General features: G+C 39.8%; 3 protein-coding genes and 1 long non-coding RNA gene across 9 annotated transcripts; 3 read left to right on the top strand and 1 right to left on the bottom strand.

The window, feature by feature from the left end:
- The first annotated feature begins 11,500 nt into the window (after window positions 1-11,500).
- LOC131225202 (protein CHUP1, chloroplastic-like) lies at window positions 11,501-26,062 on the top strand. Of its 6 annotated transcripts, none has more exons than XM_058220686.1 (9): window positions 11,504-11,715; window positions 12,933-13,037; window positions 19,272-19,984; window positions 21,722-22,186; window positions 22,277-22,408; window positions 24,716-24,897; window positions 25,018-25,120; window positions 25,493-25,636; window positions 25,734-26,062. In XM_058220686.1, exons 3-9 carry the CDS (start codon window positions 19,430-19,432, stop codon window positions 25,815-25,817), a joined length of 1,665 nt encoding a protein of 554 aa, XP_058076669.1. In that variant the 5' UTR covers window positions 11,504-11,715; window positions 12,933-13,037; window positions 19,272-19,429; the 3' UTR covers window positions 25,818-26,062. The 6 variants fall into 6 exon arrangements, with proteins under 6 accessions (XP_058076670.1, XP_058076669.1, XP_058076667.1 ...); XM_058220684.1 differs by having other exon boundaries at window positions 11,506-11,715; window positions 19,423-19,984; window positions 25,018-25,129; XM_058220685.1 differs by having other exon boundaries at window positions 11,506-11,715; window positions 21,725-22,186; window positions 25,018-25,129.
- Window positions 20,335-21,308, top strand: LOC131225203 (uncharacterized). Its single transcript, XR_009161244.1, has 2 exons — window positions 20,335-20,459; window positions 20,627-21,308. It is a non-coding gene; the product is annotated as an uncharacterized LOC131225203 (long non-coding RNA).
- Window positions 26,063-30,495: 4,433 nt separating the features above from the next.
- Window positions 30,496-36,760, top strand: LOC131225830 (uncharacterized). Its single transcript, XM_058221421.1, has 6 exons — window positions 30,496-30,701; window positions 31,969-32,619; window positions 32,718-32,858; window positions 32,948-32,998; window positions 33,731-33,802; window positions 35,697-36,760. The coding sequence occupies exons 2-6, from the start codon at window positions 31,978-31,980 to the stop codon at window positions 35,751-35,753; spliced, it is 963 nt and encodes a 320-aa protein (XP_058077404.1). The 5' UTR covers window positions 30,496-30,701; window positions 31,969-31,977; the 3' UTR covers window positions 35,754-36,760.
- A 2,495-nt stretch (window positions 36,761-39,255) lies between these two features.
- LOC131225829 (probable L-cysteine desulfhydrase, chloroplastic) lies at window positions 39,256-43,317 on the bottom strand. Its single transcript, XM_058221420.1, has 2 exons — window positions 41,772-43,317; window positions 39,256-39,494 (listed from the first exon to the last, which is right to left on the bottom strand). Exon 1 carries the CDS (start codon window positions 43,145-43,147, stop codon window positions 41,777-41,779), a length of 1,371 nt encoding a protein of 456 aa, XP_058077403.1. The 5' UTR covers window positions 43,148-43,317; the 3' UTR covers window positions 39,256-39,494; window positions 41,772-41,776.
- Window positions 43,318-54,030: the final 10,713 nt, after the last annotated feature.

The raw sequence follows: 54,030 nt of genomic DNA, 5'->3' as shown, positions 1-54,030 counted from the left end.
AAGCATCTCCCATTGCGCTCTTCCCAGATCGCCCACCAAACCGCTGCTAAAGACTTCCTCCAAACTTGATTTATCTGTTTCCCAAAGTCTGCCCCGTGCCAAGCTTGAAGCAAGCTGGCAGAAGAGGAGGGGAGAACCCAGGAAATATTGAACCAAAAAAAAACTGCTGACCAAAGCTGAAGAGTGAGGGGACAGTGAATAAAGTGGTGATCCACTGATTCTGCATCCGCCATGCGGCAAAGGCAGATGTTAGGAATGCTCAATCCATGTAGCCACTTGAGTTTTGGATCTGTCTCAATTTTTTTGGCTCAGCCCAACGTAATATGGTAAAACAGATAGATGGGGTCGATTTCTCACAAACATGACGGTGAACTCTACCTAGCTTCTGACAGCAGGAACTTCCTAAGACAAGATTTGCAGGCAATCCAGGTCCAATGTCCGTGAGAATCCACCATCTTGTCAGCTCATGTTAGGTCATGAGTTCGAAAATGAGGTAAATTTAAAACTCAAAGTGGGCAACATGATAGGAAAAGGTGTAAAAAGTGTGGAGAGAAATGCCAATTGTTGAAACCTTTCCGAACTGATATTTATATGAAATTCGAGCCATTTTTCAATTCATCCCCACCCGGTTGAATTGAAAATACAAAAATATTAGCCTGCTTCAAAACTTCTGTGGCCTCAAGAATGTTTCAACGTTAGGTGTTCAATTCCCACTATTTCTTTCCATCCAGTGTTTTAGATTTGTCTTGGATCTGGGCTTGTATCCTAATATGAGCTAGCACAATAGATTGATGGGTGAAGTTCTCACAAACATCACAATGGCCCCGCCTAGCTCCTGACTGTAAGAACTTCTTACAGTCAGGGATCACAGGCAAACAGCATCCCAGGCGACCACTTGGACTTGGTCAAAACCTGATCCGGTTTGGCACCGGACCAGGAGAAGTTAGAAAAATTAGAGTTGGTCCGAGTCAAAAACCTGATCCGGTTTGGCACCGGACCAGGAGAAGTTAGAAAAATTCGAGTTGGTCCGAGTCACCCCTGACTTGGGTGGGTTGTGACTCAAAACCTAACTAGCCGCTTTATGATTTAAACTTGGTGACCCAATAGGTTGATCACATGCAGATGATTGAAACTGCGACCGTCAATGCTTGTCGAGAAGTTGCTCAATGGCTCTGATGCATCTCGCCATGATAATTTACCCAAACATTTGATGTAGGAGTAGGCAGGATTGAAGGAAATCGGGCAAAAAAGGGTCAGCCTATAATTTTGTGATTACTCAGTAAGCATAAGTGATATTTTGTTAAAAAGCTGTTGACAAGTTCTACATCCATTTACACCAATGCTAAAGCCAATTGGATCATGATGATTTTTCAAAAGCGAGTTGTTTTAATGGATGATTTTGTGTTTTAAGTAAAAATTTATTATTTTTAATAAATCATGAGTCTTAATATTTTTAGGGTTGAAGAAGTCTAATTGTGTTTAAAGTTTTTCTTTTGAATCATGTTGAAAATTTTGAGCCAATTTAAAAGCCATTTATTGTTTATAGAAACTTGAAATTTACCATTTTGAAAAAGTCATATTTAGAATTTAAGGCTTACATAAGATATAGCAATTTCTTTGTAAACAAATTTTATTCATATTTTAAAAAATAATTTATAAAAAAATTCATTTAATTAATATAAATTTTATATATTCCTATACTTTTTTCATATGATTTTTAATAAACTACCTCGCCAATCTATGTAATTATCATCCCACTGCCTTCGGTCATGTTTCTTAACTCATGTCATGCAGCCAAATAGGTGGGTGGCTTGGGTGAGCCCCATGGTAATATTTATGTGAAATCCACTTTGATCACCGGTGCTTCACTCATGTTAAGCTCATCTATGATTTAAATGACCAAATAATTAGAAACAGTGCACAGGACAATTTTCACCCTTCGAACTATTTTCTTTGGTGTGACCTGCTTGAATCATGGATGGGCCTATTTTTTGAGCCTCAAGCCTAAATTTTTGTATGACATCTGATGGATGAAGTAGATTTCATAAAATCATCATGATGAGCCTTGCAAATATCAAGGGTGGACATCTCTCTCAATATTTACCTTTGGTGTGGCCCACCAAAATTATAGGTCAAGCTGATATTTTGGCCTTAAGGCTAAAGTGGGTTTACAAATCTGATGGCTAGAGTGTATTTTACATACTCAACGGGGTGAGCCATAACAAGAATTAAGGGCGGGTGTCCCTCTCCCTACTTGTAAAACAAAACATAGATATTAATATTATAGAAATAAAATTTTACGAGACACCCACCCTTGATTACCGGGCACACCATGATGTGTGTGAGAATTCACTCTTCTCACAGTAGAAGGGAAAAAAAAAAGGGTTTGAAGAAGAACATCTACTCTTGATTTTTTATTGGGCCCACCATGATGATTATAAGAAATTCATTCCAACCATTAAATGTCACACCAAAATTTAGGCCTGAGGCTAAAAAAATTAGTCGTATCAATAATTCAAGTAAGCCACACCAAGGAAAATTATTTGAAGGGTGAGCATTGTCCTGTATACTATATATTATTCAATCGTGTGGTTACGCTGAATTACGAATAAGTTCGAGTTTTGGATCTTAAGCATAAAATGGAGTGAAGCACCTAGTGGCTATGTTGAATTTCACGGAAACATTACGTTGGAGCCCTTTCTCCTCACACCATTGCTTCTAGAGCTTCTAAGAAATCTAAAAGCTTGTTGCTTTTACCAATTACGGTAGCAATTTAAAGGAAATACATTGTAATTAAGATTTTATCACTATCAAATCAAATATGAAAATGTCAATCAAATATATATGCATTTAGGAGATGGTAAAAGAATTTATAATCATTGCATATTTTCACAGCACTATTGCAAAATTCTTGAATCCAAACAAAAACATAAGCCTACTTAAATGATTTGACATTAAATAATATAAAAGTATCATAATTATTATTTTTACTGACCCAAATAAGCAGTCAAATGTAAATGCTGTTTGGACACATATAAAGTAATTTGTACTCACTACACATTCCTTTTATATATTAAAAATGTAGTTTATTAAAAATATTTTAAAAGAAGGTGTCATAAAATAAATTTTATATTAATCTGAAAACTAAAAGTGGGTCACAACCAACAAGCCACGAGACAAACCATGTGGCCCATGTGCATCAAGTGAAAACCGTTCAAGGGTTAATTTGTCTCCACGCATGACAAGATCATAAGAAATCAAGGCCGTTGGCACTTTCACATCTGAAATGCTCGTTGCAACCACTTCCCCTCTACAAACTACCACGGAGGAGGAGTGCACGTTACTCTTTTGAGCGGAGAGGATTAGGTGCGGCCCGGCCTCACCCAATTAGGTGGGTGGGGCCAACCTTGATGTATGTATTGTATATCCACACCGTCCATCTTCTTTTTCAGATCATTTTAGTTATTTTTCTAAAATGAGCTAGATCAAATTCTCAGGTGGACTATACCATAGGAAACAGTGCTAATCGAACGCCCACCATTAAAAACTTCCTACAGCCCACCGTAATGTTTATTTTCCATCCAACCTGTTCATAATGTCACAGAGACCTGTATGAAGGGAAAAAAACAAATATCATCTTGATCCAAAACTTTAGTGGTCCACAAGGAGCTTTTAATGGTCATTCGCCACTGCTTTATGTGGTGTGGTCCACCTGTGATTTGGATCTGTTTAAATTTTGGGCTCATGCCCTAAATGATCTGGAAAAACGGACAGACGGCATGGATATACAATACATACATCAAGGTGGGCCCAGGGTCAGGGCCGTACTATGTTGGGTAAGGCTAAGGCCGGACCGCACCTAATCCGGTCCATCTCTTGACTGTCCGTACAAGCCAAGCTATATCCTCATTTGGATGGATTCCCTCCTACCAAAATTCCATTGGTTGAAGCCTGATTGCCTGTGACCCAGGCACAGAGATGTTCCTGTGCCAGGACTGTGTGGGGCCCACAGATATGTACGTGACAAATCCACTCCGTCCATCTGTTTTGCAAGACCACAATATCATAGAATTCTAAAAATCAGGCAGATCCAAAACGCATGTGGGCCACACCACATGAAATTGTGGCCCCACCCAAACCCAAAGAGCTTAACAAAAGAGAAGCAAAAGGACACATAAATCTATCTAATTAGTAAGCTCGGCCCGTGTGTTTTTCATGCGATGAAAATGTAATTGGTCTGGATCCTACGGTCACCATCCACGATTGATGTTGACCCATGATCCGATCAACGTCCAAATTCATGATCTGACGCACCACCAATTACAACCTTGTGTAGCTTTCAAGCACCATTACTTTCTTGAGGGATTATCATCTCAAGATGCAGATCCAAATCACAGGTGGACCCCACCACGAATTACAACCTTGAGGGATTATCATGCCAAGATGCGTTTGGGCATCTTAGAGTCCTGATGCGACCAGTTTTCATGTTTGGATGACCATGATATGGTGATCCTGACCGTTGCTTTGGTGGTTACACTTTGAATGGGAGTACCCAAAAGAATTTTTGGGCATCCCATATCTAAGTGGGTCCCATTCGATCAACGGTCTCGATTACAAAACCATCGGCCCATCAGGATCGGGACCGACAAACCTCTTTCTAATGTGGAATTCCAAATCCTAGCCTTCTGTTTAAGGAATATAAGGGATGGCCCACTGCCTCAACTTTATGGACACCCTTGGGGAGTCCAGAAGCTCAAAAGGAGGAAAAGCAAATGCATCCTAGGAAAAAAGTGAAAAATGATATTACAGAATAATAATAATAATAATAACTTTAATACTCTGGCTGTGTGCGAGGACAATACACTGGCACTTAAAAATTACATAATAATTGCATGAGTAGCATATACTAGTAACTCATATTAAACTGCCCGAAATATTTTCTGATGTAGATGTATTGTGAACTGAAAGTTACACTTATTTAACCATCCAACCATCAGTTGATGGACATTTATTGGACGGTTAAAATTGAAAGACCATCCAACTTCACTTTTTCAGCCAGTATCATCTTCAGAGGGTACATTAGCCACAATGGGTTTGACGGTATATCTGTTTGATTTGAGTTTATGTATGCCACGTGTACAATTTCTGTATGCCTGTGTATCAAGCTTAACACTCAGCCAGAGTATGAAATATAATATATATTAAAAAAATGTAGAGAGGCAACCTACCTGAATGACTTTGGCTTTGTCCCAAAAAGGATATTCATTTATATAATTATATTAAATGAGTAGGTTTGCTAATCCAACACATGATACAAGCCCCACGTGTGCCAAAATGGCACTCGTGTGAGAGATCTAAGCTATCGATTATGCAGGCCCAATGTGTAGATGCTGTGGCCCGATAATCAGGCTGGTTTACTCATCACACGGCCCACAATGCTCAAAACGAATGGATGGATGAAAGAGTTGGGCTATGTTCTACGTGTATGCACTAGCTATGAGTATACTAGGCTGAATTTAGGATAAGTGCAAATAAAAAAGGTAGGGGCCCATCAAATGGATGGCTTGGATCGTCCACATGCATACGATGTTGGCACATACAGAAACATGTATGTGGCTGGGCTAAAACGTGTGGGATTATCAAGTTTGGAAAATGAGTACAACTTACTCTTTACTAAAATGATTTGGATTTGGTTTGAGAGATTGGCTAAGGAAGGACGCGGATTAGATACTGACAGGTTGAGTAGCGAGTCCGCTACTGAAGTGACGTCACCAAGTTATGTGGGCCCCACTATGATGTATGTGTTGTATCCACACCGTCCATCCATTTTGAGATATCATTTTAGGGCATGAGCCAAAGAAGGAGGGAGATAAAAATCTGTAGTGGACCCCACCACAGAAAAAAGTGGGGAGAGTGATTCCCACCGTTGAAACTATCCTAAGGCCCACCATAGTGTTTATTTGAAATCCAACCTGTTCAAAAGTTGAAAAAGACATGAAAGAAGGGAAAAAACAAATATCAGCTTGATCTAAAACTTTTCTAGCCATTCGAAGTTTTTAACGGTGGGCGTCACTGTCCCCACTGTTTTCTGTGCTGGGGTCCACTGGAGCTTTGGATTTAACTCATTCTTTTGGTATTTCCCTAAAATGATCTCTCCAAATGGATGGAAGGCGTGGATACGGAACATACATAATGGTGGGGCCCACGGAACTTGGTGACGTCACTTCAGTAGCTAATCCGGCGACGGATTGGCTACTCCCCCTGACACCAGCCCCGTGGCTAGTGGTCGGTGCTCTGTGGGCCCCACCATGATGTATGTCTTTCATCCATTTTTACAGATCATTTTAGGCTTTTAGCATAAAAAATGATAAGGAAAAAAATCTTATGTGGACCACACCACAGGAAAAAAAATAATGATTCGATATCCACCATTAAAATCCTCCTAAGGCCCACTGTACTGTTTATTTGACATCCAATCTGTTGATTAGGTCTTTTATACCCAGATGAAGGGAAAAAATAAATATCATCTTGATCCAAAACTTTTATATCCCCCAAAACATTTTTAATGGTCATCATCCATTCAAAACATTTTCTTGTAATGTGGTCCATTTGAGATTGATATATATCTCATTTTTTCTTTTATACCATAAAATGATCTATAAAAATATATGGAAGGAATGGATGAAACATATACATCATGGTGGGGCCCACAGAGCACCGACCACTAGCCAATGGCTGGTGGCAGAGGGAGTAGCCGATCCGCTTCCAGCTAATCCGCGCCCGCTAAGGAATGAAGTAGGAAAGAGACGTGAGGTGACGTGGCCTCGTGGACTATTTAAGCATTTAATAATGAGAACCGACCACTTCCATCTGCACCATGTGTCACACGTGTAGAAAATCTTAGCCGTGAAATGGGTAAGTTCCACCATGACTATCAAATGTTTCCATCCACTTATTAGGTGAGACACATGTATACGGTCAGATTGTCAGCTTTCCATTGATTAGGTCGGTGTAGCCATTGGTCCAGCTTGACCCTGAGAAGTTTGGAACGGTGGATGTCACTGTCCCCACTGTTTTCTATGGTGGGGTCCATTTGAACTTTATATTTATCTCATTCTTTATCTCATGCAATAACACGATCTCTCCAAGTGGATGGCCAGTATGGATACAATACATGCATCATGGTGGGGTCCACATAGCTTGGTGACGTCACTTCAGTAGCGATTTGGCTACTTACCTTGTCAGTATCTAATCCGCGCCCATCCGCATCCAGCTAATCCGCGCCCGCTTAGGAATGAAGTAGGAAAGAGACGTGAGGTGACGTGGCCTCGTGGACTATTTAAGCATTTAATAATGAGAACCGACCACTTCCATCTGCACCATGTGTCACACGTGTAGAAGATCTTAGCCGTGAAATGGGTGAGTTCCACCATGACTATCAACTGTTTCCATCCACTTATTAGTTGAGACACATATGTATACGGTCAGATTGTCAGCTTTCCATTGATTAGGTCGGTGTAGCCATTGGTCCAGCTTGATTTTTGCACCATGTGATCATATGGCAGGGCCCACGGTTTGTACGGTTTGAATGTCTTGTACAATTGATATTGAAAGATGGGGTTCATACTGCTACTTGTTTTTGCTTTTAAGTTGTCAGTACATTATAGATGAGTAACGCTTAACTCTCGCTAGCTTTTGAAAAAGAAAAATAGTACTTGCAATTACACCTAAAAAACCATGATTATGTTGATGAAGTTCATTTAATCTTATGCAGTATGCTTAAGCTTATTTTGGAATGAAACCGACAATTCAGATTTAGATCCATTGATTGCAGTGATGTGTTTGTATGTCAGTTTCATTGATTCAATAGAAATTCATTTGATTTGACTGAACATGATGTGTAAGTGTGAATTTTGTTTTTAATTGCATACGGAGAGTATACAAGTCGCTTCTTGTAAATGTGGATTAGGTCAATATAAGATATTTGAGAATACGAGAAAACTTAAAGAGTGAAGGGTTTTAAATGGAGGAAATTAGGGTTTTAAAATCAGTAAGTTGTTTCATCTCTTGTGACTTTTTATTCATAGTAAATTATTGTCATTGTTTTTTTTTTTTTTTTTTTTAATGAGGGATTTTTATGTAAAATTTGTGTGTTCTATGTGGTTGTTTGAATTTTCTTTCTTAATTGTGTTGTGTGATTCTATCTAAGGTTGCTTCTTCGTCGGATAAGTCGTGTTAGAGCTTGTTATGTCCCTAGCAAGTGATATCAAAGTGAACATTAAGTTTTCATATACAATTTGAGACATGACATCAAGAAGATCGAATGTACAATTCAAGATAGAGAAATTCACAAGTAAAAATAATTTTGAACTATAAAGGTTGAAGATTAAAACCTTTCTAATTTAGCAAGAGTTGCGGCAAGCACCCATTAGTAAATTGAAATGTCCTTAATCAATGAAAGAAGATAATTGGGATGGACCTGATCAGGTGGTGATTAATGCAATTTAATTATACTTGTCAGTGAAGTCTTTTAACAACATTAATGAGATGACTATCACGAGTCTATGAGCAAAATTGAAGAGCATCTATATGACGAAATAACTCTTCAATTGTCTATACATAAAGAGATAACTTTACATTTTGAAGACGATGGATGAGTTAGATTTCTTTACACAAATCAATATCTTCAACAAATTAATTTGTAAACTGACAAATGCAAAGGCAAAAATCGATAAAGAAGTCCAAACAAGGGACAAAATTAAATTCTAAACAGTGGACCTTATTTCTTTCGCTTTTCATTTCACATTTCTCATTGGACAAATATGATCATTTGAATAACTCCAACTTGTTACGATTAATGGAAGAGAGACATATATAGATTGATTTGACTATTGGTATCATCATACTTAGGATTCCAAGAGAGACTTATGCTAATTTAGCTTTTTGTAATTGCTCCTTATCAATGGATTGAAATATAAGACCCATATATTTCACGGGATCACATACGCAAATTGTATTTGTTTATTATACCAGTAGTGACGAGTACTTTTCATATGAAACCTACCCATTTTTTAACTTTGAATATATATATATATATATATATATATATATATATATATATGGTCCTAAAATTAATTTTCAGCGGTAGGCTCTAAATACCTCTTGTTTGCCGTGGTGTGGTCCAATGAGATTTGAATCTGAGTCGTACAAAATGAGCAGGTAGAAACGGATGAACCGCATGGATCAGACAACTTAATACAGCTGACTCCACAGATTTTATGCGTATAGTATTGACTGTTATCTACTGCCATATAAGATACACGTGCCAAACGTGCATGGAAAAGTAGACAATAAGAAAAGAAAAGCAACAGTTGGTGTCCACGTTCAAGGGATATTGTTGCAGACCGGACCAGTGGACCAACCTGATTTTGATGCCAGGACATGTTTACCGTCTGATCTACCTAACTAATGGATCTTGCAGACCGGACCAGTGGACCAACCTGATTTTGATGCCAGGACATGTTTACCGTCTGATCTTCCTAACTAATGGATCTTGTACACGTGCCAAGTTAACACGCGTGCATGCCTCTAATCCCCCGTTCGTGGACAATATATAGAAGGATTGTTCAGGAGATCCATGTGCAAAGTCCTTATTTCCAATGTGGGTGGGATCCCTGACCGTGGGGCCCACCTTGATGTATTTTCCTTAAATCCATACTGCCCAACCATATTGAAAACTCATTTTATGCCATTATAAAAAAAAAAGAAGCAGATCCAAATCTCAAGCGGACCACACTACAGGAAACAATCATGACTGAATCCCCACCATTAAAACTTCATGGATCCACCATAATACTTATTTGCAATCCAACCTGTTGATAAGGTCACACTTACCTGGATAAAGAGACCACGCAGATATCATCTTGATCCAAAACTTTGGTGGCTCACACTAAATTTTTAATAATTAATTACTATTATTTCCTGTACCATAGTTTCCCTGAGAATTATCTACTTTTTCTTTTCTTTTCTTTTTTTTAATCATAGTTTAAAATGAGTTTTCAGTAGGGATGGACATGGACGGCATGAATGTAAGTTAATACATTATGGTGGGCCTCACAATCAGAAATTCACCTGTACATTTTGGTAAAAGTGGTTAGGGCTATGCTACCGTTGAAACTTACATGGCTCACTGTGATGTTTATATGCCATTCATGCTGTTTATAAAGTCATTTTTATTAGGATAAACTGAAAATATAAAAATATTAGCCTAACCCAAAACTTATATGGCCCACTAATGTTTCAACGATGGGCATTCAGTCCTCACATTTTACTCTCATGCGGCCCGCTTAAATTTTGAATCTGTCTCATTTTTGGGGGGCCATGTCCTGTCTTGATCAGGCAAATTTATTACAAGCATTACACTGGGCCCCACCTAACTTCCTGTGGCAGGAAATCCACGTCCAATAGTCTGGATAACTTTAACATGGTCCCACTTGTCGTTACTGCAAACTCATGCAAACGGAAACGACCGATTGGTACTCCCCCTGACAGTAGCCAATGGGTAGTGGTCGGTGCTCTGTGGACTCCGACATGATGTATGTGTCTCATCCATGCCGTCCATACATTTTTCCAGATAATTTTATTGTAGGAATCCAAAAATGAGATGGATAAAAATCTCAAGTGGGTCACATAGTGTTGATTGAAATCTAACCATTAAAAACTTCTTGGGGCTACAAAAGTTTTCGATCAAGCTGATATTTGTTTTTTGTCTTCATCCGAGTCTGTAGGACCTAATTTACAGGTTGGATGTCAAATAAACATTACATTGGGCCCTAGGAGGTTTTTAATGGTAGACGTGCAATCACTACTATTTGCCCATGGTGTGGTCCACCTGATGTTTTTTTTCTGCCTCGATTTTGGTATTGGCTGTTAAAATGATGTTTAAAAATGTATGGACGGTGTGGATAAAACATATAGAACATGGTGGGGCCCACATAGCACCGACCACTAGCCAGCTGGCCAGTGGCAGCGTCACTAGCCAAACCGCGTCCCAAACTCGGGTATAATGTGAAAAACCTCAGCTCTGGGATCCCATGTAATCGGAATGACGTATCTTTCAACGTGAGATTTCTCATAACCCACTCATGGTCCATGCAAATCTGCCACGTGTGAAAATTGTCAGATTATCGAAACATCCCATCATCTGGCCATTACTTGGATGGGCCACGTTCAGTCAAGCTGAATAGATAGTCCCAACCCTCGATTTGTTATACTTGACCAGAGATTCACACTCATTCACCAAGATTAATGGTTATGATAATCCGACTACACAACTGGACGGTTCGGATCATCCGACTAAATTTTCATATGGCCTCTGGTGCACTATACCCGCCGGATGCGCGCGAGGGAAGAGACTCGCGCTAACCTATGGATGGGAGATGCTTCGAGTCGAAGAATATTTTGACAGGCATGTAACTTTAAGAAAAATAAATCTTGGGTGCGTTGGTTAAGCCCATCGTTACATCCCAGCGCAAGTTAGAACAGCAGCCTTAGTCGTTTGAGTTTCCACACCCGAGCCGAAAAGCCATTTTCCGACTCTTCAACAAAAGCTCGCCATCTTCTTCTCCATCAGACGCTATAAAACGCCCAAATCCCACCCCATCTCGGGCGCGAAATTGCAACGGATGAGATGAGAAATTCAAGCTGCAATTTCAGGTATTTTCTCGCTAGAAATATTTTTAAAAATCGTATTTTCTCATCAATATACGATCTTCAAAGGCGTATCCGACGATTTTTTAAGGTGTCGTGGTTGATTTTACGATTCTCATTTTCATAGATTAACTGCTAAAACATCGGAAAATGAGATTTTCTAGTGAAATTCTCGATTTCCGAAGGCGATCTTGTTGGAATTTCATGAAAATTTAGGTTTTCTACTCTGATTTTTCCATCTTCAAAACGATAGCTTTTTAGTGGATTTACAGTGAGAAAATGGCTGAAAATGAGGTTTTCTACTGAGATTTCTCCTGTTTGATTGTACTGTAAAAGTATGAAAATGAGGCTTTTGGTTTGATTTTTCCAATTCGAAGACTAAGTTGCTGAGAATGAGCAATTTCTGCATCTTCCCCCCCCCCAGATTTCCATGGAAGATGTATTTTTTCTCGATTTTTTTTTTATTTTTTATAATTCGAACCCGAAATGCTAACAAGGCCCACCTAATCCGCTCTCGCTTCTACCTTCCATGCGATTATCCAGACCGTCCATAATATTAAGATGAAACAACGGCCGAGAAAGCAGTTTTCTATGTCACCTACTCACCTTCCTATGGACGGTGAAGATCTCTGATTTTCTGATCTGTAAGATTGTCTCCACGCGCGCAATCTACTGGGAGACCTTCTACGACTACATTAACCGCCTTGATGATCACATGGTGGGGCAGACAGCGCGAGTAGATTGGGCGAATTTACTGAAAATATCAAAAATAGATTTTTCTCGTTATATTTTCCAGCGCTAGTAAAGGTACTCGCGGCACACGTGTGACCTACTAGGTCAGCTCATCGGGACAGGTCCGGATAGATGTGAACCAACCTAAAATTTAAGCTGGATGGGAGATGGGAGCTCCTGGATTTGAGGACCGTGGGCCCGTGCGATCTTGCTATTGACACATCCATAGTGAAGATCGCACGATGAGCGGCCAGGATATCGTACGAGCGTGCGAGTAGATATGCGCGAGTACGCTTTCTCTGAGTTTTTTTCAACATAAATAGCATTTACAGAAATAGCCTCGTACTCCTCCAAATTTACAGATTTCACCACTTTCAATGGAAGTGTATTTTTTTCCCGATTACATCGCTTCCTGAGAAAGAAGCTTCTGATGTGAACTTTAAAATCTCTTATAATGAAAATAATGGCTGGTATTTTTCTTCTTTCAACAGCCGTTGGATTTGTTGATGGGAGTTTCGGTTAAGTGCCTTTGAAGAAGAACGAGGACGAAGCTTCGGAGCTTTTGTCTATCGTTCGTTTCAGCCTTTCAGGGTCAGGTACTGTTTTCAGCAGGGGCGTTTTAGTAAATTTATTCTATGAGAAGTTGCGTGTTGGAAGCCGATTATAACTACGGATCAGGCTGTTCACGTGCACGACATCCAGTCCGTCCATCAGGTAATCACCCCTCTTTGGCCTTCATCCAAAAAATCAGGATAATTCAACACAGGTGGGCCACACATAAATTAAAATACAAGCTTTATGGCCCACCTCGACCTTGGAATAATCTGATTTTTGGGTAATGATGAGGTACATGAGTTGAACTGTCAGAATGATATAGGTCGCACACTTCCTACTCGCCACCTGCCAAGCGTTAGAACGTTTGCATCGCCGGACGCGGACTGCGTACCAACTCAGCGACCAATTGCCGGCTGAAAAAAAATAAAAAAATCTGTGGGGCCTACCATGACGTAGGTGTCTTAGGGTCGTTTGACACCGTAGATTTGAGTGGATTTCAAATCCCTGGTTGTTTGACACCACAGAGTAACGTGGTTTCAAATTGGAGTTTAAAATACAAGGTAAGATCTTGGATTACATTTAAAATCCTTCCAAGAGTTGCAGGTGCAACGTATATGTTGTTAGGCTATTATTTTATTGGGCACATGGCCTACTAATGATATTCCAAAACAATTGGATTATCATTTGTATCAATATAATTATTTTATTATGATGATCAACACCGTTTAAATATTGGCCATGTAAATCAATAGTTAAAAATCGTTAGTTAGTCACTTGGACATAATTTTGTGCTTGTGGCCCATCCGAGATTTCAAATTTCGTCATTTTTGGGAAAGCATATATTTTAGCGGGCTTATTACAACCATTGTGTCAAACATTACATACATCACTACTTAGAGATATTAAAGTTGATTTAGTGATTAAATTCAAACCCCCATAAATATCCATAGCTACTATTGAATTAAAGTTTATTCTTAGTCCAGGTGCCAAAAATAATAGGAGGATTTCAAATCCACACTCCCAAACAAGCCCTTGTTCACGTCATTAGTCCGATTTTCAAACTCATTTTAGCTCAGAAGTGTATAATTGAGGCATACAAAGGAAATCGGATTATGTACTCAATCAGTGGGCTCTTACCATACTGAGTAAACTCAATTGGGCCCACCTTGAATGTATATGGTCTATCCACCCTGTCCATACGTTTTAACATCTAATTCAAGGGGTTGAGCCAAAAATTAAAGCATATGCAAGAATTAAGTACCTTGAATGTATATGGTCTATCCACCCTGTCCATACGTTTTTACATCTAATTTAAGGGGTTGAGCCAAAAATTGAAGCATATCCAAGGATTAAGTGGATCATACCACAAGAAACAGTGGGGATAATGATTTCCACCGTTGAAACCTTGCTAGGCCCCAAGCTGATGTTTATTTGTCATTCAACCTGTTTATAAGATCATAGAGACATGGATGAATGGAATCACAACTATAAGCTTGATCCAAAACTTCTGTGGCCTCCTAAGAAATTTTCAACTGTAGAAGTTTAATTCAACTGTTTCCTATGGTGTGGTCCATTTGAACATTTTATATGTTTTATTTTTTAGCTCAATACCTAAAATTACCTGGGAAAATGGATGGACAGAGCAGATAAAGTACATAAATCATGGTGGACCTCAAAGAATTTACACGGCACACTAAGCCTACTGAGTTACTCAACGCGCAATCCGCTTCCTATCCAAAGCTCGAGTGGAGCATGCTTAGAGGAAATAGCGGGGATAATAACGTCCACCGTTGAAACCTTCCCACACACAGTTTACATCAGGGTGGGTCCCAGGATTTACTCAGCGTGCTGAGTTACTCAGTACGCAATCCGCATCGTAGATCGCCTGCTTGCTGTGAATTTTCAGCCAACGTCATATGTTGAGAGGACCCACTAATTGGACAGCCCAGATAGAGTCGGATGGATCAGTCGACCTCCTATTGGAATTCGCTTCCTCCCACAATCTCTTCACACGTGGTAACGACGAAAACGTGTGAGACTGATGATCCGTCCATCAGTTGGGATGCCAATATGATCGACTATCATGTCAGCCGCACATGTACAGGACCATTGCTCAATGCTCAATTCCTCTCATCCATTCGCTTCTTCGTTACAAGTGTGCCCCACCTTAGTCTACCACCTGCCTGATTTTGGAGCAATGGCATATCTCCCAGAGAGTTCGCTTGATGGGCGGCCCCGATCTCATACACGCACTTGTCGTTTCCCGCAGATGAAGCTAGTAGCTCGAAGTAGACGTTCCTAATTGCATAAAGAGAAAAACGTTGATACTCTGGTACAGTGCGGTGGATCATAAGCAAGCACTGAAAAATTACATACGAGATATGTAACCTATTCAAACTAAACTATCTGAAGTATGGGTCCTAATTTAGATATATCATGAACCATTAAGCTTATATAGTTACCTGAATATTGGATTGGTGGACGTTTAAGGGATGGTTAAAATGAAAAATTATCGAATGGCTCTTATCAAATGTCCGTGAATCAGAGGTCAGGTTTCTACAATCAAGTCTCATTTTGGACATCGACTTAGGGACCGTAGCTCCCACAATTTAGTCCGTTTGAATTAATGTGCGTCATGCGTCAAAGTCCCAGATGCATGAGTATCAAGCGTCAAATGCACCGGAGTAGGGCTGAAAGTTGGGCAAGTTGGGTCGGGTTAGTGCTCAACCCTAACCCAACTTAAGGTTCTTGTACCTCAACCCTAACCCAACCCAACCCAACCTCAGGTTGGGAATTCTCAACCCAAGCCTAACCCAAGTAGGTTCGGTCGGGTGGATACATACTAATATTTTAATGATTGCATTAGTTTATTATATTTTAATACACATCTTATTTTTTATATTTATAATTTTATTAATTATATATGTAGTCATTTATCGTAAAGAATTTCATTTATTCTAAACAAACAAACTAAAATATAAAATAACTACTCATTTAAAAGTCATGTTGTATAGCACACAATTTATCTGGGAGAGAAATCTAACATTTCTTGTTAGCTTGAGTCATCGGAAATGATGTGGACCAATGAGACCCGACATCACCAGAAATTCCTATGTCTTCAACTCATATGATCTAGACTCAATTATAATTTATAAATAACTTATATATTGATCGGGTTTGAGTTGGGTCAAGCAACCCAAGACCTCAACTTGAGTCCGACCCAAGATTTATCGGGTTGGTGTTTGTATATCCTAAGCTTGAGATTGGACTCGATACATCTTGTCCAATCTCAACCCAATATCGTGTCGGTCATGGGTTGGTCAGCTTCAACCCGCCCGACTTTCAGCCCTACACTGTAGTATTAATTTGCAGGGAATGCATTACGTCAGGCTGAGGTAACACTGACTCATAGCCAGATGGAACACGGCGTGACCCCAACCTGACCACTTTAACAAATGTTGGATGAGCTAATCACATGACACCACATAGTAGCCTGAACGAATCAGCTGCCCAATTTGCAACGGGTGTGAATTGGGGATTACCCCACCAGCACTCAGTTAGAGATGGATTTATAATGTATGGGTTTTATCTAGGTCTAGATCATTTTAAGTATGAACTCGAAAAATTAGGTAGATCAACCCCTCAAGTGGACCACACCAATGGAAGCTGTGGTGACAATGGCCCCAACCGTTATAATCACACCAAAAGGAGCAGCAGTGACAATGACCCAACTGTTGTAACCTCCCTAGGGTCCACTGTGGTGTTTATTTGTCATCCAACTTCTACACATGGTCACATAGACCTGGATGAAGGAAATACATAAATATCAGCTTATTCGAAACTTCTGTGGCTCTCAATAGGTTTTCAACGGTAGGCATTCATTCCCCACTATTTTCTATGTTGTGGTCTACTTTAGTATTAGATCTGCTTCATTTTTAGGCTTGTCACCTAAAATGATTTATCAAAATGGATGGTCAGAGTTGATAAAACACGTACCTAACGGTGGGCCTCAGAGAGCCCCTGACAGGACCGTCCGTTGCCAGCTAGTCCGGGCTAGTACCCAATCCCCGCCCATTTGCAACGCTGTACAATGCCAGGTGTCCTGCGCGTAACAGGCGAGGGACACGAATGGGATTTCTTGTTAAAGCAGGGGACATAATAAAACTACATAAATGCAGGCGGAAGTGATCGTCAAAATGTTAGTTGGTCAATGAATATCATTTTTATATCCTCCACCTTCTTCGGTGGCACCTACAATATGAATCTTTTAGCAATGAATACCAAAGCAGACAAATTCCTTTTGTTCGTCTTTTTATCTTTTTCCCACATCATTTTGGCCATATCTAAGAGGATGTCACGTGTTTGTTAAAACGACGTGGGTCCCTTCTTATTAATAACAACAATAACCCCCTTCATTACTGTTAACCATTCCACGTCAGCCTGATCCCTCAAGCATTGGCTTTAGATTTCACAACTCTACTACATTTTCTTATCACCAACCACCTGCTAGTTTTGCTAGGCTGCTCTCTCAACTGGGAACAAAAATTAGGAACGTTGATTGATCAGGTGGGCCACATGTAAATGCTGGATATATGGCATTCGTCATTTTGTTGCGTCTAATGGTCCACTTTTCTCACACACTCAAGGTCCCACCTAATGAGTGGACAGGATGATTATTTGTGTACGCTCACGGTATTCCCCACATGATGAATGGCCTGGATCTCAAATAGGTAAGCAGGTTAGCATATGTGTGTTGCGAATCCTCCTTAATCTATCCTCGTGCAAATAGCCTTAGAAGCCATTTTCCGGATAAATTCCACAGCTACCGTGAAACCGCTCATTTTATTCAAACTAGTTTGTTTCGGAGATTTGCGCGAGGAGAGATTGAAGGGGCATTTTTGTGTTGCCAACGCAGCAGCACGTGCGGAATCCGGGCCACTCTCCACATGGAGCAGATCATTAACAAGTCCTGGTCCAGAAATCAGACCGGCCTACTTATCAGAAGGTTCGGATTTAGAAGAAAATATATATTCAACATACATGTGTGACCATCTGATGGATTGATTTTGACCTTTTTTGGTCAGGACATGGGCATAGTGTTCCCCACCTGATGAATGGCCCAGATCTCGCACCGTCTCCCGAATCTCCCCTCGTACGAATGGCCTCAGTATTTTTCTACGCCCGTATCTACTAATATTTTGAAGGCTAGTATGCCACCGGCTGAATTTCCTTCCCGTGTCGCTCGTCAACGGACGTCCGCCTCTCTGTAGGGCCCACACTGTGATGTATGTGTTATATCTAGTCTGTCCATCCGTTTAGACCGCTCGTTCTGGAGTATGATCCCAAACATAAGTCAGATCCAAAGCTCAACTCGACCACACCACAAGGGGTATGAAGACACCCACTGTTGAAACCTTCCTAGCTCCCACCTTGATGTTTATGTTCCATCCAATCCGTTCATAATGTGAATCGAGACTAGATGAAGGTACATAACAAATATCAACATGATCTGAAACTTCCGTGTCCCTGAGAAGTTTTCAACATTGAGCGTTCAATCCACACTGTTTCCTGCGATGTGGTTTACTTTAGCTTCTGAACTGACTCATACCTGGGCCCATTTACTAAAATTATCTGGAGAAACGGATGGACGGAGTAGATATAAAACATACATCATGGTGGACCTACGGAGCATAGGGCTGCTGCTAATCCGCATCCCTTGTCAATCGACAATCCAAGATCTACTGCAGCCTTTTTATCTTTTTCCTTTTTTGGTCGTATGATATACTCAGGCAGCATATGTCGCTTGATACACAGGCACTCAGAAATTGTTTCTAGGTCAAATTATACTCAAATTAAACCGACTGAATTTTAAAATCCACTGTTTCTAAGTCACAGTTCAAAAAGCAGAGTGGATGAACAATCCTAACCTCTGATTCGTATACACTTTGTTTGTTGAAACTGGACCATTGTATATCGTTCATTGTTAACCGTCCAATAAATGTCCACCAATCCGATAGTTAGCTACTTAAATAAATCTATTTTCTGGTTCATAATACATCTAAGCTGGGAACCATGATATGAACCGTTTAATTTTACCCACTTATATGCCAAGTATGTAATTTCTAAGTGCCTTCGTATCATCGATCACGCTTTTCCAGAGTATCGAAGTTTCTCTCTTTTTTAATTATTTGTTGATTCCTTAGATTGGAGTCTGTTAAATGGAGTATCAAACTCGAGGGCAGCACTGATGTAAGTCAACCCTTGATCCATTTCAGGTGACCCTTGGATTTGGGCCCACTTGATCTCTCTCTCTCTCTCTCTCTCTCAACAACTGTCCTTTCCTTTCTGAGTAAATCTCATAATAATCCATTGCAATCCACCACCCAAACCCTCCTCTCTGTATTGCCTTGCGAACCATAATCCCAGGAAAGCAATGAAGCAAGAGATTGCAGCTGAAAAGAAGTCCACCTCCCCAGCACCTCCACCTCGGTTTAGAGCTCCTCCCAAAACCATGGACAGCCCAAGATCAGAACATGTCAATGGGGCCCCACCAGGCCTTAAAACAAGGCCAAAATCAGCTCTTCCTGAAACAAACAGCACCCAAAAGGCAAGAAGATCTCTTGGTATAAATAAGCTGAAATCTGGTGAAGATTCGGGACCTCAAAAGGGTAGGGAAATGGAAGAAACAAAGTCAATGAGCCGGCCTGGGAACCGGCCTGTGGAGCAGTATGCACGGCTGGGGCGGCGCTTGGACCCCAATTGCAAGAGAATTGAAGATGATTCAGATGGGAAGAGGAAGGAATTACAGGAGAGGCTTGATGTAAGTGAGAATTTGGTTAAGGACTTGCAGTCTGAGATATCAGTGCTGAAAGCACAGTTGGAGAAGCTGCAGAGCCTGAATGTTGAGCTTGAGTCTCAGAAGAGGCAGTTTGCAAAAGATCTTGCAGCTGCAGAAATGAAGATCTCAGCTCTTGAGTGTAACAAAAAGGTAAAATTAAAATTCCCTTTTTATTATTAATAATTGTTAATAACTGGTGTGTTTTGATCAGTTGGAGAAAGATGGCTGTTTTTTGGTGATCCCCTCAAATAACATTTCTATAGAAGTAGTCAAAAATTCTGGTGTATAACAGCTTCAGCAGTTACAACTGCAATTGTATTTTTGAATGTAGTCCTCCGAATATTTTTCTGTTAGTATTCCTTAAGAATAGGTCAGCTTGAATATTGCTGAAATATAGGATATAGTTATTGCTTTCTGTTTTGATTCAATGTATTATTTATACGATTTGTTTCTTTAATGAAAATAAAGAGTTCACACATTTATCAATCTCTTCAATTTCTACCTAATTTGCTGGTCTTTTTTATTGCTGCAGGTTGTGGTGTTCCATGCCCAATAATTATATTAAGTTGGGAATTACCCATTTATGAATTTCAATTGAATTTGAGTTTTCATGGTGATTTGTTATGTATCATGGTCTAGAGCATATCCTGTTTTATATAATTTTGATAGAGTTTAGGGTGTGTTTGGTTGCACCAAATACCATGAAAATTCCATGACTAGTCAGCCTAATTTGGTGCAAATTTTCATGATATTTCATGAATTTGGTGCAACCAATCTCACCCTTAATTTAAGGAAAGTTTAAAAAATGTCTTATAGCCACCAGTGTGATTGCAAACAAATTCCCTTTGGTATGTTTTGTTTTTCAGTTAATCATAAGCATGTTCCTTCTCTCTTTACAGCGTGTTATATGATTTTTCTTATGAGGAAATATACAATGTTTGATTGATAATTTGCCTGGTGTAACAAACTACATATTTTGGGCCCCTTCTTTTGGTGGTCTGAATCATTCGTATGGTGGGTCCCACTGCAAGTAGGATACAACCCAGATATCTGCCTCAGTAGACAATAATGATCATTTATTGGGTCCTCATTAGATGTAGACCAGTGGTAGTAGTTTTCCATTTTCATTGGATGGCTAGGATCTTCGGGTAGGCAACATATCATGGCAAGGCCCATCAAATGATTTGGCCTACTAGATGACTGGTGTTTCCAAAAAGAGGGTGCCACCTGTACCATTGTTGGATCCATAGTTTGTAAAATGGCAAACGGTGAAAAACTCGTATGGGAAATGTCCGTGTTTAATTCAGTCTCGATTGTAAAAAATACAGGAAAAGAAATGGAAATGCAAAAAATTCAGAGAATGAAACGTTTAGGTTTAATACGGTTTGGACTATAAAAATGAAGTGAAAAAACGACTATATATGTGCATGTGTATGTGTGTGTATTACATGCAAAAAAGGTTAAAAGTAGAAAATTTTAATTAAAATAACTAGAATTTCTATATGTATGAACAACAATGTATATAGGTAGTCGAATGGTGTTCTTTGCCTCTCTCAAATCCTTCCTTTTCAAGTAATACTCATATAAATTCATTTGTCTATGTTAACAAATTTTCACATTCTAAATGTGTTTCATTGAAAGAAAAAAAAAAATCAGTTTGCCCAATGCCTATCTTCCAAAATATACAAAGTTTTAAAAGTTTGATAGATTATATGAGGTTTTTCGTCTTTCAATAATACGGAATTTTGAACCTAAAAAGAAGGGAGTTTTGCTAACTAATGTTGGATTGTTCAAAATAACATTGTTCTTTTGATCAAGCATCATACTGTAGCTCTTTTATTTTATGAATTAAATGGTCAAGGTGATTAACATTGGAACTGAATGAAGGAGGAGTCAGTTGTGGAGGAAGTCCCGAGACCTAATTTCAGAGACGTTCAGAAGCTCATCGCCAATAAATTGGAGCATGTTAGGGTGAAGAAAGAGGCCATCAAGGACCAGAGTACTAGTATGACGCAATCTGCAGTATTAGAGCCAGTGGGTATGCCTACTGCAATCCAACCAAAGGTTTCCACGAATGCCCCTCCTTCCCCTCCGCCTCCTTTGCCGCCTCGCCATGCCCTGCCTTCCATGAATGCCCCTCCTCCTCCGCCTCCTTTGCCGCCTCGTCATGCCCTGCCTAAAGCAGCTACCATGAGAAAAGCTCCAGCACTTGTTGAGTTTTATCATTCACTAACAAAACGTGCTGGAAGGAAGGATGCTTTCGGGACTGGAAATTGTAGTAAGCCTATTGCTGCTAATGCACACAGCAGCATAGTTGGTGAGATTCAAAATCGGTCTGCCCATCTGTTAGCTGTAAGCATTTGAGATCTCTACTTATCAGTAGTAAGTTACTTCTTTTGATGGTCTCACAAACTGTTTGATAGTTATGAACTTTTCTTGTAGATAAAAGCTGATATAGAAACAAAAGGGGACTTCATCAAGTTTCTTATAGAGAAAGTTAGAGCTGCAGCTTATACAGATATCGAGGATGTCCTGACCTTTGTCGATTGGCTTGATGGAGAGCTGTCTTCCTTGGTAATCCCAAAAACCATCTTGAGATGATTACCCAATCTGACCTTGAAATTTAATCATCACTAGGGAAGCACATTGCACACGTCCTTAACCGCACACACAATACATGCACATTCTATCAATGAAATTTTCTTTTGATCAAATTTGAAATTTTATTTTATAATATTTATCCTCCGACCAACAAAATGTTTGTATGTCAATGCTTCAAACGCAGTACTTTTTACTAGTGTGGCAGAGTAATTTTGATTCAAATGCAGAAGTTTCTAATTCATGGTCTGAATTATCCCATTTCATGAATTTTTCTTGGGATATGATCGGTGCAAATCTATACTATATATAACACGAGCTGTGCTTTGACCAATTTTATACCTACAATTAGTTTCCCTAGGGTGGAGAACTTTGAATATTCAAAAGACATAAGAAAACATTTTAGATGAAGCTAGGGGTATTTGGGGAAGATGAAAATTTAGCTGGTGTCCAGTATACGGTTAGAATTTTACTCACATTTGGTGCTGACAGCTGGATTTTACTGGCTTGACTTGTTTTCTCCTATGCACGAGCCACATTGCTAGGGAATCCGGGCAACAAAGGCTTTGTGAGGACTACCATGAGGATTGTGTGACGTCCACTTTGTACATCTGTTGTGTTGGCTCATGATAGAACATCATCCCCCAAAAGAAGCATGTCTAATGTGGATGGACAACTTCATGTGGATGAGATCCACCAATCCATCATGCGCACCATCCATGTTAGGCATTGATCGCGAGCATCACACAGATTCAAAGTTCAGGTGGGCCTCACCATGGGCAACAGTGAAATCTGCCTAAAACCTCTAAATTCCTATGGTGGGATCCACCTGAGTTTCAGAATAGAGTGATTTTTAGAGAGCACCTTCATCTTGGTTAGAATAGTCATATGAATGGATTGGATGGCATATATAAACCATGGGGGGCCCATACACAACTAACGGGGACCCATACACAATTAACAGAGGGTATCCCATCCCAACTCCTTATGGCGTGGCCTACTTGAGTTAAGACTGACCCAGTTTTAGTTTCCCAGATAAACATGATGTAAAGCACCTGAGGGATGGCGTAGATCCCATGCACATTCTCCCACGTGGTGCTCAGTTAGTTGTAGGCATGCTCGATGTGACCATGCCGAGTTGGGCTAGCACGGTTATTTTCTCCTTCTCCCATCATCTTTACATGCCCATTGCACGTACCACTTCCCCTAGTACCATATAAATCATTTGAGGTGTTGCAAACATTTTTTATGTCTTGCCTGTAGAGAACCTTCTTCTTGAAAACTAGCAACTTTGTAAATTTCCAAACTAATCCTATCCATGTAACAGATAGTCCTACAGAACTTTCTTTTCGGAAATTAGCTACTCCATAACTTTCCAAACTAATCCTATCCATGTAACAGAAAGTCACCGTGACTGTATTGTTTCATATTGGCTTCCTAATCCTCACTTAAAAAATAATCTTTATTTGACCTATAAATACATTGACTCCATGAATAATGGAAGCATAGCAGAAAAACACCTGCATAAGATCGATTTAGTCCAAGCCAAACCACAAAAAAGAAAAGGGCCAAATCAAAAACAAGAGACAAGATGCTCAGAGATTTACCTGGTTTAGCAATATGCCTATGTCCACGGGGCGACAAAACAGAGCCTTCTTCTTCACTAAAATAAGAAAAATAAAAGCACAAGAGTTACCTCTCTCCCACTCTTCCTATGTACAAGAACTTCCCATCAAGTAATATCCACCTCAGAAGAATGAATGAATGAATGGAATACCTCTTTCTACCTATGCTCCTCCTTATATATACCACACTAGAGGAGAGAGAGCATGTGGCAAAGTCCTACACAAACTAGGGTTCACAAGTGAAACCACAAGAGAAGTCATGAGAGAGAAGGAGATAACATCTCCCTACATGAGAGAGAGAGAGAGAGGTCTCCAACATATGAGACTTCACCTCCTCAACAGGAAAGACAGCACATGTGAATGACATGTTATAGTCATACATTAAAAAGGTCTGGACATTGTTTCATCACAGAAGGGAATTCTATGTGAACTTCTCTATAACTCGCCTCGTTATAGTAAAAGTTGGACTCTATAACTTGTCCGTTTATGGCCCAAATTAAGGTCCTATTTTATGAGGCTTTTAGTGTTCATGAAAGGGTTTAGCACCTAATGTTTACTAATGACCATGAAAACGAAGTTAATGTTTCTTCTAGATCTTGAAAGTCGATGCTAACCTGCTACACTTCTTGCTGTTGCTTGCCTGATTGATTTTGTACAGGCTGATGAGAGATCTGTGCTGAAGCATTTTGACTGGCCTGAAAAAAAAGCCGATGCCATGCGAGAAGCCGCATTTGAATACCGTGACCTAAAACGGCTTCAAATTGAAATTTCATCCTACGAGGACGATTCCTCCATGCCATGTGAAGCTGCCTTGAAGAAAATGGCAAGCTTACTAGATAAGTATGTAAGAGGAGAGAAAATAGTTTGGATTCTTTCGTTTGATTTTTTAGTCTGAATTTTGTTATTTATTTCAGAGGGTTGGAATTCTGATTTATCTTATTTATTGTCGTACGTTGCAAGGTCGGAGCGAAGCATTAATAGGTTAATTAAGTTGCGAGACATGACCATGCCATCTTACAAAGACTGCAAAATCCCAACCGAGTGGATGCTTAATTCTGGCATGGTTAGTGAGGTATGCTTTACCATCCAGACCTGAAACATGATGGAGTAATTTATGTAAGGCATGGTAAGCTTATGGTCTCTGTGCTTGATTTTCCAGACATGAAAGCTACCTTGTTATTAAACAGTTAGGGCCTGTTTGATAAGTGGAATAACAGTGACTTTCTTATTCCACCTATGCTCCTTCCAGTTCCAAATTGAAAGTAACATAATTGCAGATTGGATCTGTCCTTCAATGTGGATTCTAAATTAAAATTTGGTTAGTTCCAATTCATTAGACTAATACTGCAATTCTATTTGATTGTGCATCCAAACACATACACTGCATCGATGTCTGAGTTGTTTTGTTATTTTGTTTCGTATGTTCCCTATACAGATAAAGCTGGCTTCTTTGAAACTGGCCAAACTGTATTTGAAAAGAGTGTTGATGGAGCTTGAATCAATTCAGCACACGGAAAAGGAATCCGCACAGGAGATGCTGCTACGTCAGTGCGTGCGCTTCGCTTATAGGGCACACCAGGTAATTCATAATCCCTCGTGTTTGTGCGGGCATGTGTGTATTCGTGCATGTATGCATGTATTCTCAATGTAGTTATAACTAGTATCTTCTTGTGCAGTTTGTGGGAGGACTTGATTCTGAAACAATGTGCGCCTTTGAAGATATAAGGCAGCGAGTTCTGATGCATGGGGGCGGGTCTTGAGAGTTGTTTGTAGGAATAGCATCATCTTAACACACTAACGAATAGCATAGATGAAAGTTGGCAAATGTGCCATTGCCGAATCAAAGACTAGAAAAATACAATAGAGCCTGTGGTATCCCACAAAATCCAGATTGAGCCTTGATCTCAATCTTGATGGGCCGGATGACCTACACATTTTGATTTGTATGTCAGAGCAGCATTTTTTTTCCCATTTAATCACATATTTGGGTCCTTAGTTTTTTTTTTGTCATACTTCGAATAGTCATGATCAAGTGCAATGGAATATGAAGTGAAGGGTGTGGGGCCCGGTGTAATTGAGATCAAGTCATTACTGGACAATCTCGATTTAGCTGGTTCCCCTACCCAAACAGATCCTTGGCCACGTTGCTAATTTATGTGGTAACAATTTTAGAATACAATTGGAATGGCTGGTTTCTGCTTGTGGATGAATGGTTTGAAGATTCACATTGTTCTGTTTGCTCCTCTTTGTGGATGAGGCCAATGAGGCTGGTTCTTCTGCAGCGTGGTATGAGCTTATTCTACTACAATTTTTTTCAAGTGGGGCCCACTGTAGTGTGTGTATGCCATCCAACGTGCCCATCAGGGTCGTGCCTGCTGTGAGAGCAGGTCGCCCCAAAATCAGACCAATCCAACAATCAATTGAGTCACCATGTGAGCTTGGAGCTTTTTGGTTGATCGTCGATTGTTTTCTATGGTGTGGCCCACCTGATGGTTGAATGGGCCTAATTATTGTAGCATCCTGTCATCATGGTGGGTTTATTTTACACATGAGTTCGATGGCATACACAACACAGTGGGCCAGACACAGGTAAATGACAGGAACCCGGTTACACGCAGGTGAGTGAACAAGTGTTGTAGAATAAGCTTTGTAGTGAAACTGACCTCTATGTAGAAATATTTATAGTCATTTAAGAACTGGCCCAGTGAATCAATGGATCTGGTGGGTGTCTACGGACCCAGGACCCACCACGGAAACTAGCGGTCAGGTAGGCCTGAAGACTTGGTAAACACTATGGAGTAAGAAAGAATTCCAATCTACTCCAGAACCCAAGCAAGATGACTCAGATGAGTTCCAAGTCCAGCTTCCAAGTTTCAACTGATATTCTTTTCTTGGTCTGAGTCCCCTGTAGGAAGCCTAACACCAGCATCCAAGCTGGGTCATGTCCAGGAGAAGGCATCCATGACCGCTATTGCAGCTGGAGAACCATGAGCAGGACTTGTTACTAGGCCGTCCCTTCAAAGAGGCCATGGACACCTCAGCTCGGCCACCCCTAGGCCAGACACCACAGGCACCTGCACCATTCCTTGTGCTGCCGGGCTTTTTTAGCCATTGGATGCATTAAAGGTTGGGGATAAAAAATGATTATTTAGTACAGCAAATGATTATTAAAAAACAATTAAAAAAAAAAAAAAACCTTTTACCCCATAAATCGATTGCGTCCACAAAGCATGCATTATAGAAATTCAAACTTTTTACAACTCGTCCTCTGCATGAAATGATGATTTCACTACTTTTACGGTAGGGTCGACCAAGATTTTTGTATTTTGTCCACTGTCTTCATCCATTTTAGGTCCTGAGCTCAGAAATTATGCATATCCAAAGCTCAAGTGGACCACACCATAGAAGTTTTGGATCAAACTGATATTTGTGTTTTTCCTTCATCTATATCTGTGTAATTTTACGAACAAGTTGGATGACAAATAAACATCACTGTGGGCCCTAGCAAGGTTTCAACGGTAGAGATCATTATTCCCACAGTTTCCTGTAGTGTAGTCCACTTGAGCTTTGGATATGCTTAGATTTTGGGCTCAACCCTTTAAAAGAACTGAAAAAACAGATGGATGGCGTGGATAAACTACATATATTTATGGTGGGCCAAATTTTTTTATTCAGTATGATAAAAGCCTAGTAACTCAGTGCCGATTTCACATACTTGTGCTTTTCATCGGCGCTGGACTGGGTGCACCCAACGGGCAGCTACGAGTGGTGCAACCGCCTGTTGGTGAACAGTTCTTAAAAAGAGCCTGTCAATGGGCTGGTCACGAACGGCCCAAGCCGTTGACTGCCTAGCCACGTGTCACGAACGGCCTGTGATCTCTGTGGCAAGTTACACGTCCTTGCATACATGCGCGGTTTGATTCGATAGGCATAAATAAAAGAAGTCACATGATGTAAATGAACACACGTGAGTTGTATGACAGTTGCAGAAAGTAAATAAGCCTCTTTCTAGGGATGAGGTATTGAAAATCCATCTGCGGTCCACCTGATGACCAGACAGACTAGATTTTTGAAAGAGGGTGCGTTGACCACGCCCCCTGCCTGATGAACGGCCCTGATCTGGCACATGTACACACGCAAGCATTGGAGACTACAAATAACTGACCTGATTGATCTGGTCCACTGCGACCTAGCCCAGGCCTGAAAATTGATCTGGTCGCACGTATGTGAAAATTTATGGTAGGATCAGTGGCCATGATGGATGGATACAAATAACTGACCTGATTGATGGGATTGGGCCCGTTAAAGGAGGGAGCACGTGAGAACACTTTACACGTGTCAGAGAAGCAAATCAATTTAAACCGTCCAAAGTCGTTGGACAAACCCACTACCAATAGATCGTAGCCTTAAAATCATAATGATTCAGAACTCGGAAATCATCACCTCTAATTAATGGAGCTTTGTAATCATCCTAACCGTCTATTAGGTGTCCCCAACTTGGCCGGTTAGGATATCAATTGGGCATATTTCTCTTTTTGAAAACATCTGATAGGGCCCACCATTTGGACGGTTTAATCTGAGTCGCACGATGGACGTGTACAAATGGTGAAAGCGTATGGACCGGCACGAGTACACTTCCCTTCTAAAACCCTACACGTGGGCGTTGTCAGGCTCCACCTATCTATCCTAACCATCCAATGCTCCATTAAACGATTCAACTGTCAAGATCTACGGAAAAACAAGCCAGAAACAGGAAACCAAGTGTGGCGAAGACAAACAGTCACCAGCCCGGACGAGGTTCACCTAATGGCCCGTTCGGGAGCGTGGTTTCCGAATCCTGTATTGGGAACGCTGGATTTGAAATCCTCTTATTTTGTTTGGCACCCTAAATTTAGAATCAACTTTAATATTTCTAATTATTGAATATATGTAATGTTTAACACAATTATTGTAATAAGCCCAATGAAATATATACTTTGCCTGAAAATGAAGAAATTTTAAGTCTCGGATAAGCTGCAAGCACAAATATCACGTTCAAGCGTCTAACTAATGATTTTTAACAGCCGATTTACATGGATGATGTTTGGATGACATTGATTATTGTATTAAAGTAATTACAGTGGTATAACTGATAATCTAATTATTTTAGGATATCATTAGTGGGTGTTGAGTATCATATTAAAGTAATTACAATGATGCAATTGATAATCTAATTATTTTAGGATATCATTAGTGGACCATGTGTTCAACAAATTAATAGTCTAGTGACACACATGCAATACATGTAAGTTGTAACTTGCAAAATGATTTTACATATAATCAAAGCTTACACTATAGATTTCAAACCTTGGATTTGAAACTTGCTGCACTTAAAACCACTAGTTACTTTATAGTACCAACAGCCAAAGGGATTTGAAATCTCATATTTTGAAGGATTAGGTGGGATGGGATTCAAAAAATGTAATTATTAAGTAATGGATTGTAGCTTGTTATAATGTTAGAAACCAAATTTCATGGTATGTTTGACATACGGTGGGATTCACTCGTAGTTTGCTATATATTAAATAAATACATTTACTATCATTTGAAACTATTGAAAATAACACATGTTATATCCAAATTTTTCATCCGTTTGTAACCTTATTTTATGATATGGGCCTAAAAATTAAGCAGGTCCATAACTTATGTAGCTCCAAAAAAGTTTTCAATTATAGGTGTTCAATCCCCGCTACTTTCTACGGTGGGTTCTACTTAAGCTCTAAAATGATCTTTAAAAATGGGTGAATGGTGTAGATATAACCCACATATCATGGTGGATGTTAATATTAAGTAGAATTGGAACGACCAAAATGCAATTCCATCCAACTTAATCACATCTAATGCCATGCGCCAAACATCCTGTGAAGTTGTGGCGGGGCAACGATATTTGTGAGCAATCTAACCCGTCCATTTGTTTTTCCAGATGGTGCTAACACATTGGCCCAAAAATTGAGGCAGATCCACAACTCAAGTGGGCCGAAATAGGAAAAAGTGAGGATTGAACCTTAACCATTGAAACATTAGTCGGGCCACGAATTTTGGATCAGGCTAAATTTTTTAATGTTTTCTATTCATACCACTGCGAGTGACCTTATGAACGGTTTGGATTGCATATAAACATCCGGTGGACCCAGGGACGTTTCAACGGCAGGCATTTTACTGCTCACTTTTCCTTAGTTGTGTGGCCCATTTTACTCTAGGATCTGCATTATTTTTGTGCTCATGCCCTAACATGAGCTAAAAAAACGGATGGACGGGGTGGATTTCTCACAAATAGGGCATGAGCTAAAAAAACGGATGGACGGGGTGGATTTCTCACAAATATCACAGTAGGCCCCACCTAGCTTCTCGTCGTCTCTTTAAAAAACAAAAAAGAAAAAGAAAAGGACAAAACCCAAAACGAGTTTCATTCCACCCACTCCCCACACTTCCTCTCCCAGCGTTTTTCCTCCTCTTTGTATGAGTTACCATCTCCGGCGCCGGTGATCGGCGTTGAAATCTTACACCTTCGTTCCTTCATCTACACGGCTGAGATACGAGTTGGGAAACAAAAACCCTAGTTCGCTTCTTCTCTAACGATCTTCCTCGAATCTTTGAATACACAGGCGATTTTTCCACCCAACCCTAATATTCTCACGTACATTCGTTTTCATGGAGCGATTTTGTGACTTTGATGCGTTTGGATGTAGATAAGATGATATTAGGGTTTTGTGGTGCTTGAATCTCTACTTATTTCTTAAATATGCATGAATGGGAGACGATTCCTTCATGTTGGGGGTTTATTGGTGCCTGGCTTCATCATTTCCCCCCTCTGTAGTTGGAAAGTTAGAAACATATGTTCGTTTTCATGGAGCGTTTTTCTGTCTTTGATGGGTTTGGATGGATATAAGATGATATTAGGGTCTTGTGGTGCTTGAATATATGCTTATTTATTAAATACGTAGGAATGTGAGATGATTCGTTCATGTGGGGGTATATTGGTGCCTGTCTTCAACACTTTTTCTCCCTCTGTAATTGGAAAGTTAGAAACATATGAAGGGTTTTACAAGGAATAAATTAGTGGAAGTGGCATTAAGGTTGTCAGCGAGCACTATTGCTGTTGGGATGCATGAGGCCTGCATTTCATCAAAAGCTACTTCTCTTTCCACACTCAATGATGCATCTTAATGCTCCCAGGATTGGCTCACCTTTGGTTACATCCCAGCCGCATAACTTGGACTATAGTTATTTTTCACAAAATTAAATAGGATTGTTAATGATAAATCTAATGAAGAAAGCAGAAAGATTTAGGGGCTTCGTTTCCTGTATGTTCTTATAAGGAACTATAACCACAAATTGTAATTATGTTTCATTCAGGTTCAACTCGAGTAAGTTGTGAAGTCCAGACTCTCAAATATGAATGGAAAGGAAACTACAATTTGGTCATTTCCACTTTGTTTGGCTTATTATTGCAACCTCATTTGATAGTTCATCCAAACACACCCTAGATAGGCTATAGTTGATGAATTGAATTTGAATAACTAGAGTGAAAGTTCTCTTTGGATTATTTGAACCCTTTGATATTTTGGCTCTTTGGTTTTAAATACGGATGGTTTGGGTTGAGCCTATTCAAAATTTAATCTTATCTTGAAGCTTTTTTTTTTTTCTTATTTATCACTTAGTTTTTTCTTATAATTTGATTGTCCCATAAACAGGAGTGTATTTCAGTACTTTGACATCTTCTTCAAGCCATATTTAGTACACATGGCGAGTTATTTCTCATTCTATTTCGGATAATGTAGATCTAATTTAGAATGAACTTTGAATCTATGATGCAATAGGTAAAAAAAAGTATGGGATGGCTCAATCGTGATTGTTTTTCATTGAATGCAGGAGGAGACAATGCAATCACGAAACGTCAATTATACCACTAGATGTGCTCCGTCAAAGTTTTTTGATTTTATGAATGAAGTAAAACTAAAAGATGAGCATATTAAAGCAATAGCAGATACCCCCTTTAAAGAATTTATGCGTTTCCCAAGGTTGCCAGTTCAACGCACATTTCTAAACAGTATTCTTGATAGATGGGATAATGCAAGTAGTTGTTTCATCCTTGGAGGAAAGAGGGTCTTTATTAAACCCCAAGACATTGTTGTAATATTGGGGTTGAGTATGAGAGGAGAATATATAGATTTAAAGAAGAAATTGGATGATTGTGATAAACAATTAAAAGACAAGTATTTTCCAAATGTTCTTCTTTCGAGAAATTTGATGGAGGAGAATATTAAGAAGTTGTTGGAACAAAGTTTGGAAGAGTCTTTAACTGACTTTACCAAACTTTTCATTTTATATATATTCAATACAATTCTATTTCCAAATGCTAGTCAAACAACTCCTAAATTCCTATTGCACTATGTGAATAACTTGGAAAAAATGCATAGTTATGCATGGGCAACTGCTGTTTACGAGTTTTTGGTTAGAAGTATTTCTGAAGGTGCGAAGAAAAAGAAGGGATACGTGAATGGATGTGTCATGATTTTGGAAGTAAGTATTGTTTATTATAGTGGTTAATTATTTTTAGTCAAATGTTCATTATCTTCTTTGTATGTGTTTCTCATCTATAATATTTTTTTTTTCAATAGCCATGGTTACGTGAGCACATTATTCTTCAGCCAGGGTTAACAACCAAAATGGTGTATCCACGTTTGTTGAGATGGGTCGGAAACAATTATCAACAAGCTGGCACACATAAAAAATACATAAATAGTCTCATCCACACTCAGGTATTCACATTTTTTACCCAATTCTTTTTCATAATTCATCAATATTATGTCCAAAAATGCAATTAAATATATGTATTTATCTTCATCAGGTTACCGAAGATATAACGCTTACAAACGAGGAGAAAATCCTACTACCTCCTGTAAGTGCTTTGCTTTCCTTATTTTTACTTGTTATTTTATTAATAACCAATTCCACACTTTAAAAATAATTCCACACTTTATTATACAAGTCATCGTTGTGATCGGCATGCATGAGACATCAAACACAGTCGAAGACATGTTAGTGTTTGGAACCTAGATTTGTAATCACTTTGTATTCCTTATATTTATTTGTTATGCAATCAATAACTGATTTCAAAGCTCATTATATAATTCACTGTTGTGATTAGCATATGAGAGACTTCAAACATAGTCAAAGAAATATATCGGTGTTTGGAACTTAGACTTATGAAGATTGAAGAGAAAATTGCAAGTATTCTCTACATCATGATTACTTAAGTGTATGTATGTGCATATATTTCTAATCAGAAAGCAATTTGAAACACTTTGTTCTCGTTACAATATTATCGAAGTTGTTTTTATTTTTGCTACCTAAATAGGACCAACTTTTATTTAGAGCAGGAAGTATGAAGAGAATATAGAGTACAAAGAATTATTGGAGTACCAAAAAAATAAAAGATAAGCTAGCCGCTTAAGAAGGAAGCATAAAATAGTTATAGGATGAACTAACACGGTTAAAGAGAAACCTCAGTTAGGCTTTATCTAAACTGCAATTACCCCAATTAAGCCTTATTTTTATTTTTTACCTGTGATGTTATGAATAACTGATTCCATACTTCATTATATAATTCGTCATTGTGATTGGAATGCAGGATAAATCAAACATGGTTGAAGAAATACGTCGGTATTTGGAACCTGTACTTTTAAGGATTGAAGAGAAAATTGTAAGCATTCTCCACATAATGATTATTTTGTGTATTTTATGTGCATATGTTTCTAATCAGAAAGTAATTTGAAATACTTCGTTCTCGTTTCAATATTATTAAATTCGTGTTTTTATTTTCGCTAACTAAATAGGACCAATCTTTGATTCAGAGTAGGAAGTATGAAGAGAATATAGAGTACAAATAATTATTGATGGAGTACAAAACAATGAAGGATAAGCTAGCTGCTCAAAAAGGAATCATAAAATGGTTCTCCATGAACTAACACGGTTAAAGAGAAACCTCAATTAGGCCTCTACCTTACGTGAGATAACAGAGGACATGCACTTAGCGGCAGATAAACCACATCATTCTCCTCCTGTCATTCTTTTTTTTCTTTTTTTCTTTTTGTTTTCGTATTTTCTCTCAATTTTGTGAATATACAGTAGAAAAGGAAAGAAATTATGGTGTTGTGTTTGGTTTTTTTCTTTTTAATTGATGGGTTTTTGAATTCATGTTGGTTTGAGTGCTTTTTAGATTTTTATTTGTGAATTTGAATTGGGTTTTGATTAGTTTTGAAATTGGTTTTACTTCTTTTTTTCTTTCATGGTATTGATTGGTTTACAAATCGGTTGGAAAGGATTATAGGTCAAGATTCTCTACACATGGACACCATCTTCGATAATCCAAACTGTTGATCTTGTTAGCTCTATATGCGTGGAGTATGCATAGAACATTTCACAAATTGGAAGATTTCAACTCTTTGATCAAAGGCCCAAATTCTGATGGTTGAGGAGGAACTATGACAACAGCTTACTTTTAACTCACAATGGTCCACTGGTCAAAGGGTTAGGATCCTCCAACCTGGGATATTTTCCAGGCACTTCTCCCATCCAAGGTGGGGCACGGCAAATCAACAGCTTGTTGGATCACTTGACGATAATTCCCAAAATTTCAAAAATCCTGCAAGATCATCTGAACTGTACATTTGATGATGAGGAGCAGGACACTGTGACCTCATCAGATGATAGGTCTTATTTATAAGACTTCAGACCAGCAACTTTAGACTAGAGATGATTGTTTGTATAACAAAGTAGAGCAGCAGTAAAGGAGTCTGCTTATCCACAACAGAAATTTTTTTAATGCATGTGATTCTGTGCATGTGGGGCCCATGGTTCAGTGATCCAAACTGCTGATCTGGTGAGGTACATAGCTGATGAGAGCTACATCCAAAATCTTTAAGATTGGAAAATCCTAACCTTTCTATCAATGGCCCACAAAATGACAGTTAAGGATATGGTCCGTCTTCAAAGGAAGATGCTTCAAAGATCAAAGGACATTGAACCCTTCAGTGTATCTAATTTGATCATTATCAATGAAATTGAAGTGAATCTGACCACTCAAAACCATACAAATTTTATGAAAATTCTTGCAAAAGCATATTTAATGGCAGTGAGAAAGGGAGGGGGGAAAAAGGATAAAATTCAGAATAACTATTCTCGTTTCTGTGGAACTCTTCAAATTTCTGATCTCAGATTAAACTTGCCAAGGAATTATAGTTCAGGCAAGATTCATCTTATTTGATTCGTATGGGAATACATGGATTTATCTAAGAATTCCATTTCTTGTCAATCTGTTTAATTCATACAATTTGTATTTCTAATTTCACCTTAAAAATGAAAAACCATACATTCTCAATTTTCTTTTATTTTTTTCTTTTAATTGAAGGTCCTTTCAACAAGAAGAAATCCCAATTTTGAATGTCTCAGAACTGTCTTTTATAACAGTTTACATATTAGTTACAAATGATCTGCTGCAAATTCCGGACCGTGGGTCATGGAAAATCCATCTAATATATTGATTTTTTTATTTTTATTTTTATTTTTCTAATTTTTTTGGTTGGTTGTATGTGTAGGACACAATGTTGGTTCTACCTACCCAACTGCAAAAGCTAAGATCAGAAGAGAAGTAGGGAAGAGAAGGCCACAGCAAAAGCTGCTCGGATGAAATCAACAGCTGATACTGACACCTCCTCAAGCTCCAGTGAATCAAGAGAATGCAAATGCAAAGAGGCGGTCAACGCGAGCCGCCTGAGAAGCATCGCCGCAGCGAAAGCCGCTCTGATGGAATCAGTGGCTGATACTGACACCTCCTCGAGCTCCACTGAATCTAGCGAAAGCGAGTGCGAGGATTTGGTCAACATGAGCTGCCTGAGCAGCACATCTATCGCATGACTCAAAACAGATCAGCCACAAGCAATTCTAGCAGATGCATCAACATCCACTTCAAGTGTATCCACCCAATAACATAAGATGGAAGAGGCGATCGGAAACTGCATTTTTTGAACTTTTTGGTAAGAATGTAGTTATGTTAATAGCAGCAGTAGTAGAAACAGCATAGTAGTAAGAACATCAGCAGAGAGGATTGAGGTTTTCCTGGGGGGAAAGTGCAAGAAATCAGGGGTCCTGTAGTTGTTGGATTAATTCAAGAGGGCACGTGTCAAGGGAGCTGTTGTTGGTGCAAGTGCATGGACAGTCCAGAGACAGACTGATTGTGCAAGTTCTGAATATCTCAGATGGAAACATTGTTGACGATACGACGACTAATCCTCTATGCATAGGTGTTGGTTTAGAGGATGTGGATATAATTTTGGCTTAATTTCTTTTGGGCGGGTGTGTATCTGTTGGCAGCAGCTTGAATTAGCTTTTTCTCCTCAGATACTGCTCTTGTTTGAAATTAAAACCTATGCTTGGATTGGAAGAAAGAAGTGGGCTTTGTTGTTGATCATGGGTTTAAGACTCAGCAACTAAGATCAACTTGTTCAGTCCTGGTCGAGTTGCGACTTGGCTAACTTATCCCCTATTTTCAGTTCGGACTATTAGTTCTGCTTAACTCGAGTCTTCTGAGTCTTAAAGCCTTGATACAAATGTAAATACTAAAACGTGTATTCATCAATGGATATGATTGGGTTTGTTAGAACATCTTATTAGATGTAGATGAATTACTGGGTCTTTCTCGCCGTCAAATTTATAGTTTGGTGACCAGTTGGGTTTTGTGCATATGGGGCCCATGGTTGAACCATCAATAGCATTAATCATGGCATGGATGATGGGAGATGGCCCAGAGATTTACCAAATTTGTAGATAACAGCCCTTTGATATTGTGACCTAAGAATACACGGTTGAGAGAGAAGGGGTAAAAAAGTGATGGTTCACATTTGATGCGGAAAACCCCAAAAAACTCAGGGGTCGCACTTGCATCTGTAACTGATTTTTCATGGGCATAACATGAATTTCGGGCATTTAGGAATTGGAATTTAAGATTTTCAATCCAAATTATGCTTGGCACCCAGAAAATCCTGGATTTTAATTCGAACTTGGGGTGGAAAATCTTATATTTTTACTATCTAACTATCATAATAGATCTCCTTTTTAAGGCCCTCTATGCAAAGTACTGTATTCATACTTGAGTTAAAACACACACATCACCACCTTGTATATCATGGGTGAGGATCTATTACAACTTGTCGCAGCGCCATTTATCAAATCTGGATGGAAAATCAGTAGATGCTATTATTGGCACACCATGGAAGAAATCACACCTATTGGATGATCTCAACCCTTGGAATGTTGGTCATTTTTTGTTATAGCCATACGTTTCATAAGCATAGGTTTGATGGTCAACATCATCTATGAAACTGTTTCTTTAGTATGATGACCAAAGTTAGACTTATACCTATTTATATTTGCTCAATCTTGATGTCCATCTTTTGCATCCTATCCAATGGTTAGGATTACCCCGGCTAATCTGAATCTTTCATTGTCACTTGCTAAGAATCAGCACCAATGATTCGACAGGCCAGTTGATAAAATGAATATATCCTAAGCCACTAGTCTTATTGTAGGCCAGTTGATAAATGGATAAAATCCAAAGCAACTAGTCGTATTGCAGGCCTAAGATACAACTAGCTGTATTAGATCCTTTTACCATTTATTCTATTATTTTTGGTATAATACGTTCACTGAAAGATTTCTTTTCAGAATGATTACAGAAGAAATTAAGCTCTTTAGAAATTAGTCATGAATCTAACCTAAGCAGAGCGAAGCAACTTCCTCGTATGTGCCAAACACTTAAAAGATGCTACAAGTGGTCTTGAAGCTTCATGGTATGGGTCTCACTAAGTGTTAGAGAGATGAAGGGGAAAACTAAGGTTAGCAAAACTCTAACTCTGATACCATGTCCTGAAGAGGATAAATTTAATTGTGTGCAATTAAACTATCTTTACTATATACAACGTACTGGCTTTGGACATTTAAATCGATTATAAAAGTATAGTTGCTTAGCAGATGACCATGAGACTTTGTTGCTTATCTTAATAATTGTGTAGCATTCACTCCATATATCTATTGTGCCTGCTCATGTTAGGATGTGTTAGTTAAAAAATAATACAGATCAGGAACTCTCAGCTGGGAAAAGCGAGGGAACCGTGTGGATGGGACTTTGTTGCTCATCTTAATAATTGTGTAGCATTCACTCCATATATCTATTGTGCCTGCTCATGTTAGGATGCTAGTTAAAAAATAATGCAGATCAGGAACTCTCAGCTGGGAAAAGCGAGGGAACCGTGTGGATGAGTCACCCACCATTCCTGTGCATGTAGCCCCACCATTTCCTCCACCTCTCCTTTTTCCTATCTCCTCCAAAATCTCTATCCCTTATGCTCCACGTGTACATGCCATACTATGAACTCTCTCAGGAAGAATATGACCCTGAGGGAGGACTGGAGAAAAATAAAATACACTTCTCTGAAACAGTCCAACCATGATAAAAAAATCTCGCCCATCTCAGAATCCTATTCCTATCCATTTCCATTTGATGGGGTGACCCTTTTCACCGTCAGTATCCTATTTGTCTTCCATTGGTAGGTCAGCTGTAGGATGCTCATCCTATCAGAGAGATTTCTCTACCATACCCTATCTGATGGACCCACCAAGAGTGTACACGGTCCCATCAACCATAGTCAAATGTCCAAGTAGAGTACAGCACACCCAATAAGGAAACTGGTCTACTATTAGTTTTCCCCTTCAATAAATTCTGCAATTTTTTTTAATAAAAAATTCCCACCCCACCCCCTTTTTCAAGGATGCAATTTTTCATTCAAAATTTATGATCTTCTAAAATACATACTCCCCCCAATTTATTATTTATTTGTACCTTTGTTCCTGAGAAGCATTTTTAACTATTTCTCAACAGTTCTCATTTCTTTTCTTAGTTTTCCTTTTTCCAGTATTAACAGTCTGAAGTTAAATAATGCATGGAACATGATAGCCTATGATTTTTTTATTTTTTATTGAATACATATCAACCACTGGTTCATGCAAAGTGACCGATATCATTTAATCAGGAAAATAAATAAATCTTTAAGGATCTAGATCTCCTGTAAAACTCATGAAAAAAACATAAGATGGTTAGAATCCAGATTGAACAAACATTTTTATTTCATTTCCTGCAACTACAATGTGGAAAAAGTGCTCTGATGTTTGTTCCAAGTCATTACAATAACGTCGCAAGTACTTTCCCTAAAATCACCATAGCAAAGAAGGAAGTGGTGTTTTCTCCAGATCCCAGAATTCCCCAGATCCGAATTTGACTTGTCAGTAAATTCTATTGAAAAACCAAATGCCTGCAGCCAACTTTGACAAGTCGAGTTCGCCTGCGTATGGGAGGAAAACTACTGTTACTCACTTGATTCTCAGAAATACCACTGCATTGTTACTAATGAACGGTACATGAAATAGAAGTAGATATTCAAATTGAAATCAAGTAAACCATGAAATGGAATTCACAAACAGCTCACTAACAATAGTCATCGCCCGATTACTCTACATTTCCTTTACCAGAAACAAAGTTCACCAACAACAGACTACTAACACCCATCACATGATGACTAGATGCACAATGCACGACTTTTTTCATATGGTAAGTGTGTTCCTTGTAACTCATGCAATAGATTATAAAAGAGATGAAGCATGTCTTACAATACGAAGAAGAATAAAGGAGGAATTCAAGGCCCTTCTGGATGGGCATCTGATTGAATCGAACAGGAAGCTCACTGTTTTTTTAGAGGATTCCCCCAACCCAACCCAACAGGCCTTTACAATCTCACATGTTGTTGAGGATGTTGCAGCAATATCTCCTAAATATGACATAAGATTGCCCTTATTATGATAGCTTGTTGGGCATGCATGCAGGAAAAATGGTGACTGAGACAGGCTTCTTTTCTTTTCTTTTTTATTCTTCTTTCTTTCTTTTCCCCCAAATGGTGCAAGACAACCTTCCTTAGGTTTATGGATGTCAAAATTCAAGAGAAATTGTCCCGATGAACAAAGGGTGATTTTAAGCATATGCAATGAAGGCTTTGCATCTTATTGATGTCTCTGTTTTGTTGGATTATAATTTGCCTTGATGTGGACTTGCTCCAGTGAAATCCAATAGGAAGTTAGATGATGGTGATGCAGGTGCTGAGAATAAACAAAGAAAACTAAACTAAATTCGCATATATTCTTAAGAGGTAACTCACCATGGTCTATACTTCCCTCCACCATGGATATTTGAGGGAAATAGCAAGTGCAGCAAAAGTCGTATCCAGGACTAATCCAGCTTATGCCAATACAATATGATACAAGAGTTGTATCGAATTGCTTTTTAAGGAACAAGCCACTGGATCAAACAACAAGGACTTGCCTCTTTGTTCTTGTGTTTTAATATACTTTTAGATATGTCCACAAATAGATATCTGTAAGACTGTAAAACAAAGAAATGTGTCTCTTCCCATCCGTTAAGGATCCTTTCAGAAGTAGCAAAATACGGATTGGTTCTGTGACCTAAGTACAAGCAGCCCATAAAAAATCGGACATGGTTTGGTTGGTGACCCCAACAGCAGCCAGATAGGTGGTGTCAAAGCTCTGTGGGCCCTACCATGATGTATGTGTTTTATCCATGCCATCCATCCATTTTGCCAGCTCATTTTAGGCCATGAGACAAAAAATTAGGTAGATCCAATCTCAGGTAGACCACACTACGGGAAAACAGTGTTGATTGAAAGTCCACCATTAAAAGCTTGCTAGGGCCCATGGTAATGTTTATTTGCCATTTAACCTATTGATAAGGTGACACAGTCCTGGATGAAGGGTTAACACAAAAATCAGCATAATCCAAAACTTCTGGGGCTCCCAGGAAGTTTTCAATGGCCAGCATTCAATACCCACTGTTTCCAGTGGTGTGGTCCACCTGAGGTTTGGATCTGCCTCATTTTTGTGCTCATGCCCTAAAATGAGCTAGCAAAATGGATGGACGGCGTGGATAAAACTCATACATCATGGTCGGGCCCACAGTGCTGGTGTTGGGGTTACCAGTCAAACCACATCCTAAAAAATCTCAATTGTGCTAGGAAAGCACCATCCCGTCCCATTCCTATCCCAATTCTCAATTGCACAGAGTACACCCCATCTCCTGCTAAAAGAGGTACATACAACAGAACCTTAAAAAAGAAGAAGAAAAAAAGAAAAAAGAAAGAAAAGATGATAAACACAACTACATATGGTAAAAATTGTATCAGTTTTTTACTTGATTTTGACCAATTCATCCAAGTGGGTGCACCTGATGACCGGCGTGGATGGTGTATAAACAACAAGGTGGACCCCAAATTCCATGGAAGATTCTCTGGTGGGCATCATCCTCCCCAATGTCCTGCATTGATCCCTTATGGTGTGGCCCACACAATTATGCATCGAGCTGGACTTTGGCAACTAGAACTAACATGGAGGGAGGACACATCTAAGGAACGGGCTAGATGACACTCACACATCATGGGGGCACCACATTGCTGGAACAAATGGTAATTAACAAGCATTCTTCATTTCCTCATCTATCTAATACCAAACACCACAAACATCCTGCATTTCGATTTCATTGCTGAAAGAAAACATACCATTATCAGTTAGATGGAAGCATTTGGCAAGTAAGCCCATCCCGAACAAGCTTGTTTATTGCATCCCTGAACTTATAGTAATCATCAACCTTGTTATAAACCTGATGAGAAATCCTTGCATACCCAGTCACCAACCTGTCCACCTCCTGCCCTTCAATCTCCCCATCTTTTGCCGCCTTATAATATATTGGAACTTCGATTCCAAAACACTCCCTCAAATGGGTCCTCAGCTTCTTGCCATCCGAATCACTCAAAATCCTTAAACAGCCCGGCAACCCCACCATGATCATGCTGGTACACATGTCCGGGGGCGTCCCCAGGTGGGTCCCCCATGACTTCACCAGCATCTGCCCCATCTCAACGACCGCCTCATGGTTCCTCTTCCTAATACCTTCGATCCCGCCTTCAAACCTGTTGATGAATTCAACCACTTCCGGGACGACGAGCTGTGCGCTGTAATCCCTGGTCCCAATCCAAGCGCTCTCAATCGCCAATCCATTTCCATACTCGTCCGATACAACTGGGTGATGCAAATCGGATGCGGCCGGAGACTTCCGGGAGTACAAGAACGCCACGGACGGCGGGCAGAAGAACCACTTGTGCAGGTTGCTGGTGTAGAAATCAGCGCCAATGTCCTTCATGTCGACCTCAACATTCCCAATCGCATGAGCCGCATCGACAAACACCTGATCGACGCCCTCCTCCCTGCAAATCCTAGTCAGTTCCTTCACTGGGATCAGTACTGTTGGCATCGACGTGATGTGGTCAATCACCGCCAGCCTCACTCTCCGACCGTTCGATTTCCCCTTCTCCAGCGCCTTCCTGAATTCAAGCACGATCTCATCGTTGGAGCTGACCGGGAACGGTAGATAGACCTCGATGATGTGGCCCCCAGCACGAGCCACGTACGCTTCGATGGACTTCTTCACAGCGCCATAGGCGTAGTGCAGCATCACGACGGCATCGCCAGGCGAGAACCTACCCTCAGAAAAGGCGCGGGAGATCTGCTGGAATACGATCGCGGCTGCTGTGGTGGCGTTGTCGACGATCGCGACCTCGTCCACGTCATCAGCGTTGATGAGGTCCCTGATGGACGATCGGGATCGGAGAATGGCGGGCTTGAGGCCATTGAAGTAGAAATCATCGGGCTGGCGGAGGAAGAGGGCCTGGTATGAGGATTGGACGGCCAGGATCGAGGAAGGGCAACTACCGAAGCTGCCGTTGTTGATGCGGGCGACGGTAGGGTCGTGATGGGAGAATTCGGAGGCGGGGTCGGGTGGGGAGATCTTGGCCCTTTTGGATGGGGTGTGATTCTCGGTGGGGGAAGATGAGCCGTTGGATTCAGGATCGACGGCTGTGGAAGGAGGAGAGTCCATCGCTAAGTCGGGCCGCGATGAGAGGGCATGGGATTTGGGGTTAGGGTTTTTCGGTGAGAGCGGATTGTTCGGCAAAAATGGAAGGGGTTTCTCTGTATTTTTCTCGCCGGTTTTGAGTTTTATCTGTAAATAAAAAACATATAGAGAGAGAGAGAGAAGCGTTTCGTTTCTCGCCGGCCTCGGCTCTTCTTTTTTGGTTTTTGGATGAGTGCTTCCACGTAGGCATACGATATCGACGTTTCTAAGGTGCGCTGGGGCAGCAGTTGTAACCCGTAAGGTGGAGTGGATTAGGTGCGGCACTTGCCTTACCAAATACGGTGCGTCCCATGCCGTGGGTCCCATGTTCATTTATGTATTCTATATCCACTCCGTCTATCCGTTTTTTCATATCATTTTAGTGCTTTATTCCAAAAAAATGATAAGATCCATATCCAAATGGACCACGATATAGGAAACAGTGCTGATTGAATGTCGCACCATTTAAAAATTCTTAGGGCCCACCATAATTTTTATTTAACATTAACTATTGATAAAATCACACAAACCTGGATGAAGGGAAAATACAAATATTATCTTTGATTTAAAACTTTTGTAGCTCATAAGAAGTTTTTAATGATCAGCCGTCACTGTTTCCTATATTATGGTCCACCTTAGTTATTGATCTTTATTTTTAATTTTTTTTCTCAAGCCCTAAAATGATATTAAAATACAGATAGACGGGACGGATATAGAATAAATACATCAAGGTGAGTCCACGGTATTGGCTTCACCATCTTCGGTGAGGCTGCGTCGCACCTAATTCACTAGAAACTTATACGTTAATTCAAATTAAATAATTAAGCTGTGGATCCATCCAAGCCGCGTCCTTTCGATGAGTCCGAGAGCCGGATTGGTTGAAAGATCATGTCCTTTGATTCATCGAAACTTGATGTTGGAGTAGGACGGTTGGATATTTTCATCCTTAACCGTCCAATAAGTGTTACCAATATCGGAGAGAAAGATATAAAGTTTACAGTTTTCCGTTCATGTGGATACATCTTTACTTCCAAATCATATTTTAGACGGTTTAAGTTGAATTACTTGTACAACCATGTATGTAATTTCTAAGTTCGTGTATATCATTCATCACGTGATCCCAGAGTATCTATTTCTTTTTGCTTTTTCTGTTTTTTAAGAATGCGTCCTGGCATCACCTTAAGACTGTGTGGCACTTACTATGGGCCCACCAAATGATGCATGTATTTTGTATCCATGCTGTCTATTCATTTTTCCATCTCATTTTAAGCCTGAGACCGAAAATGAAGCAGAGTCAATTCTCATGTGGACAATATCATAGAAAATGGTGATGATTAATCATTAATAGGCCATAAATGTTTTGGATCAAATAGATATTTGTCTTTCTATTCATCCAAGTCTATATAAACTTATGAACTAATTAGATAGAAAATAAATATTACGAAAACATTATAACAAGCCTTAAGAAGTTTTTAATGGTGGAGCAGTCAATCGCTATTATTTTCTTATAATGTGGAGATTTTGATTTAATTCATTTGTGAGGTCATACTTAAAAATGATGTCGGGAAACAACATTAAGGGCCAAATGCACCAATCGGCAATCAAATTAAGTGGCCACCATAAGTGGTATTGAGTTCTAGGGCTCATTATGATGTATGTATTTTACATCCACACTGTCCATCCATTTTACCATATCATTTTCGGTCTTGAGCCCATAAATGAAGTAGATTTGAAGCTCAAGTGGACCACAAGAGGAAATAGTGGAGGCAATAACACCTATTATTGAAACCTTTCTGTGGCCCACCGTAATGTTTATTTGTCATCCAATGTGTTAATAATGACACACAGACATTAGCTGATCCGAAACTTATGTCTCACCAAGAAGTTTTTAATGATAGGCAATAGTTATTCAATCAACACTCTTTCTTATTTTGTGGGCTGCTTGGGGTTTTGATCGGCTTTATTTTTAGGCTCACACCCTTAAATAAGTTGGAAGAACAAATGGACGGTGTAGATAAAACACATGTCACAATGGGCCCATAGTGCCCAACACCACGTAGTTGGGTAGTGTCATGGTCACCTCCCAATCCGATCCACCCCACCCCATGACTCGCCACGATTTTGGTTTTCTGTAGCTATTTGATTTGGACGGTCCATGAATTAATCATCTTAACCGATTATGGTAGCCACATGACGAAAGTTTAGGATCAGATTACTAGCGAAGGCATGATCTATCCAAGGTGGGACACTCTCGAACGATGATTTTAGAGTGCCACTTCTCACATACGTTTGGTGGAATCCATCAAGGTAGGTGAACAACTTACCGTGGGGCTCATCTTGATGTATATGTCTTATATCCACTCCGTCCATCCGTTTTCCCAGCTCATTTTAGCATATAAGGACGAAAATGAAGTGATTCCAGGTCTAAGGTGGACCACACTAAAAAAAATAGTAGTGATCGAAGGCCCATAATTAAAAACTTCCTAAGACGAACGTAATGTTTATTTTACATCTAACCCGTTGATAAAGTCACGCAGACCTGGATGATGGTAACATACAAATATGAAGTTTTTAATGATGGTCATAACCACTTTAATGATCTGTTGCATTTTTGACGGCCTAGATATAAATCACATGCATCGCGATGGTTCCTACCGTCCGCGATCCACCCACATCGCAAAAGCCGCGTCCTATTCGGTTATCAGATCTAAACTGTAAAACCGTTGGACAGTACCAGCGTATAAACGGTCAGCATCATTGAAACATGACCAAGATCCAACGGCTACAGTCCAATTAAAACATAAACGAACGACAGAAAAGGGCCGGGATGCATTGTAGCAATCGTCGTGAAAAACTATAGAATGCTCGTGTTAGACGGTTCAAATTCGAAGGGAAAAGGACTTTGGACGGTTAGATCACGGGCATGGTGCATCTGCGATGCGGCCAATCGGACCTACTCCATCTATCATGTAAGAGCGCAGGGCCCGAGGATACTTTTCCCGTCCTCGGGCTTGGATGTTACAGTTCCCATACGGTGGGGAAAAGGAAAACCCGATGTAAATCTAACCGATATATAAATGCGGTCACGAATTGCATGTGCCCGTGGTAGGAAGATACGTGGGACCCACATGGATTTTCATGAGAAATCAACTCCGTCCATCAGTTTTTTAATATCACGATGGAACATAGAACCAAAAATCTGGAAGATCCAAAACCCAGGTGGACCACACAACAGGAAATAGTGAGAATGAAAACTTGGAACATTGAAATCTTCCTGGAGCTGATCATGATGTTTATATACCATCCAAACCGATCATCAGGTTATTACAACTGGATTAACTGTAGAAACAAATATTATCCTGACTCAAAACTTATGTGGCCCCACAAATGTCAGTGGGGTTTAAATAACTACCTTTTCATATGACGTGGTATATATTAGCTTATATCTAACTGATTTTTAAATTTTTATCCTTTTGTGATCTTGAGAAACTGATGGACGGAGTGGATTTTTCATTAGAATCTCTGTGCACCCCCGCACCGCTTTGTACCACTGAAACTTCCTCTCGCGCGTGGGCAATTTGCGTCGTATAAATGCCGACAGGAATGCTAAACCCAGGAAACCCCGCCCTCCAGCGCTAAAGACAAACGCAGCAGACGTGCCATTGCAGAAGTGTACAGGACGTTGATTGGTGGGCCCCACGCTGCATGGTGGCAGGTGGCTTCCAATGCAGTGGATCCCTGAATTTGGGCCCATCGTGATGTACGTGCGTTACATCCATGCCATTCATTTGCAAAGCATATCCAAATCTCAGGTGGACCACACCACACGAAACAGTGGTGATTGACGGCCGCGGATTGGGTACTACCCCACCAAGAGACGGACGGTCCTAGCAGCGGCTACTCAGGGGCCACCTCGACGTATGCATTTACTCACGTTGTTTATCCATTTTTACGGTCATTTTGGATCACGTGGATCTTACCACATGAAAAGCAGGAGATAGCACCTATGGTTTAAAACTTTATTTGAGGTATAGAAGTTTTGGATCAAGCTAGGGTGTACATCGGGTCGAGTTAAGCCAACCGTCTTCACCTGTGCAGCATTTCCACAAACACTTGGATCGCAGCTTCAAATTCTCATTATATGTAAACTAACAATAAAGGTTTTTTGGGTACTTTATCAAACACCTTCTTAGCAATATAAAAATAAAGAAAAAAAAGGCATTTGTTTCACATACATACCTTCCTTCTCACCGGCAACACTTCGTTGAGTCATTTCATCAAATACTTAGTGAGCAACATCAATGTCAAAGTAATTGAGTCATCGAATTGGTTCGATCCGAGTTCAATTGGAGCTGGGTTTGATCCGAGTTGAGTCAAGCTGGGGTTAGCTCGAACTCATTTTTAAGCTCAAAAAATCAGCTCAACTTGGTTCGAACTTAGCTTCGAACCGAGTCAAATAGAGCATTTTCGAGTCGAGTCGAGCGAGCTAACCGAGCTAGCTCGGTACTTGTACACCTCTAGATCAAGCTGATATTGATATTTTTCATTATTTTCCATTAATTAATGTTTGTCTAACTATATAAATAATTTAGCTGACAAATATTTTCCATTAGTTGACGTTGGTCTAACTATATAAATAAGTTAGCCCGCAAATAAACATCACAACGGGCTTTAAAAATGGTTTTAATAGTGCGCGTTATTGTCACCCATGCCATATGTACTTCGGTTTACCTAAGCCTTCAATCCACCTATCCAGTTCAAATCGAGTCGAGCCATTTTTTGAGAGTTCGGAACATTTCGAGTCGAGTTTTAATTAAATATATAAGGGTTAAAAAAAAAAAACTCTTGTTTGCCCGATCCTACCCATTTCGTCGAACCCGGCAACCCTAACTCAATTCTTCCTCTCTTTCGCTCAAATCAATCATCCATTCATCCAATAATCTCACCATTCTCAACCGCCCGGTGAAATTCCTTCTTCCAGTGTCTGTTCAAACAATATCCTCTCTCAAAGTGAATCCTCTCCTCCATCCTTTCCATTTTTTCCGGCGAGTACCATCCATTTGAGTAGCGGAATACATTCAAACTCAACTCGAAAACTTAGCTCGAACTCGGCTCTAACTGGACCAAGCTGCAATTCGAGCCGAGTATGAATTGTTGTTTCAAGCTCCAAAGCTGAGCTGAGCCAAGCACAAGCTAAACAAATCTCGGCTCGACATGACTCATGTGCTCATACTCGGCTCGACATGACTCATGTACACCTCTAACAGTTAGTTCAGACTTCACCGTTAGCCACCCCCACCAGGGATCGATGCCACGGCCTCGGTGTAGAAACGAGGCATCTTTCACTTAGTCTACCACTTGATCTATGGATCAGGGTGAGCTTACTTGGTACTTAATCACTAACGTTTCCCATGGTATGGTCCACCTAAGATTTTCATCGGGTCACGCATCATGAGCTGTTAAAGCGGCATGTATCACATGGTTTATGTTTATAATTTTAGATTTTATATTATTTAAATAGAAATCATTAATTCAATTAGAAATTTATATTTTGAAAAGTCTATGACTTTGACATCTTTCTAATACCCTTCCATGTTTTGTCTTTCATCAAAGTCGTTAATCAAGGTCAGCTACAATCAGAAACTCAGGCACGCTACACCTTGTGGTCTTAGAGGCTTAAATAGCATTTTACCAACATTCTCATTGATGTGGCCCACCTTTGCTTTAAATTAAGCTGAATTTTTGTGTGTACAATGAACACAATGCTTCTCACATGATGGATGGAGTGGATTTTACATAGAAAACAGACCGGTCCACAAAGTCAGGGCGTTTCAATCCATGTAGCTAGGCACTGGGGTGGTGCGGTGACGTGGGATGATTTGATTGACAGGCCTATGCTATCAGACCCAGGCTTTTAAGAAAGTGGATTAGGTGTTACTCGGGTAACACTTTAGTGGTGTTACCCTTACCATGTGGGACCCAACTTGATGAATATGTTGTACATCCATGCTGTACATTCAATTTTTCAACTCATATTATGGGCTATCCCAAAAATTAAGCAATCAAAATCCCCAGTGGACCACACCATTGGAAAATTTGGTGAATGGACACTTAAAAATTTTTGTACGTCACAAAAGCCTTTAATCAAGCTGATATTTATATTTTCCCTTTATTCAGGTATAATTGACCTTATCAATGGGTTGGATGGTATATAAACATTATAGATCTTCTTAAGTAGGCCCGGGGAAGTTTTTAACGGTGGACGTTTAATCACCACCGTTTCCTGTGGTGCGGTACACTTTATATTTGGATCTGCGTATTTTTTGGACCACCTCATATAATGAGCTGGAGAAATGGATGGACAGCGAGATATACAACACATTATCAAGGTGGGCCCCATGGCAAGGGTAACACTAACTGAGTACTGGGCCCATTCTGACGGGGAGCTGTTGTGAGACGTCAGCATCACCTGCGCACGTTAGACAGTTGCACGTTTAGCACTCCGAGGCACGGTACGGTATTCGGGCCAAGAGTTTGTACGGTACGTTAGAGTTTTCGGTACGCACGAGTGGAGCCTTATCTTATTAATCCAAGCCGTTGGTTTAACAGGGCTTGCACTGGATGGCCATGGATAAAAGTTGCTTCGCTAGATCCCTAAATTGGGGCCCACCATAATGTATGTGTCTTATATCCATGCCGTCCATCCGTTTGGCCAGCTCGTTTTAGGATACGAGCTCAAAAATACAGCAGATCCTTGCCATCCAAGCTTTTGATAAGGTCGCAAAGACCTGGATGAAAGGACAACACAAATATCAGCTTGATCTAAAACTTTAATCCCGTTAAAAGTTTTTAATGGTCAATCACCACCATTTTCCGTAACGTGGTCCACCTAAGATTTGAATCTGCTGCGATTTTGGGCAAAACAGATGGATGTCATGGATATAAGACACATACATCATGGTGGGCCCCACAGTCAGGAATCTGCCGACCTCTTGGATGGTGGGAATAAAAATCATTTCTCAACTGCCTTTTCCTTGAGACACAAGATATTGAAGGGGTGGGCTAAGGACTAACTCTATCATACTGAGTTTAGACAGACGAGCCATCCGAAGTATGGCCCATGATACATGATACAGACGTCTGGAACATATGCCATGTGCCACTTGTAAAATGAAAAGCAGGACGGCACCATCCAGACTTCGTTACGGCATTGAGCGATTATTTTTATAACCCATCCTCGGTTAGAGTTGTACACGAGTCGAACCAAGTCGAAGGCATAGCTCAGCCTGGCTTGGCCACTAGTTAAACTCAGCTCCAACTCAACTTGGCTTGGTCCTTGAGCTTAACGGGCCAGCTTGGGTCAGTTCGGTCAACAACTCAGGTTAGTTTGAGCTGAGCCTCTATGGCATTTTCTCAAACACGTGAGTACACTTTCAATTTTTCATGGTATATAAAACAGCAATAACAATTTATAAGTATTTCATCAAACATTTGGTATGCAACATAAAAATCAAAATATGAGGGTATTTGTTTCATATCCATACCTTCTTTGCCACCAACTGACGTTTGTCGAGTCATTTAATCAAATACTTGGTGAGCAACATCAATATCAAAATAACTAAGTCACCAAACTGGTTCAATTCGAGTTGGGTTTGATCTGAGTCGAATTAAGCTCGTACTTGGCTGAAAATTTTTTCGAGCTAAAAAAATCAGCTCAACCTAGCTCGAACTCAGTTTCAAACCTAGTTGAATCGTGTCAAGCGAGCTAACCAAGCTAACTCAATTCGTGTACAGCTCTATCCTCGATCCAACTTGCGATGGGCCATACAATGGGACATCATAGCTATGTGGTGTCAGAACTCTATGGGCCCACCATGATGATGTATTTTATACATGTTGTCCATACGTTTTACTAACTCGTTTTAAGGTATGAGCCCAAGAATGAAACATATCGAAAATTCAGAAGGACTACACCACAAGAAATAGTGCAGTTGAATGATTACAAATAAAAAGTTCTTAATGCCATTGAAGTTTTGGATTAAACTAATAGTTGTTTTTTTTTTTTTTTTTCCTTCATTGTCATTGGGACCTTATGAGCCGATTAGATAACAAATAAACATCAATTGGGGCTAGTAAGGTTTTGATGACAGATGTCATTATCCCCATTGTTTCCAATGTTATGATCTACTCGAGCTTTAAATATGCTGTGGCATTGATTCATGCATGCCAAAAATGAACTAACAAAATGAATGGACAACGTGGATAAAACACATAAATCACAATGGTCCTTGCAAAGTCTGGACACCATGTAGTGTTGGGTCACCACGCAATTTGTGGCCATGGATCAATGACTCTAACATTGGATGGTAGACCACTGCTGGATTTTGCATAATCCCTTTATTTGTTGAACACACTATGTGAGTGTTAGGGGTGGCATTGGTCTAATGCCTATGGGCCCCTAAATTAGCCCTTGGTGATGGCTTGTGGTTGAAGCATGTTTGATCCGTGGAATTGAATGGTATTGAATTGTATCATATGAGATTAACATCATTACTGTACATTGATTGCATGTCTGGAAATACCATGGTATTGCAGCCATACAATCCCATGTTTGTGATAAAATTTTTGTTTCGTGGAAACACCGGATTAAGCCGAATCATGTTTGGTGGACCATGAAATTATAATCAAATTAGGACCAAATTCACAATGGATGTCATTCACTTGTACACATATATAACCAGAATGTCAAGTGTAAACGGTGAATGTGGATGGACGGCATGGATTAACGCATGCATCAATCTATGTAGGGTTCACAGCGATGTAAGCGTTTTATCCACGCCGTTCATTGCTTTGATCGGATAAATTTAAGGAATGCTTCTAAAAATGAGGCAGGTCCACAGATCCATTGGACCACACCAAAGGAAGCTGTAGTGATAATGACACCCACTGTTGAAACCTTTCTAAGGGCCACTGTGATGTTTTTTTTACCATCCAACCTATTCATAAAGTCATGTAGATGTGGATGAAGTGAAAATGCAAATATGAGCTTGATTTGAAACTTCTCCAGCTCCAAAGAAGTTTTTAATGGTGGACGTTCAATCTCCACTTTGTGGTCCACTTAAGCCTTGCACCTACCTCATTTTTTGGATCATATCTTAAAATGATATGAGAAAAAAGATGAACGTAGTGGATAAAACACTTACATCTCGGTGGGGCCCACAGATCCCTACCTGGATGGATTACTGTCGAGCGGGGGTAGGACACAATCCGCATCCTGCATCAATGTATGGTCTACACATGTAGTGGATATTAAAATCCATCAAAATCATGCATCAGACCAAATGCAATTCCATGGGACTAAATGCAATTCCATCCCACCTAATCCCAACCTCTCCAAATACTAGATGGAATTGCATGGGGGCCAAATGCAATTCTATCCTACCAAATCCCTTCTAATACCTGGGCCAAACACCCCTTATGTGGTGTCCAATCTAAGTTAGGCCAGCATGTTGAATATTCCTTTATAGTTGAATTATAATCCACTTGGCCCAGTTCATCAAGAGGGCTATTATCTAGGACACCATCACTTGTGAATAGTTTCATCCACTAGACATGTAGCTTAAGGGCATGTTTGGCTTGCAAAGTACAAATGTAATGTATTGTAAAAGTAATATTATGATGATTTTATAATGTTTGTTTATGTACACGATTTGGCTCCTAATTCACTGGTCAAATAAAAATAAAATAGGAAAAAGATAAATAAATTTATAATTATTATAATTTTATATTGAGTTATGAATTAAAACAATTTACTTTTCTAACATAGAATTAAACTTATTTTCTTGTTTATGTAATGTATTTTTTCATTTGTTAAATTAATATTAGATATGGAGATCGAATTTTGATATATAGGGTTGTCCTCCAAGGAAGGCATTTCCATTTCTTAAAAAACATGTTAAATAGAGATTTTTTTTTTTTAGCTTTAAAAAAAAAAAAAAAAAAAAAAAACTGGTTTGACTTACCGTCGTGCCAGATAGGGCCAACCCTAACCCCAACCCAGCCTCAGCCTGGCCCAGTCTCACCCGTGTCGCTAGGAGCGTCCTCGGCCCTTCTTGGGGTGACATTCCAACCCTGGTCCATCCACTTCGATTAACTAATGGATGGTATTAGTAATTTAGTATCTCCTATGCTTGGATAGACATGCTGTGTCATGTACCATAAGGAACATTTCTAATCTCTAGACGTGGATGTTTCCCCAAATTCCTCTGCACACGTGGCTACATCTTTTAAGTGATTGGAACCATGCAACTGATCGACCAACCATGGGTGGGCCACTGAAAAAATACACCAATCAGACAATTGTAACCGTTTGGACATAAGCATGTACTCCCTCCACCTGTTATACCCATTCCTTCGCATTTTACCCATCAGAACTATTTACGTTGGATGTGGACAGCTGCTAACCGTCTCTATTTTCATAGGCGTCCGTTCCTTCGACATCCAATCATAGCCCACTACAGTCCGGGCCAGTTCATGCGGGGAATCTAGGACTCGGATCCGGCAGTGACTCTGCAGTCAGGACGTCCCTGCTGGTCAGTACTAGGAAAGTTCCATGGGCCCACCATGATGTATTTGTGATGTAGAACAGGTCGCGCATAATTTCATGGCTAAGATGGACCGGAAAAGACTTGATTGGAAGTAGAAGTGATCTAGACCATCGTAACTTAAAACAGTTGTATCTCACAAACTAGATTGAGTTATCTGACTCTGTCGGGCTGCACATATCGAATTTACGAGATTACTTGGCACGCATGGTCAATTTTCCGTTTTGTTTTTGTTTTTACTGTATGGAAGACTTTGCTCGACTT

Source organism: Magnolia sinica, chromosome 14, assembly GCF_029962835.1.
Source record: "Magnolia sinica isolate HGM2019 chromosome 14, MsV1, whole genome shotgun sequence".
NCBI classification, from domain to species: Eukaryota; Viridiplantae; Streptophyta; class Magnoliopsida; order Magnoliales; family Magnoliaceae; genus Magnolia; species Magnolia sinica.
Note: the sequence above shows the minus strand (reverse complement) of the source record. Positions and strands in the feature narration are given on the sequence as shown.

Bases quoted from the DNA above. Each gene is read 5' to 3' on its own strand.
- LOC131225202 (XM_058220684.1), top strand. From the start codon at position 19,430: ATGAAGCAAGAGATTGCAGCTGAAAAGAAGTCCACCTCCCCAGCACCT. The intron at 25,130-25,492 runs GTATGCTTTACC...TTCCCTATACAG, and splicing joins ATTCTGGCATGGTTAGTGAG to ATAAAGCTGGCTTCTTTGAA. The intron at 25,637-25,733 runs GTAATTCATAAT...CTTCTTGTGCAG, and splicing joins TCGCTTATAGGGCACACCAG to TTTGTGGGAGGACTTGATTC.
- LOC131225830 (XM_058221421.1), top strand. From the start codon at position 31,978: ATGCAATCACGAAACGTCAATTATACCACTAGATGTGCTCCGTCAAAG. The intron at 32,859-32,947 runs GTATTCACATTT...TATCTTCATCAG, and splicing joins ATAGTCTCATCCACACTCAG to GTTACCGAAGATATAACGCT. The intron at 33,803-35,696 runs GTAAGCATTCTC...TTGTATGTGTAG, and splicing joins TAAGGATTGAAGAGAAAATT to GACACAATGTTGGTTCTACC.
- LOC131225829 (XM_058221420.1), bottom strand. From the start codon at position 43,147: ATGGACTCTCCTCCTTCCACAGCCGTCGATCCTGAATCCAACGGCTCA.